Source organism: Lasioglossum baleicum, chromosome 8, assembly GCF_051020765.1.
Source record: "Lasioglossum baleicum chromosome 8, iyLasBale1, whole genome shotgun sequence".
Taxonomy (NCBI): Eukaryota; Metazoa; Arthropoda; class Insecta; order Hymenoptera; family Halictidae; genus Lasioglossum; species Lasioglossum baleicum.
The window spans coordinates 2,489,087-2,561,175 of record NC_134936.1 but is presented as its reverse complement, the minus strand read 5'-3'; the positions used below and the strand labels follow the sequence as shown (position 1 = coordinate 2,561,175).

Here is a 72,089-nt window from a genome sequence, read left to right as displayed (position 1 = left end):
GTCTCTCTCTCGAAACATCCACCTTTGTCCGCTACGACAGGATTCGCGTAATCGCGCACAAAATTTTGAATTACTTCGAATATATCGTGCTGTTGATATTTTTCATAGCCGAAATCTTTAAATGGAATCCCGTGTATGAAATTGCTGACATACCATGCAGACTTTTTGTCAGCGTCGGATAAACAACGTTCTTCCCCAAGCGAAATTCGGAGAGTTCGAACGAGCCGTCGTCGTGACAAACATCGATCATGGCTAACTCTTTGCATATAAATTTTTTTTCCACAATGAAACCGTCCATGTCAATGATTTGAGTGATTCGATCCATCTAAATAAAGAAAGTTTTTTCACTAGAATTTACATCGTTTATTAATTTTTTATTGTACTTACTGTTGAAGGAAGGGGGATGCGCGATGTTGGCTGGTCGGATGATAAAAACACACATGCGATGTAACTTCGTACAGCGATCCTGATTGTCGACGTTTTTTTTTATGGTATAACTTCATACGACGACTGTTAGGAGCAATTTATAATGGATACCACTACCACTAATGTAAAAAATATCTCCATATAATATTCCACACACACGCAACAAGTCCAACGGGCAGTACGCGGAAACCGTCACGTATGGAAAAATGATTGATCTTTGAATCTCAACACGACAAACGCTTGCAACGATGGAACGTTCGCGAAGACTTCGCGTTCCATCGCGTCCTGTTCATTCATTCTTACCATCCCCACCAACTACAATAAAAAGATGGAAGAAATGATTTGAAATGCTACTCTTAATGAGCGTTTACGATAGCTGGCTGTATGGCGATGGCAGACAGAAACAGCGACACGGTCCTCTTACATCTTGTATTACATCGATAAGAAGATCTTTCAGAGGGGACCGTTGTATATTTATGAAATTAAACAAGACCTTCATCGAACTCGTGAGATAAGACGTTCGCCGAAATCTCCGCTCGATAACAAAATCGTCGATAAACTTTAAAATCGTAAAAAATTTACAGCATGATTGATTATGTTCACAAATATTAATAACTATACTAATTTAAATGATAACAAAATGAAATCTGTGCAAAAGTGCTCTGTACACCTAACTGAAAAACTTCTGTAATACAAGAATTTACACAATTTTCCTCAAAACACTTGAAAATTGCCAATGAACGGACGCTGTTTCAGGTACTAATTTAAATGATAACAAAATGAAATCTGTGCGAAAGTGCTCTGTACACCTAACTGAAAAACTTCTGTAATACAAGAATTTACACAATTTTCCTCCAAACACTTGAAAATTGCCAATGAACGGACGCTGTTTCAGAAAGCGTGGCGTAAAATCTCTTGGCTTTCAATGAAGTATACTACAAGCGACCTTTAGCTACGTTGGATAGAAAAAATTCCATGACAAACGGAAAAATTTAGAAATTGACTTCTTTCTAGATTTTCGGTCAAATACCCCAGAGTTGGGCATTAATCGATTAAAATTTTAGTCAAGATTGATTAATGTGTACGATTAAAAGAAGAAATCATCGAAAAATCGAAGACTGATTCAATCGATTGATGAAGTTAATAATCGCCATACGGTCTATCCATAAATTGTAATAACCAGGGAGATAGAGACAGAGAGCGGAGATGAAGAATTGACAGAAATATATCTCAAGAAAAACTCAGTTTACATTTTTTTCAGTATTCATACAGTTTTGATTCCGTATTTCATTTCGAAGTTCCAGCAGTTAATCATTAATGGAACGTTTGCGAAGACTTCGCGTTCCATCGCGTCCTGTTCATTCATTCTTACCATCCCCACCAACTACGATAAAAAGATGTATGAAATTATTTGAAATGTGCTACTCTTAATGAATGTTTACGATAGCTGGCTGTATGGCGATGGCAGACAGAAACAGTGACACGGTCCTCTTACATCTTGCATGACATCGATAAGAAGATCTTTCAGAGGGGACCCTTGTATATTTATGAAATTAAACAAGACGTTCATCGAACTCGCGGGATTATACGTTCGTCGAAATCTCCGCACGTGAGAAAAACCGTTGGTCCTCAAGTTTGACAACTCGATGCCGAGAAAAATTTTTGGCTGGCTGTGTGGTCCTCTTACATAAATAAGAAGATCTTCCAGAGGGGACCGTTGTATATATTTACGAAATTAAACAAGACGCTCATCGAACTCAGTTCAAATGAGTGTTTACGATAGCTGGATGGCGATGACAGACATAAACAGTCTTACATCTTGCATGACATAGATAAGGAGACGTAAAACCATAAACACCTTCGGACACGTTCCCAGGGATCCCCTCCCCCTCCCCCTCACCAGGCTTACATAATACCAGGAAACTGGTCTTGAACGCAATACCAGGAAACTGTCCTTGAAAAGGAATATCATCTTTCAGAGAGGTCAAGAAGACACGTGGATATTTCAAGGGATTGATGTATTGCCCCCCCTCTCCCTCCCCGAAAAAAATATGACACAATAATTCCATAAAAATTATTGCCCCCCCTCCCCCTCCCCCAAATAATATGATGCAATAATTTCATTAAAAAATATGACGTAATATATGCTTGCGCAATACCGCTCGGCGGTACCGAACTCCCGTGAATTGAAAAGTGGCTTAGAACCCGCCGTCCACTCGGCGGTACCGCACTCCCGCGAATTGAAAAGTGGCTTAGAACCCGTGTATATATACTATTCGCGGCGATTTTAGCCTCGGTAACGTAAGCTTCTCGATAAAATGGGGTTCCTTGAGCACCCCGCAGAATTTTAAAAAATTTATATGATTTGATTCTGTAAAAATGAATGTACAACAAGTGTATTTGTGTATATTTTATAACTCGTAGGACACGTCCTGGACTCTTTTTGTCCGGTAAGATTATTTCAGTACATTCCCGTCAATATAACTGCCTCAGGTCTCTGGCCACACTGCTACCCAATAATACATACGTTACTGTTTTCTCGCCATGCGCGAGAGAAGTTGGGCTCAATCGAAGCACTCTGGCTCCGCGTCACCACATCGCTCTATTGCAGTCACATTCAATGCGCTCGTTTGCTGTCTTCGTCAAACGATTTGGCCAATCACGGAGGACGTGTGGCGCGAAGTAGGGATATCACGTGATATCAACAAGTTTATCTATGCCATCTTTCAAAAAATTTAGTAATCAGAAAATGACTACAATCAATGCATGTAAGTACATATCTACACTACACATAGTTTTCTTACATTACAAAGTTAATGAACTGGTAATTACTTTTAAATAAGTATTTAATTGATACATATTTGATTTGATGTTTTTTTTTTCAAAAAATTACCTGAAAATACTGTTGTAACGTCGTACCGACGTGTTGCGTTGGATTTGCTCGAACGAGCAAATCCTCGTTGTTCATACATATATGTAAATATATATATATCCCCTTCACAAGTTCAAACCGAAAATCGCGGTTAAAATTCGTGTACAATGATATGTATATATATGTATCTTACGTGTATATATATATATACATATCCCCGCGAGCGCGAACGTACGGAATCGGAAAAGACGCAATAGCCACCGGTACAAGCGAACGCCAGCATGGCAACCCCGAGTACAGGTGTACGTACATTTAAACCGTTGTCTCGTTCAAACAGCGAGAAGTATACATTGACGACAACATATTCGTCCGCACCTCGTACGATTTAGACAAAGGACTTCACGGTTCACCGAATCCCTATGGTCCGCGCTCTCATTATAAATAAGGCGAAATCGCGCGAATCGCTCTCTTCTAGTTCCGAATTTCATACAGTTCAGACTCTCTTCTAGTTCCGAATTTCGTACAGTTCAGACTCTCTTCTAGTTCGGACCTCTTCCAGTTTCGGAATTCTCACTATTCAGTTCTCTTGCGTCTTCGATCCAGTTCAGTTCTGTCTTTTCTCGCGTTTTCGGACTCTGTTTCAGATCGTTCACAATACTCAGGTCGTATTGCTCCTTACCATTTCTACTATTTCATTATATTCATATATTATTTGGTTCCAAATTGTTATTAGAGCTTGCTCGTAGATTATTATCACATATTTACAGATATTATTCTTGGCTATTTTGTTGTACGAGGTTACTCGTAAACCATTACTATTATTTTGTTTATACGAGCTTGCTCGCGTTATTATTCAAATTTATAATTGCTATTTTGTGCCATTTTGTTTGTACGAGCTTGCTAGCACTATTATTCAAATTTATAATTGCTATTCTGTGCTATTTTGCTTGTACGAGCTCGCTCGTGAATTACTGATTGTTATCCATTGCTATTTTGTTTGGTACGAGCTCGCTCGTAAACTATTGTTTATTATTTTGTGCTATATCTTTTGTCTGAGTTTGCTCGCATCTTTCTTGCGTTTTACATATATTGTTGTACATCTATTTTTGGAAATTATACTCTGTTCTTCTAAATCTATTCTTTCCAACTTCATTTAGCATTCTCCTTGGTTCTCCATATCATCTATGCCACGTCGCGCCGACTGGAGTTACCACTATCATTAAAAGTGGTGTTCCCAGTGACCGGTTAAAGTGATCGCGAAAGTGTGTGTGCGTGCGGTGTTTCATCGGGATGTTCGACTCCGACCTATTCCTCAAATTCCTTAGACTTCCTACGTCCGTTCTTCTAACCCTAAAATTGGTGTTTAAATCGTGTACGTCTGAGCCCAGAGGGTGCTCGGTACCGAGAGAACACTAATTCCCGTCGATCGAAATCTCCTGCCACAAATCGAGCAAACCCACGCGTTCAGACGAGTTGCACACACCCGCGTAGTGACACTTCGACCACTGGGAACCGTCACTACTACCGCGACGTGTGTTAGTTCTACGCGGTGTTCACGACGGACGACGTCCGTCTCGGCTCGCATTTATTCCCGTCTTCGCTCTTTTCAACGACGAACACCGGTATCGGGTCCCTGATCAGACGTGGACGTTACGCGCCACGTGGATCTAAGATCGTCTTAATAAATTACTCGGTTACGTCCCCGTCCGGCCCGCTCCATTCCGTCGGACCATTTCCGACCCGGGACGTAACACTGTATTCCTAAAAGATTGAAATTGATTTGCAAAAGGGTGAACTTGGAGTAAAAAACCTGTAAAAGGTTGAAATTGATTTGCAGATGGTTGAATTTGATTTGCAAAAGGGTGAAATTGATTTGCAAAAGGGTGAATTTGGAGTGCAAAACCTGTATAATAGTTACACATTAAATAATTATTAGCATAAATTGGTGTGGAATCGCATCACAGCCCCAATAGTTCACGTAAGCGTTCAATTAACTGGTATGATTGGCTATCGAAACTAACATTTATCAATGGTTAAATCATATAGAATCGGTTTGAAATTGGAACAAATTTCCAGCTAGAAAATGTAGAACAATTATCCTTTCCTGTAAAAATTTCAGATAAACCCATTAAAATTATAAATGTACATTATATTTACCTATATTTTTATTATTATTATAAAATTTCTAATTAATATTTTATTTACACATTTGATACAACCATATCATAATGTATAATGCTAATTACTGTAAGCGAAAACAAGAAAGAAAAATTGATTTTGTACAAGGCTGTGTACATGCATTGGCTGTTTTGTGGAATCTATCTACAAGGCTGGTCTCAATAAATATGACAATAATTTTAAACCTTGTACTTGCAAAATAATTTACTGATACTTTAAATGCAAATGTGAAATGTGATAGTCTCCAGAAAAACACATAAATTTCCAATGAATAATTTATTAGGTCTGATTACGAATGGCTTCGATTATAGTATCAGGTAGATAGCATCATTCATTTACTTATCAGGTACTTCGAGTATAATGAAAACAGTTTGTTGCTAGAAATACAAAATTATGCAGGACTGAACTGAATAAACGAACAGAATATACAGGGTGTCCCAAAATTCGTGAAAATCCCGAAAGTGGGTGGTTCCTGAGACCATTCTAAGAGACATTTCCCTTTGCACCAATGTCAACTGCGGCTTTGTTTAGGAGTTATTAACGAAAAACACGGACCAATCAGAGCGCGCCCTGGCCCGGCGCCCCACGCCGCGCCGCGCCGGCAAGCGAGTGTCGGTGGTACGCCGTGACATCGCAACGAACAAGAGTTTCTCGATAATGTGAATCCTCTCCGATTTCGATGAGCTTTGGATACGTTGTCAAGATCATGATTCTGAACAACATTTCTCTTTAGACTTTTTGGCGATCGGCTTTAGTTTACGAGATAATCGTAAAAAAATCAGTGTCGTTCGAGCCGCGGTAGAGAGAACATCTCCAAAGACTTGTCAATTCAAAGCTAACGGTTGCTATTAGCTGTGTTTTTGATAGTGATATTTAAACTAATCACTAGACTGCGAATCTTTATGCAAAATGAATGTTGGCTGCCGCTATTACAAGGGACAGGAGGCAGACAGATATTTGATTCTTACTGTGATCATTTTAAGAATTTGAAAATAATACATTGGTGTTTTGAAATTATTTTAATCTCTCTACTGTCTTAAAATGCACCTACTCATGTTTGCTACAAACGCATGAAATCCGCGGTCTAGTGATTGCATTACCTGATTGTTGTGATTTGTGCAGCAGTACAAGGGATATGGCAATTATTATTAGTGCATAACTATGTGTTGACAAATGTGAACAGTGATTGTGATGGTGGAAAAATTTCAAGGCATCTGTTTGAAATAAACATACGAATTATTTATCGATTCGAAAGTGAAAGTGAAATTCTGGATCGTCGACTTGACCGCGCATATACCTTAGGCCTTCTACCACCGGCTGTGCAGTTCGTCGACCTGGCCGTACGTCCCTTGGCTTTCGGTACTGCCGTGTAGCTGAAGACATCTGTGCAGTTCGTCACCGAGTGACCCAGTGACACACATTTCGAAGCAGCAAATGGATTTACGGCTGAATACGTGAGTTTTAAATTCAATCAGTTTCTGCTTCTTCTCTTTTTTTACGATTATCTCGTAAACTAAAGCCGATCGCCAAAAAGTCTAAAGAGAAATGTTGTTCAGACTCATGATCTTGACAACGTATCCAAAGCTCATCGAAATCGGAGAGGATTCACATTATCGAGAAACTCTTGTTCGTTGCTATGTCACGGCGTACCACAGACACTCGCTTGCCGGCGCGGCGCGGCGCACAGTGGGTAAAATCGACGTTCTAGCTGTTCACGGGCTAAAAAATCAAAGTTCTCATATCGATTTTTAACGAATGTACAACGTTTCTTAAATGTCCATTACATTCGAAACCGATAATATTAATTAAAGTTATTAAAAACTCTCGTTACAATAAGCGTTCAAAGATCAAACTTTTTCAGATACGATTTATCACCGAAAAAATTCCTTGTCTTCATAATGATGTCCTGGAAAACCTACTGAAGATTAAGTGACCAATTTTTTTTTATATGAAGAATGTATATCTATGTTGAGAACGCACCAGGAACTAAACATCATTGTTCATAATTTATTATAAAAAAAAATATTTAATCAACTAAGGAAAATTGTCGAAGTTTTTCACCTTTGACAAGGGATAAGTTAAAATGTCCGGAGATGTCCATGTTCTGACAAAGTGGAACATTTTCGGCAAGATCTCCTCTAAAAGATCGTGCAAAATTTAGTTCCAGTTTAATCCATTATCCGAAGTTATGATAGTTTAAGGCGTCGCGTGACACGCGCACAGTGGTGAGTTCGATCGAAATCGTGGCCAAATTATTCATTATTCACACGAGTTTTCAGACATTTCCGGTGATGTGACAAAAAAATGTTTCCTACAAAAAGTAATCAGTACACAGTCTTTTGCAAATATCAATACAAAAAATTTCCAAAAAAAATTTTTTTTCAATAAAAAATTGTGGTCACCTTCATTATTTATTTATAACTATATATTTTTTATTCAATAATGTTATAGCTGACGGCAAGACGAATCCAACGACCTATTTAATGTGGTCTTTATGTATTGAAATAATGGTGAAATAGGCGTGAACACCCAGTTTTCAAATATTATTAATTATTCACACGAGTTTTCAGACATTTCCGGTGGTGTGACAAAAAAATGTTTCCTACAAAAAGTAATCAGTACACAGTCTTTTACAAATATCAATACAAAAAATTTGCAAAAAAATTTTTTTTCAATAAAAAATTGCCGTCACCTTTATTATTTATTTATAACTATATATTTTTTATTCAATAATGTTATAGCTAACGGCAAGACGAATCCAACGACCTATTTAATGTGATCTTTATATATTGAAATAATGGTGAAATAGGCGTGAACAGCTAGAACGTCGATTTTACCCACTGTGCGGCGTGGCGGGCAGGGCCAGGGCGCGCTCTGATTGGTCCGTGTTTTTCGTTAATAACTCCTAAACAAAGCCGTAGTTGACATTGGTGCAAAGGGAAATGTCTCTTAGAATGGTCTCAGGAACCACCCCCTTTCGGGATTTTCACGAATTTTGGGACACCCTGTTTTTATTTGAAATGCATGTTGTCAACATTTTATTCTCTAGTATTCTACTTTATCGAATTTATTTATTGAAAACACAAATGCAGTGTAAAAAGTCCACAATGCATCTGACAATTATTAAATGTTAACAATGTAATTTTCAACTTTTTATGGACATTGAATTGTTCAAATTCTGAGAAAGTTACTTACATTTCTACGAGTGAACTCTGGTGGTGCGTTAAATTAAAATTTATGTTTACTATCATTCTTGCAATCACAAATTTTATTAATTTTTATAAATTCATTGTACGCGTTCACACGATTTAGCACGTTTCTGTTGCGACGTATTTATATTTTTGCAGACATATAAAATGTCATAATTTTCCAGAATCAGTTGAATTATACTAACTGAAGAATTACGCAAGTTGTAAAGGTATTTTAGCAATTTTGTACGAAGGTAAAGAAAAAGCAATAATTTGTGTGACAGGAAACAAACAACTGAATAGCATTCTCAATTATTATATTGTCGGCAAATCTGCGAAATCCGAAAAAGTATAAATATAATAATAACTTTCTATAGAATTGTCCAATTTTGGTCAGAATTTTATTATGTATGTTCTTATCAGTATGGACAATAATGTTTTGTAATACGTTCAATTACTTACTTGATTATTACCAGTCGTACTTCATAATATAACACAGGCTGTTCTCTCCGCGATACGCAAAACGTGCGTGATAATCAGGCAGGAATCCTACAATACTACCCAAACCTACTTCCGTTACAATTACGTGACAAGTACGCTCGCCGGCAATGAAACTCGTTTTATATAGACATTACGTTGATGAATATTCATCAAATTATAATTATCGAAGTTCTTTCGGGTAGGCCTTATCATGCCGTGTATTTTCCGGGCCTTCAGAGGAAGCCTTTAGGCCGGTCGAGGCATGGCCGCACGTACGAAGTCCATTCGGGGGACAAAACGACATTTCTACAGAACCCTTCTCACTAAGAAGAACCTAATTCAAGTCCTGTATCAGACACCAAGCACCCAGAGGTGCCGTACAATAATAACTAAAACACTAATCTAATTCGTTTGGAACTCCCTAGAATCGCAAGCTGTCTGAATAGCTCAAACTCGGAGCGAAGGATATTCCACGTGGCACGCGGCGCGGCTCGGCGCGCCGCACAGTCTCAAGCAAGTTGGATAGTTTGGTTTTTATAGATTTTTTTCCGGTTTTTGGCCATTTGACACCAGTGTGCGCCGCGGCACGGCGCACAGTGGTGCGAGCAGGGAAAAAAATCAATTTTTCGAATGTTAGGTACATAGATTTTTCATAGCAATTTCGTTTACTATATAGTTGGAGTATTTAAACCAATAAAAAATTTTTATAAGTATCACTTATTTCTAGGAATAATATGACATGAAAGTTTGGAAAAAGGAAACCTGCGATTTTGGCTTATAAATGCGTCTACGTATAAACGCAGCCACAAGAATCTAAAACATTATGACACTTGAACAATATTATAATTTGATTGTGTTTATAATAGATGATTTATTTAACGTAGCTTTAATTAATGTAAGTGTCATTTATTTATCTAAAACACAAATTGAAAAAGAGCTATTTTGAATAGTAGAATTAAAGTTTAATTTGACATAACTTGTTTGCGCCAAAAAGCGCCAAGATAAAACTTGTTGCAAATCATGCAACACACTTTAAAGTACATATCCAACCAGGTTTTGGCTGCGAACTCCTGCGAACCTGGCTCTGCGACCAATTTTTTCTAACTATAGTCAGTCGCATGTATCCGTGTACGCTCTTTAAAACGGAATAACTTTTCTAAACTTTTACCAAACGATCTGATTTTTTGTGATCAATTAAATGCAGTTGTTTACTAAATAACGTGCAAAAAATTTTTTGAAAGAATAGCAATTACGTAAAAAAAAGGCAGTTTAAAAATTTCTTTTATTTGTTCCCGTATAGAAAATTTAAAATATACGTTTAGTAGATCTATGTTAGTTATATACATACTGAAAATTTCATCGAAATTGATTAACATACACACGAGGTATAAGTGGTTAAAAGTGGTGAAAATCTTGGTATGTACACATATGTATGTACACAGCTCTTACGCGGCTCCTGATCAGTTCCTGCATACGAAAGTGCGAATATCTCGAAAACTAAAAGCGACCCCCCTATATTGGAAAAGGAAAAAGTTGTTCAAAATGTTGAAATCTATAAGATATTTAAATTTCATCAAAATCGGAGAACAGTAAAACAAGTAGAAAAAATTTTTAATGAAAAAATAAATTAATTAATAAATAAATAAATATTTATTTTCTTTCCACATAACCGTTGTACCTGTGGCATGCTTTCCACAAATTTTCAAGCAAATTTATTGGATGGTTTGGTTTTTATAGATTTTTTTCCGCTTTTTGGCCATTTGGCACCACTGTGCGGCGCACAGTGGTACCGAGGCGGCCAAAAATCGATTTTAAAAATGAAAATATTATTTTTGTATTACCAAATATTAAATGTATAATGTGCCAAAGTCGGATTTTTAAAAAAAAATTTTTTACGGAGATATACGCATGGCAAGTAATCTACTTTTCTCGCTTGGGAAATCATCAGATTTCAGCGCCATAGTTATTTAATTATTGCGTCTATAATTGAATACTTACAGCTCTGCAATTTATAGGGATTATCATGCATGCTTTAAACTATTAACAGGCACAAATAATTTTTCAATAAAGTTGTTTAACATTAACTAAAATGGATTAATCGGAAGCATCTTTGCCTTACGCTCATTGTTTATTTATGGAAGCAAATCTTAAAAGAGTTAAGGAGCTTCGGTATGGCACTACTTGTATTAGTAAGGTGTTATATTGAAGTAACTTTGTGTAAAAAATCTCGGCCAACTTCGGCCAACCTTGGCCGCAATTTAAGTTTAAATATCAACTTTTAGAATTTCCAAGAATTAATCGCGCGGAACTTACGATTATTTGGGGTTTAATGTGAAAATTTTTAAGGAATATTTTTAAATAATAAAGAAAAATGTGAAATGCATATGATTTATTAATCCTTTTTGTATAAAAAATGTTAATAACAATTTTTTTATATTACATAAATTATTTTTATAGAGGTCACTATATATTGTCAGAAAAATGCCTATCGAATTTTTTGTGACAGTGGTCGCAAATTAATCGAAAACTTTGTTTATTTAACAAAAAATTGTAATAACAATTTAAAAAAAAGAAAGAATGAATATTCTTTTAATTATGTGAATTTCAACATTTTCTTATTATTTATGTAATGCCCCTTAAAAATTTCACCTAAAACATGAATTTTTACTCCCTGAAAGTGATACATTCAAGAATCCAGTTATATTCTGGATTTCCAAGTATTGTTAGAGAAGATTGCGGAGAAATCCCGGTGATGGTTCTACGGTATGAGTAACGTAGTTTCATCTTTACGGATTTTTTGCCACCTTTTGGAAAAACAGAGATCTAACGAACGAAAACTTTGTTTATTTAGCATAAAAAATTATTGTTAACTTTTGTTCGAAATTTGACGATTGGAAGCGAGAAGCCGAACATTCCACAGTTTTTATAACTGTTAAGAGTCGCGTCTCGATCACGCGTTACCGTGAGTCGAGAACGGGAAATCTTTGTCTTAAGACAGAACATCAACATAATATCGAGTCTCCTCGAAATCAGGTGACAGTCTCGGCCAATCAGTTTCGAAAACACACCGTTTTCGCTCAACGTTATTTAAGGGCCCTCGCCTGTCGGAGAGCCAGAGAGTATGACTCTGTTTCTAGCATCTCGGTGGTTACCTCATGTTCTTACGCATTCGTGCTTGCTTGCGATTCTCTCAATCGTTGATCACCCCGTTCGAGTCGAACGATTCTACATCTTACGCGCTCGCTTCTAAATAGTATATTGCGTCGTGCGCGCTCGTGAGTTCGCTCTTTCAATACGCGCGCTAAATACAGTGTGAAGCGATATTTCTAACGCGGAAAATCTCTGGAATTTGTTAAGTGTGCGCACGAGTTGTACAATCGCGCCGATTCGTTTTCGAGTTAGCTATTTGAGTCGCGCATCGTGCAGCTGCCCGCGGCAAGATCTCCTCTGCGTCGCGTCGAAGTTCTCCTATCGCGGTGGCTCCTGATAAAGGTGCCGCGCAAGATTTCCGTCGCGTCCCGAAGGCAGCCATTAGCACGTGGCAAGATTTCCGTTTCGAACAAAGTCGAATCGTCGCGCCGAAATACCGAACGTGAATAAATTCAGTGTTGTTCATAAACTGCAACAGTTTTCTTTTCTCCCGCTCCTTCCTGCCTGTCCTCGTGCGCTCAATTCTGAGCGGTCCCGGCAGCACGCGCCTCCGACCTTCGGTCGACGCCGAACAACTTTTTTTATTTAAAGAATTTATTAAAAATAATTAATTTACACAATTCATTTTAACTAACTGTACTAACTAATATATCATTAAAAATTTTTACCCTAAACCCCAAACAATCGTAATTTCCGCGCGATTCATTCTTGGAAATTCTAAAAGTTGATATTGTAACAGACCTACATAACGTAGACCTGTTACGAACAAGCCCCTGTCACACCTCCACCGGTTATACACGACGACGCGAATCTAGTAACGTACCACCGGCCTCCTGTCATAACAACAACACCGCCTGTACCGCACGTACCCCGCACCCAGGCCCGTATTCCAACGGGAATCCAAATCAAACTTCCAAAATACTGTTCAGAAGAAGGTATACGTCACCATCAAAATACCGCACCGCACCACCGTCCCTTACCACCGAACCGTTCCTATAAAAGCCGTCGCGAACAGACTAAAATCACCTGAGTCTACCAGTAGCCATCCGGGAATCACCTCGTGCGATATTCCAGTGCTCTGAGTATTCTACCTGTAACCGTTGTCCACGTCTCCGCCGTTATCGGCATCCTGGTTCCGCTGGTACGAGCCGTGCTCTACCTCGAACACCCGGTGCGTCACCGGTCTCTTTCGCTAGGCGCGTCGCCTCCGAGAGTCGACGAACAAGAAGTGGTGTGTCACCCCTTCGGCTTCGTCGAAGAAATCCTGTTGTCCTGTCCGTCCGCTGGTGCGAGCCGTGCTCCACCTCGAACACCCGGTGCGTCACCGGTCACTTTCGTTAGGCGCGTCGCCTCCGAGAGCCAGCGAACAAGAAGTGGTGCGTCACCCCTTTGACGTCGTTGGAGAACCTCCTGTCCAGTTATCCTGTACTTCCGCTGGTGCGAGCTGTGCTCCACCTCGAACACCCGGTGCGTCACCGGTCACTTTCGTTAGGCGCGTCGCCTCCGAGAGCCGAAGAACAAGAAGCGGTGCGTCACCCTCTGACCTCGTCGGAGAACCTCCTGTCCAGTTACCCTGTCGCTCCGCTGGTGCGAGTTGTACTCCACCTCGAACATACCCGGTGCGTCACCGGTACATTTCGTGAGACGCGTCGTCCACGAAATCGGCCGAACTAGAAGTGGTGCGTCACCCTTCGACGTCGCCTAAGAACCGCCTAGAAAGTCACCCTCGTGAGGCGAGTCGCCCACGAGGCCAGTCGAGCCAGACAAGGTGCGTCACCTTGACCGAACTCCCTGAACGACTGTCCGGAGGAACTTCGATGACCCGTGCGGCACGGACATCGAAGGACCACGACAACCCGGCCTAGGTAGGGAGATCACGACGACAGTCGTGATCTAACTCTACTCCTGTTCATCCTGCCTGCGTCCTACGCCACATACAGGTTAAGGTAGCACTCTCACGGTCACACGTTCTAAAGTCACGGGCACCGTAGCATCACCATCGCGCACTGTATCCTGAGGCACCGTATCCTGAGGCACCGTAGCTTACGCGTCCGAAAGGCAGCGAGTATAATTTATTTACCCGCAACCGACTCGTCTCAGTTATTTCACCCGTACCGACTCCGTTCCTCGCGTCGTCACTCCACTTGTCGTTTAGAACCCTGGGTCGGCGAGCTGTTCAACACCAAGGAGCCCGAACGCGAGGAAGCCGAACGACGACGAAACACACCTGTTTCAATATTTAAACTTAAATTGCGGCCAAGGTTGGCCGAAGTTGGCCCAGATTTTTGACACAAAAGTTAGTTCAATATTATACCTTGCCAAAACGATTAGTGCCAGACCGAAGCTGCTTAACACTTTTAAGATTTGCTTCCATTAATAAAAAATGAGCCGAAAACAGAGATTTCCAATTAGCCCATATTACTTAATGTTTAATAATTTTTTGAAAATCTTTTTTGCCATTTAAGCGTTGTACCTGTGGCAACCTGTCCACAAAATCTTAAACAAATTCGTTGGATAGTTTGTTTTACGGATTCTTGACCGCTTTTTGGCCATTTCACACCACTGTGCGCCGTATCCCGTCACTGACGGCAACTCATGTCGGGCGAAGATATTTGGCTTTTTGGTTCGAAAAAAATGTATAAAAAAACTTCTTAAAAACCACGCTTATATTAAAGTGCACTAAAAAGGAGAAAATAATTTTTTTAGACATTAGTGACAGTAAATAAAAGCGTGGAGCGCCCACGATGATGGCGTCAATATAGTTTAGCGCTCCACGCTTTTATTTATTGTTGCTAATGTCTAAAAAAATTATTTTCTCCTTTTTAGTGCAGTTTAATATAAGCGTGGTTTTTAAAAAGTTTTTTATATATTTTTTTATTTTCTACTTTTTAGTCTTTACATATCTTGTAATCGATTTTAATTATCACTTCAACCTGTAAATTCAACCATCTGTGGTAAAAGGAAAAATATTGTGTCATGGCGGCTGCAAATCGAAGTTTCCATTCTGTAGGATCAATAGTTCAGGAGTTATTGCAGTGTTTTTGACAGGTAAGGGCGCTGCCATATTGGTTTGTAGTGACGACCGCGAGCCGCTTACCGAGCAGAATCGCCGGTCCTTGTCGCCCTCCACCCCGACCTAAGCCTAACCAACTCGGTAAGTAAACTGAGCTCGGCTCCTCCGATGCGACGTGAGGCGTGTTACGGGGAAAACGTACTCACGCACGAACTCAACACCTAACGATCGCGAACCGTAGAACGAGGTCGGGTAGGTATTTGAAAGGACTGCGACGAGCGTTACTGTAGACGTACAATCAGGAACTGAACTTTATTCGTAATTTTATACAAGCTTAAATAGTGTTCCTTATTGACCTGGGAAGGTCCCAGGTCCGCTGGGCTTGGCGGAGAGGAGATTACAGTCATCGGGCAAAGGGTTCCAAAGTTGACCGTTAGACGGGAATCGGTGACTAACTGATACATATCGTCTTATGGATATACTGATACAGCATCCTACGATACAATGACAATCAGCCCGTTACAGGCGTGAGCCAGTGGAGTGAGGATGAGTCGGAGTGGGAATACGTAGTGGAGTATTTAGGTAAGCGCTGGCGCGCGGAGTGGGGATCGTTGGCCGCGATGACGTACTACTGAGCGTTGCGGGGCAAGGTGTGACGGTTAATATTAAAAAAATTTTTCTCCTAGACGCACAGTTGTTTTTTTAATTTGTTTCTAATATTGCATTGTCACCCAGTTCTGAGCTATATTTAAAGTTTCAAGTCTCTAGCTTATCGGGAAGTGGTTTAAAATTCGATTACAAGATTTGACGCATACAACAACAACGACAACAACGACAACTCGGCAAGCTAATATAAGCGTGGTAATAAAAACGTCGACGTTGCAAACTTTATAGGGTGGTTTCTCTAAAATTCCCGTTATTTGTTGAACACACTTCGTATATGTAACATGCGTATGTGATTACCTTTGAATACTTTGTCCAAGTATTTCATTTCATTTAGAGATTCAACCGTGAAGGTATCGCCGTACTTATCATGATACGCCTTAATTTCTTTATGCACTTTGTCTTGTATATCGTGATTCTGAGCTAGCTCATAAAGAGCACAAGTCATACTAGTTCCAGATGTCTCAAATCCGGCCGCGAAGAAAGCGAAAGCTTGAGCAGTAAGTAATGTGTCCGTTAACTCTGAAAATGACAATTCAATGTTATTGATACATTATAAATTAAGTTAGCTGCAAACAGAATTCTATTATACTATTCTTTCATAGAACTGTCGCATCTAAATATGTATAGTAATATATTTTACGCGTTTCTCGAAACATTGAAGTATTTATCATTGCATAATGTACGTAAGTAGTTAAAAAAAAACAAACAAATGTAACTTTGATAAAACGTCGAGAAAATTGGTTTTACCTTCTTAAACCACGGCACATCAGAGAAAGAAAATTGGGGATCGTGCCCATAACAATTTCTTATTGCTAAATTAATTTTGTAAATGTGATTTTTAAACAACTTTATGAAATTTGCATTTTTTTATATTTTTGCAACTAGACTTTGCCAGGGAAAGATCGGTAACAGTGCCCTATTATCCCTGTTATTAAATTAGGAAAATTAGGGAACATTCATCAACGTATCTACAATCTACATTCTTCAGCACCGTTATGACTAGTGGTGGCGTGCAAAATCACTAACCGTGATTTATCACAGTGATCGTAGAATCACGATCACGACCTTGATTTTAACTTCATTCACGCCGTGATCGCGATTTTTTAATCTAGAGCAGTGGTCGGCAACGGTTGCCCCATTCGGCACGATTTCGAGGCCTGCGCCTCCCGCACGTCTCGCTCTCCGTGACGGCCCAAGTGCTCAGGCCCGTACCGTATGAAATGCGCGTGGCGCCCTCCGTGGTAATGTGGAAACCTATTGATACCCGTGTCGCCCTAATGCGCCACTCGCATTTCATGCGGTACGGACCTGAGCACATGGGCCGTCACGGGGAACGAGACGTGCGACCATTGCTTCGATCGAGCCCAACTTTTCTCGCGCATGAGCGGCGATTTCAGCCTCGGTAACGTAAGCTTCTCGATAAAATGGGGTTCCTTGAGCACCCCGCAGAATTTTAAAAAATTTATATGATTTGATTCTGTAAAAATGAATGTACAACAAGTGTATTTGTGTATATTTTGTAACTCGTAGGACACGTCCTGGAGTCTTTTTGTCCGGTAAGATTATTTCAGTACATTCCCGTCAATATAACTGCCTCAGGTCTCTGGCCACACTGCTACCCAATAATACATACGTTACTGTTTTCTCGCCCATGCGCGAGAGAAGTTGGGGTCAATCGAAGCACTCTCTCTCTCTCTCTCTCTCTCTCTCTCTCTCTCTCTCTCTCTGGCTCCGCGTCACTACATCGCTCTATTGCAGTCACACTCAATGCGCTCGTTTGCTGTCTTCGTCAAACGATTTGGCCAATCACGGAGGACGTGTGGCGCGAAGTAGGGATATCACGTGATATCAACAAGTTTATCTATGCCATCTTTCAAAAAATTTAGTAATCAGAAAATGACTACAATCAATGCATGTAAGTACATATCTACACTACACATAGTTTTCTTACATTACAAAGTTAATGAACTGGTAATTACTTTTAAATAAGTATTTAATTGATACATATTTGAGATTTGATGTTTTTTTTCAAAAAATTACCTGAAAATAGTGTATTCCTAAAAGATTGAAATTGATTTGCAAAAGGGTGAACTTGGAGTAAAAAACCTGTAAAAGGTTGAAATTGATTTGCAGATGGTTGAATTTGATTTGCAAAAGGGTGAAATTGATTTGCAAAAGGGTGAAATTGATTTGCAAAAGGATGAATTTGGAGTGCAAAACCTGTATGATAGTTACACATTAAATAATTATTAGCATAAATTGGTGTGGAATCGCATCACAGCCCCAATAGTTCACGTAAGGGTTCAATTAACTGGTATGATCGGCTATCGAAACTAACATTTATCAATGGTTAAATCATATAGAATCGGTTTGAAATTGGAACAAATTTCCAGCTAGAAAATGTAGAACAATTATCCTTTCCTGTAAAAATTTCAGATAAACCCATTAAAATTATAAATGTACATTATATTTACCTATATTTTTATTATTATTATAAAATTTCTAATTAATGTTTTATTTACACATTTGATACAACCATATCATAATGTATAATGCTAATTACTGTAAGCGAAAACAAGAAAGAAAAATTGATTTTGTACAAGGCTGTGTACATGCATTGGCTGTTTTGTGGAATCTATCTACAAGGCTGGTCTCAATAAATATGACAATAATTTTAAACCTTGTACTTGCAAAATAATTTACTGATACTTTAAATGCAAATGTGAAATGTGATAGTCTCCAGAAAAACACATAAATTTCCAATGAATAATTTATTAGCTCGTTTGCTGTCTTCGTCAAACGATTTGGCCAATCACGGAGGACGTGTGGCGCGAAGTAGGGATATCACGTGATATCAACAAGTTTATCTATGCCATCTTTCAAAAAATTTAGTAATCAGAAAATGACTACAATCAATGCATGTAAGTACATATCTACACTACACATAGTTTTCTTACATTACAAAGTTAATGAACTGGTAATTACTTTTAAATAAGTATTTAATTGATACATATTTGAGATTTGATGTTTTTTTTCAAAAAATTACCTGAAAATAGTGTATTCCTAAAAGATTGAAATTGGTTTGCAAAAGGGTGTACTTGGAGTAAAAAACCTGTAAAAGGTTGAAATTGATTTGCAGATGGTTGAATTTGATTTGCAAAAGGGTGAAATTGATTTGCAAAAGGGTGAATTTGGAGTGCAAAACCTGTATAATAGTTACACATTAAATAATTATTAGCATAAATTGGTGTGGAATCGCATCACAGCCCCAATAGTTCACGTAAGGGTTCAATTAACTGGTATGATTGGCTATCGAAACTAACATTTATCAATGGTTAAATCATATAGAACAAATTTCCAGCTAGAAAATGTAGAACAATTATCCTTTCCTGTAAAAATTTCAGATAAACCCATTAAAATTATAAATGTACATTATATTTACCTATATTTTTATTATTATTATAAAATTTCTAATTAATATTTTATTTACACATTTGATACAACCATATCATAATGGATAATGCTAATTACTGTAAGCGAAAACAAGAAAGAAAAATTGATTTTGTACAAGGCTGTGTACATGCATTGGCTGTTTTGTGGAATCTATCTACAAGGCTGGTCTCAATAAATATGACAATAATTTTAAACCTTGTACTTGCAAAATAATTTACTCATACTTTAAATGCAAATGTGAAATGTGATAGTCTCCAGAAAAACACATAAATTTCCAATGAATAATTTATTAGGTCTGATTACGAATGGCTTCGATTATAGTATCAGGTAGATAGCATCATTCATTTACTTATCAGGTACTTCGAGTATAATGAAAACAGTTTGTTGCTAGAAATACAAAATTATGCAGGACTGAACTGAATAAACGAACAGAATATATTTATTTGAAATGCATGTTGTCAACATTTTATTCTCTAGTATTCTACTTTATCGAATTTATTTATTGAAAACACAAATGCAGTGTAAAAAGTCCACAATGCATCTGATAGTTATTAAATGTTAACAATGTAATTTTCAACTTTTTATGGACATTAAATTGTTAAAATTCTGAGAAAGTTACTTACATTTCTACGAGTGAACTCTGGTGGTGCGTTAAATTAAAATTTATGTTTACTATCATTCTTGCAATCACAAATTTTATTAATTTTTATAAATTTATTGTACGCGTTCACACGATTTAGCACGTTTCTGTTGCGACGTATTTATATTTTTGCAGACATATAAAATGTCATAATTTTCCAGAATCAGTTGAATTATACTAACTGAAGAATTACGCAAGTTGTAAAGGTATTTTAGCAATTTTGTACGAAGGTAAAGAAAAAGCAATAATTTGTGTGACAGGAAACAAACAACTGAATAGCACTCTCAATTATTATATTGTCGCCGAATCTGCGAAATCCGAAAAAGTATAAATATAATAATAACTTTCTATAGAATTGTCCAATTTTGGTCAGAATTTTATTATGTATGTTCTTATCAGTATGGACAGTAATGTTTTGTAATACGTTCAATTACTTACTTGATTATTACCAGTCGTACTTCATAATATAACACAGGCAGTTCTCTCCGCGATACGCATAACGTGCGTGATAATCAGGCAGGAATCCTACGATACTACCCAAACCTACTTCCGTTACAATTACGTGACAAGTACGCGCGCCGGCAATGAAACTCGTTTTATATAGACATTACGTTGACGAATATTCATCAAATTATAATTATCGGAGTTCTTTCGGGTAGGCCTTATCATGCCGTGTATTTTCCGGGCCTTCAGAGGAAGCCTTTAGGCCGGTCGAGGCATGGCCGCACGTACGAAGTCCATTCGGGGGACAAAACGACATTTCTACAGAACCCTTCTCAGTAAAAAGAACCTAATTCAAGTCCTGTATCAGACACCAAGCACCCCAGAGGTGCCGTACAATAATAACTAAATCACTAATCTAATTCGTTTGGAACTCCCTAGAATCGCAAGCTGTCTGAATCGCTCAAACTCGGAGCGAAGGATATTCCTCGTGGCACGCGGAGTGGCGCGGCGCAGCACGCCGCACAGTTTCAAGCAAGTGGAAAATTTGGACCAAACTCGATTCAAAATCAAAGAACTTTCGATAGAATTGAGGTCGAGCGATGACATTTTTTAAAATTAAAGCTGAAACTTGGCAGAATATGGGAAAAATAGGGAGATTATGGTACGAACGTTTTTTAACCTTGAGAAAATTCGTTAAACTTTCACAATTTCAAGAAAATGTGGTTTCTCCGTTACTACGTGCGGAAAAAAATTTCTTTTAACATGCTATATCTCATTTCCCGTAGAATCGTTGGAAAGTTGAAGAGCCCACCTTTAACCCAAACGGCATTTTTAGATACTCAAAATGCCCCAACGGAGTCACAAAGGCCGCAAATTTAACCGACTACGGTGCCACTTTAATGTGATAAAAGCCGTTTTTTAAATCTAATCGTGTAAAATATTTTTTCCTGTCTAAAATCATTAGCTGGTCCTCTATCACGGGTAATGGATAGTTGTCCCGAGCCAAAACTTTGTTTAGCGCCCGGTAGTCTACACACAACCGAATTTCACCATTCTTTTTGTGCGTTAATACGATCGGTGACGCGTATTCGGAACTGCTACGCTGAATTATTTTCTTACTCAATAAATCATCTAATATTACCTTAAGCTTTTCCTTTTCAACACACGACAAGCGTCGCGGTTGGAAATGAAATGGTTCCGCGCTATTTACGATTAACTTTAACTCCGTTTTGACCGTTGGTGTTTCCGGCCGTTCCGGTTGTAGATACTGACTTACTACTAATTGCTTCGCCTCTTCTTGAATATCGAAAGCTAACTCGTTATTAATTTTAAACGTATCTACTATGCTGTCCTTCTCCGTTTCTATCTCAATATTCATAATGTCGGGAATCGGTTCGTCTTTGTCCCTCCTCGCACGATACGCGAAACCTAGCTGGAACGACTGTAGCGTATCCCGACCTAGCACAACGCACGCAGACATTGTATCGTCCGGCACCACGCGTAATGGTGCGCCTACAGTGGAGCCGTTTTCGTCCTTCGTCCTACAACCGACCACACAGACGAGAGTTTCGAGCGCCTCGAGAGGCATGTGTTGGTGCCAGTACGGCCGACTTTGCCGGAAAATGTGCTTACAGTGGGCCCGTCGTCTGACGAAATGGTCAAAATCACGGGGAGCCGAACCTTTTTCAGGTACTTCGAGGAGGGTAACAATGGACAAACCCCATGGGGCCTCGACGTCTGACGACGTAGGAGGAAAATCAAATAATTTTGTTTTTCGTCCGGCGTAGGACGGAACAGCGTTCACTTCAAATAATTTTCATGTCGCCAATTTTGAAGTATCCGTATTTTTAAAAACGGGGCCGTAAAGAGGACACTTGGGGCTATATTATCATAATTTTTTTTTCAATTTTCTGGTGCTATGATAGCTATGGACCTGTTTAAAACAATTGCAAAATAAACTATGAAAACAAATATTTTTCAACTGAAATCATTTTTATTAAATACTCTTATGGTTACACTATGATATAATTTAATGAAAAACTTGTGACTTTGGGTATTCGGATAATGTTTTCATATTTTCTTAGTTTTAAAAATCTTAATCTTAATAAATGTGGATTCGAAATAATCGTTTACCTCGCTCTTTCCAAAACCATCGTGACTTTATTTTGTCGGAAAGTCACAAAAAGTCGCGAACTTTTGGATTATAACCAAATAAAAATCGGTGGGACTCGGAGACTCAATAACATACAAAAAAACTAGAGGGTTATTGTTGCTCGCTCGCTTCGCTCGCTCGCGAGTAGGGATGTTTTTTCTCGCTCGCTTCGCGAGCTCGCGGATAGGACTGCTCTTGCAAAGGGGTTAGTGGTACGCATGGCTAGTAGTACCTATAGCCATTAATGTTTTTTTTGATTTGGTGTGTGACTCTCCACGAGCCACACAAAGAACTTCCCGATTCGTTAGTTGCAGTATATTATTTCCATTATTAAGTGTACGTTTTAAGAAGATTATACGTTTTGAGGGAAATTGAATAGTTTTATACTTATCAAAATGTTTGCTATATGGCGTCGCATTAAACCAACATCGTATGCTCGTTGCTCGCTTGGTTCCTTGTTATAGCATAGTAATGTTGCAAAATAAATTGTCTTAATTAGTTTTTCGCAAACGATACAACTCCTCATTATCCGGGTTCGCAGTATTGATCTTGGTTTTCTTCGATACTGTTAATTTAAATTGTCCCAAAATATATAAACCGCGCTCAATTTTGAAACTCTGATCAGTGCTACATACAACATTTGTAAAGTTCGCCTTTCTGACTTTTTAAAATTCAAACATACTTTTCTCGTATGTTTGTCCCTGACTTTTATGAATTGTAATCGCTTCAGCAGTAACCACTGGAAATTGACTACGTGTGATTTGATATTTTTCCTCACTCGACATATTTACATGATTCGAGATTTTTAGTATTGGTGTTAAATTTTCATGAATATTTGCATTTTTTATATAATCACGATAATGAGTTCTTACTTTCACTCCTACTGTGGCCAATTGAAAATCTAACCACAATATAGACGAAATTTTAGTATTTTTTCTTGAAAAGTAATAAATTTTAATATTCCGAATGTGTGCTCCATTAACCAATCCGTTTTCAACATCAATGTTATTAATAATTATCATATAGTTTATATTAATTTTCAATTTAATCTCAGTTAATAATTCGTTTTGAACTGATTGTTTTTTTAAAGATGGTAATATAAATTTTTTTCTGTACTTTCATCGATATTCTTTGAAAATGTATTCTCGGGAGTAGAGATGATTAACTCACTCTTGCATTGGGATAATTTTCGATTATTGTAAGTGGAAACATTAGCGTAAGGTACAAAAAAATTTTTTTTTTTTAAATTAAAAAAAAATGAAAAAAATTTTTTTTTTGTTTAATTACGTTTGTTTCTTCGGTGGAAACTTTCCGTTCTCTCGTATAAATTGCATTGTAGAATCAACTCCTTTCGAAAAAAACTAAAAATCTAAGGAACTACTTGACCAATATGAACCAAAATCTAATCAGCTCTAAGTTACGACGGGGCACATCGATTGCATCATTCATCATTCTGATCGCGTTGTTATTTTTTCAGAAATTTTTCCTTCAAATGTATGTCACAGTTCTTTCCAATGTCAGTGTTTGGATTAGGTTAGGTTAGGTTAGGTTAGGTTGCCCCCTCAATATGGGGACCTAGGGATATGGGGCTCTCCAATGGTGACTCTGATCTATTGGAGGGTATGACTACAGTGGTGGTGGTCCATATCCTAAATCCTCTTGCTCCACCTCCACGTGGTGGTCCCTGGGGCACACTGCCGTGTGTGCTAACGGAGCGAGGGGTTACACAGGCACTCCCCGCTCTTTTTACTGCGTGCCTCTCACGCAGAAGGGCAGTGCCGGTGTACTGAGTGAATGTGTATGTATGCATGTGTGTGTGAATGTGGCTGCGGCCGGTGCACGGTGGATATTCCCCGTAGACTAACCAAGGGAGGAGTAGTAGCCTCCCGACCGGGGCTGGGAGATATGTTAGTACCTGACCTCTGTGTGTGGCAACACGCACATGTTTAACGTGGAAGAACCGCTACTCCCAGCTGACTGGAGCCTAGCCGGGGGTTGAAGCCGTGTTAACTGGGCGCAGAAATGGAGGATTACCTGGCCAGTATTTCCTCATACCCTGCGCGTTGGGGGGCAAACCAGCGCACCGTCTAGCCTGATGTTGGAGCAATATCCGGCTCGGATCCGGTGCGCTCCTTTAATAGGGGTGACGTAAAACCTTTAGCATTTTATTTTAACCTTTTGTAGAGTCTTGTTTTCCCATGTCGATAGGCTTGGCCAGCTGACAAGTCGCTTCTCGGCTTCGACATGGTTTAATTAGGGTGCTTTTATTATTAATAAATATTTATTTATATAAAACTTAATTTTAATTATTTCTCTATTTTAATTATTAATATTAATCAAAATTTATTTTAATAAATTCTAATAATATATAAAAAATTATTTAAATTTAATTTTACCTTATAATAATTATAAATAAATATTAATTTTATATAAAATTTAATTTTAATTAGCTCTTAATTATTCAAGATATTAAATTTATACATAATTTATTTTAAATTAATTTTTTCTCTCATAAATTAATAAACATAAATTTTAAAAAATCTTTTAATTTAACCTTCCTTACTTTTATTATTAATAAATATCAATTTTACACAAATTTTATTTTTAATTATTATTAATCTCATTATTAATAAATATTAATTTTATAATTTACTTTAAATTAAATATTTTTCTTACCATTAAATATTATAAATTTAAAATTATCACTTATATAAATAAGCTAAATTTAAGCTTTTAGGTTCATACCCTAAATATAGAAAAAAATCTTTTATATAAGTAAAATGCCTGAATAAAGAATTATTTTTATGTAATAAATATGTGATATTAAACACTTTTACTAAAATTTATATTTTTTAATTCATTTAAACCCTTAAAACTCAAAATTTTAAATGCTATATACACTTAAATATATATACAGGGTGTCCCAAAATTCGTGAAAATCCCGAAAGGGGGTGGTCCCTGAGACCATTCTAAGAGACATTTTCCTTTGCACCAATGTCAACTGCGGCTTTGTTTAGGAGTTATTAACGAAAAACACGGACCAATCAGAGTGCGTCCTGGCACGCCGCGCCGCGCCGCGCCGGCAAGCGAGTGTCGGTGGTACGCCGTGACATCGCAACGAACAAGAGTTTCTCGATAATGTGAATCCTCTCCGATTTCGATGAGCTTTGGATACGTTGTCCAGACCATGATTCTGAACAACATTTCTCTTTAGACTTTTTGGCGATCGGCTTTAGTTTACGAGATAATCGTAAAAAAAGAGAAGAAGCAGAAACTGATTGAATTAAAAACTCATGTATTCAGCCGTAAATCCATTTGCTGCTTCGAAATGTGTGTCACTGGGTCACTCGGTGACGAACTGCACAGATGTCTTCAGGTACACGGCAGTACCGAAAGCCAAGGGACGTACGGCCAGGTCGACGAGCTGCACAGCCGGTGGTAGAAGGCCTAAGGGATGCGCGGTCAAGTCGACGATCCAGAATTTAACTTTCACTTTCGAATCGATAAATAATTCGTATGTTTATTTTACACAGATGCCTTGAAATTTTTCCACACTCACAATCACTGTTCACATTTGTCAACACATAGTTATGCACTAATAATAATTGCCATATCCCTTGTACTGCTGCACAAATCACAACAATCAGGTAATGCAATCACTAGACTGCGGATTTCATGCATTTGTAGCAAACATGAGTAGGTGCATTTTAATACAGTAGAGAGATTAAAATAATTTCAAAACACCAATGTATTATTTTCAAATTCTTAAAATGATCACAGTAAGAATCAAATATCTGTCTGGCTCCTGTCCCTTGTAATAGCGGCAGCCAACATTCATTTTGCATAAAGATTCGCAGTCTAGTGATTAGTTTAAATATCACAGTCAAAAAGACAGCTAATACATAGCAACCGTTAGCTTTGAATTTACAAGTCTTTGGAGATGTTCTCTCTACCGCGGCTCGAACGACACTGATTTTCCGCAAGATTTTTCTAAAGAATTTAGGAAGGGCATTTAGAGTGTCGAAATTCGAAATGCACGCTGTAGCACGAGAACGACGGGACGGTTGGACGAAAAACAGGATACGAGAAGGACCGCTTTAAGACTTATGGCAATCACATGTTTAGGTTTTCCTGTAGATTGGTACGCAGAGTCGATGGGTAACCGTTCGAAAACGTCGTCTGTCCTTCTTTTAGAAAGTTTCTTAAGGAAGGTATAGGACAATAGGGATGCTATGCTGACCTGACATTTTTACCCCCTGCTGGGTAAAAGGACGGATGACGTTTTCGAACAGTTACCCATCGACTCTACGTACCAACCTGCAGGAAAAACTAAACATGTGTTTGCCACAAAGCTTACAGCGGTCCTTCTCGTATCCTGTTTTTCGTCCAACCGTCCCGTCGTTCTCGTGCTACAGCGTGCATTTCGAATTTCGACACTCTAAATGCCCTTCCTAAATTCTTTAGAAAAATCTTGCGGAAAATCAGTGTCGTTCGAGCCGCGGTAGAGAGAACATCTCCAAAGACTTGTAAATTCAAAGCTAACGGTTGCTATGTATTAGCTGTTTTTTTGACTGTGATATTTAAACTAATCACTAGACTGCGAATCTTTATGCAAAATGAATGTTGGCTGCCGCTATTACAAGGGGCAGGAGCCAGACAGATATTTGATTCTTACTGTGATCATTTTAAGAATTTGAAAATAATACATTGGTGTTTTGAAATTATTTTAATCTCTCTACTGTATTAAAATGCACCTACTCATGTTTGCTACAAATGCATGAAATCCGCAGTCTAGTGATTGCATTACCTGATTGTTGTGATTTGTGCAGCAGTACAAGGGATATGGCAATTATTATTAGTGCATAACTATGTGTTGACAAATGTGAACAGTGATTGTGAGTGTGGAAAAATTTCAAGGCATCTGTGTAAAATAAACATACGAATTATTTATCGATTCGAAAGTGAAAGTTAAATTCTGGATCGTCGACTTGACCGCGCATCCCTTAGGCCTTCTACCACCGGCTGTGCAGCTCGTCGACCTGGCCGTACGTCCCTTGGCTTTCGGTACTGCCGTGTACCTGAAGACATCTGTGCAGTTCGTCACCGAGTGACCCAGTGACACACATTTCGAAGCAGCAAATGGATTTACGGCTGAATACATGAGTTTTTAATTCAATCAGTTTCTGCTTCTTCTCTTTTTTTACGATTATCTCGTAAACTAAAGCCGATCGCCAAAAAGTCTAAAGAGAAATGTTGTTCAGAATCATGGTCTGGACAACGTATCCAAAGCTCATCGAAATCGGAGAGGATTCACATTATCGAGAAACTCTTGTTCGTTGCGATGTCACGGCGTACCACCGACACTCGCTTGCCGGCGTGGCGCGGCGCGGCGGACCAGGACGCGCTCTGATTGGTCCGTGTTTTTCGTTAATAACTCCTAAACAAAGCCGCAGTTGACATTGGTGCAAAGGAAAATGTCTCTTAGAATGGTCTCAGGGACCAACCCCTTTCGGGATTTTCACGAATTTTGGGACACCCTGTATATATATATATATATATATATATATATATATTATTATTATTAATTTCAAAATTAAATAATGTAACGGGGCCGGTTTCTCGCGTGATCGGTTATTCAGACCGGGGTCTCTTTAATGCGGGAATAGCTCGCCGTGCCGGGGTTCGCGTCGCGAGAGTCGGAGCGGGAAGACGTGGTGCAAGGGTACGAAATAAACAAAACGACGTTTTAGTGATAAGGCGACGCTCGCCACCTCGTAACGACGGTGATGATGAGTGATGATCGCAGGATCGTCGTGGAGCGGTAGTCGGAGCTTGATTTGGTGCAGGGTACGGCGTCTCGCCGGAGGATCGGTGTTAGGGGAGGTTCGGCGTAGGCGGTGACGTCTCGTCACGGGAACGGTGTCAACGGTGGTTTGGTGACGTCTCGTCACAGGGACAGTGTCAAACGTCTCGTCACAGGAACGGCGTCAAAGGTCCCTACAGGAGATGGCGTCTCGTCACGGGAGCGATCTCAACGGGGTTCGGTGCAGGGGGTGACGTCTCGTCGCGGGAACGGGGCCAGGGCGGTTCGGGGTACAGGAGGTGACGTCTCGTCACAGGAACGGTCTAAACGGGGTTCGGCGCAGGAGGTGACGTCTCGTCACGGGAACGGTGACAGTGTGGTTCGGGGTGCAGGAGGTGACGTCTCGTCACAGGAACGGTGGCAGTGGGGTTCGGTGCAGGAGGTGACGTCTCGCCACGGGAGCGGTACTACTGGAGGTAGTCGGTACAGGCGTCGACGTCTTCGTCGAGAGAACGGTACTACTGGAGGTAGTCGGTACAGGCGTCGACGTCTTCGTCGAGAGAACGGTACTACTGGAGGTAGTCGGCACAGGCGTCGACGTCTTCGTCGAGGGAACGGTACTACTGGAGGTAGTCGGTACAGGCGTCGACGTCTTCGTCGAGGGAACGGTACTACTGGAGGTCGTTGGTGCAGGCGTCGACGTCTTCGTCGAGGGAACGGTACTTTACGGCGGACTGGTTACGACGTCGTCGTCGGAGGATCGGGTACCTGGTGCGTGGTGGTTGCTTAGGTCGCCTAAGCAGGACTGCGATGATTTGGCCTATTTCGGAGGCCTTTTATACTCCCCAAAATGTACTGTTTGGAGGTGAGGGTTGGTGGTGAGGTAAGGTGTGTTCTATGGTTTTTCTACTGGTTTTTGTGTATATTTGGGTTTTTGGTGGATGACACTTTGATCAAGGAGTTTCGGGGAAGTGTTGTTTATACCGGTGTGGATCGGTGGATCTCGGGGTACCTCGGGTTCTTTCGGGGATCAGCCGTTCGTAACAAGCTTGCCTAGTGCAGGTTTGTTACAATAAATATTATTATTAATTATAAATTAATTTACTAATTTACTTATTATTGATAATTATATCTATTTTATCAATAAATACCCCTAATTTATTCCTTATATGAATATTTCTAGAAATTTCATCAATATCATTTGTAGTTTACTTAAATATTAACTCAATTAAAATTTATAGAATTTTATATTTTCTTATTTCTAGAATTTCATCAATTTTAATTATATTTTCAATTTTAAACTTATCTTATATAATACCCATTAATTATTTATTAATTTTTAGAGTTTGAATAAAACTAGGAATATTCCCCTTAAATAACTGAATAAATTTTATAATAAAAAATATTAATTATATTTCCTTAATCCCTTTACTTACTATCATAAAAATTATTCCAATATTAATTTTTATCTATTTTATTAAATTTAATTTTTATATTATAAATATTTTAATAATTATAACATTACCCCCTATTATTTTTAGATTCAATACTTCATCTTACCCAATATTATTAAATTATTCATCTATATATAATATGCCCTTAATAATTATTTTTAGATTCTTTAATATTACATTAATAATATATTACTTAATTATATATATAATAATTACATTATATGTAATATTAATATTAAATTCATCCTCTGTATATTATAAAAATTCATTAAATTTAAATATTTCTAAAAATAATTTTTTTAATTTATTGATATTTATTTACGCTCAATTACCCCCTTTTTCAACATTTATTATAAAATGAAATTTAATTAATTATATTATAAAATTAAATAATAACAATTTTTATTATATTTTTATTAATTTTATATAGATTAATAATAACTTTTAATTATTTAAATTTTAATAATTACAATTATTATTTAAATTTCATAAAAATTAATCATAAAATTAATTTAAAAAAAAAAATTAATTATTATTCAATTTTCAATTTAATATTTACTAATTTTTTAATAATTTTTTCTTATATTCTTATAGATTAATAATTATATATATATATATATATATTATCTTTAAATTTACAATTTAATATTTTAAATTAAACTATATAAATAAGATTTTAAGTTAATTAAACTTAAAACCTTCAAAGTTTTATATATATATATATTAATTATTAAATAATTATTTAAATCTTAATACCTTACTAATATCATATATATATATTGTTACGAGCCAGGGCCGCGAGCAGCACGAGTGGCCGGCGAAGGGTTATTACCCTAGGAATATGATATAAACTTGTTAGTTAAGGAACGCGGACGAACCCAATGCGAAATTGGGGAGCCGCTAGGATTATTGACAGCGAGGACGAACCTGACGCGAAGTCAGGGAGCCTCTAGGAATGGAGTCAAACGCAGACGAACCCGATGCAAAACCGGGGAGCTGCTAGGAGGTTGTATAATAGCACAGACGAACCTGATGCGAAATCAGGGAGCTGTTAGGAGGCGGACGAACCCAATGCGAAACTGGGGAGCCGCTAGGTTGGGTAAATCTCTGTTCGGACAATTGGAATGTCGCGAAAGAACCTGATGGTTAATCAGGGAATTGCTAGGATAATTAGTAAGCCTCGTAACTAGTATAATTTAATTGATACAATCCGAGCGGTAAGATTGTATCATGTGGGGACGTTCAATTACTTGGTTAGGATATTGGACGATAATTATGGGTTTAATGAATTTGAGTTAATTATCAAAAGAAGACAAATATATTCTTACTATAGAGTTTCGTTCTACAAGTGTATTTGTGTCGCGAATGAACTGAATTTAGAATAGGAAAGAAATTGAAAGGTGATATTACCTAAGCTAAGACGCACGGTGTTGACGCACTGGCAATGCGGGGGACTCGGAGCAACCTTGTCACTGCCTAACAGATTTTAGACCGAACTCGCGGAATCTGTACGGTTAAACTTTGATTCAAAAGGAACGAACGTCCGATCTCACTGGTAGTTGACTTCCGAGATGCAGCACGACGCGACACTATTCGTGATTACGACAGTACTAGCCCACGAGAGTAGAAATGTAAGGGCTTATATAGCCCTGCAATGACGGGTGGTACTTGTCAGTACCCTTCAAGTGAACATTCGTATTTTGTCAACGACCAGTTGGTCGTGCGTACGTTTGGGCCCTAAACTAACCTAAACAGTTATGTATGTTTATCTGGAGAAAAACTCTGTTCGTTTATCTAGGACGGTTCCTGCCAGAGATGATATTGAACACCTGTTCGTCATCCGTACCAATATATATATATATATATAATATTAGAAAAATTAATTCCATTTATAAATTTACAATTTACTCCTTTAAATCAGGCATAATATTTATTTCAAAAAATGATTTTATTCCACTAACCATAAAAATATTGGAATACTTTACTTTATCTTTGCTATATGAGCTGGAATAATTGGGGCTTCCCTAAGAATAATTATTCGAATAGAATTAAGTGCCCCCGGAATATGAATTAATAATGATCAAATTTATAATACTATTATCACTTCTCATGCATTTATTATAATTTTTTTTATAGTAATACCTTTTATAATTGGAGGATTTGGAAATTGATTAACTCCACTAATAATTGGGGCTCCAGATATAGCATTCCCTCGAATAAATAATATAAGATTTTGGTTACTTATCCCATCATTATTTATATTATTAATAAGAAGAATTATAGCATCAGGGTCAGGTACTGGTTGAACTATTTACCCTCCATTATCAACCTCAATATTTCATCCATCTATATCTATAGATTGCACAATTTTTTCATTACATATAGCGGGTATTTCATCTATTATAGGAGCTATTAATTTTATTGTATCAATTATATTAATAAAAAATATTTCTATTAATTATGACCAAATTCCTTTATTCCCATGATCAGTAAAAATTACTGCTATTTTATTATTATTATCTTTACCTATCCTAGCAGGAGCTATTACTATACTTCTTACTGACCGAAATTTAAATACATCATTTTTTGACCCCTCAGGAGGAGGAGACCCTATTTTATACCAACATTTATTTTGATTTTTTGGCCACCCAGAAGTGTATATTTTAATTTTACCTGGATTTGGGTTAATTTCACATATTATTTTTAATGAAAGAGGAAAAAAAGAAATTTTTGGGAACTTAGGAATAATTTATGCTATATTAGGAATTGGATTTTTAGGTTTTATTGTTTGAGCTCATCATATATTTACTGTAGGAATAGATGTAGATACACGTGCATACTTTACGTCTGCCACAATAATTATTGCTATCTCCACAGGAATTAAAGTATTTAGATGACTTGCCACATATTGTGGGTCAAAAATTATTTTAACCCCTTCTATTATTTGAACCATCGGATTTATTTTTCTATTCACCATAGGAGGATTAACAGGAATTATATTATCAAACTCTTCAATTGATATTATACTTCATGATACTTATTATGTAATTGGGCATTTTCACTATGTTTTATCCATAGGAGCAGTATTTGCCATTATTGCTAGATTAATTCATTGATACCCAATTTTTACTGGATTAACTTTAAATAAAAAAATATTAAATATTATAATATTTATTTATTATAATATTTTCAGGAGTAAATTTAACTTTTTTTCCTCAACATTTTTTAGGTTTAATAGGAATACCACGACGATATTCAGATTACCCTGATGCATATTATTGTTGAAATATTATTTCATCAATTGGATCATTAATTTCCTTTAATAGAATAATTATATTAATTTATATTATTCTAGAAAGTTTAATTTCAAAACGTATAATTATATTTAAATATTATCAATCATCATTAGAATGACTTCAAAATTACCCACCATTATACCATTCATATAATGAATTACCTATTATTATGATTAAATTTTAATATGGCAGAATAGTGCGATAAAATTAAGATTCATTTAAAAATTTTTAATTTTTATTAAAATTTAATACTTTATTTTATTTTTATTAATAAATTAATTTATCACTATTTTAATTAATAATCTAAACTATTTTATAAAATTAATTTATTATTGGTTTGTAAACCATACACTTATTTATTTAAATAATATAAAATATTGCTACATGAAATATATATTCCTTTCAAGATCTCAACTCCCCATTTGCAGATAACCTATATTATTTTTATAATTTTACTATAATTATTTTAATAATAATTACTATATCTACTTTATATATATTAATTTTTATTTTAAATAATAAATTTTTAAATTTAAAACTATTAAAAAATCATAATATTGAAATTTTATGAACTATTACCCCCATAATTATATTATTAATTATTTCTATCCCTTCATTAAAAACTTTATATTTTATTGATGAATTATGAAACCCTACTTATTTTACTATTAAATCTATTGGCCACCAATGATACTGAAGTTATGAATATCCTGAATTTTCTAATATTATTTTTGACTCTTACATAATTAAATCTATTGAAACTTTAAATCAATTTCGATTATTAGATGTTGATAATCGAATTATTATCCCATTTAAAACCCCAATTCGCCTCCTAGTAACTTCAATAGATGTAATTCATTCATGAACAATTCCTTCTTTAGGGATTAAAATAGATGCATCCCCCGGACGAATTAACCAAATATCTTTAATTTCTTTACGACCTGGCTTATACAGGGTGTCTCAAAATTAGGTCCGGAGCCGAAAATGGGAGGTTCCTGGGATCATTTCAAGCGACATTTTCCTTTGAAAAAATGTCGTCCGCGGCTTCGTTAACGAGTTATTAACGAAAAACACGGACCAATCAGAGCGCGAGCTAGACGCGTGCAGCCCGGCGCGCCGGCAGCCGGGTGTCGGTGGCACGCCGCGATGTCATAACGAACAAGAGTTTCTCGATTATGTGAATGCTCTCCGATTTCAATGAGCTTTGGATATGTGGTCAAGATCATTATTCTGAACAACATTTCTCTTTAGACTTTTTGGCGATCGGCTTTGGTTTACGATATTATTGTAAAAATTTGTAATTGTAAATCGATCGATGTACTATTTCCTATCCGATTTCGATAATCTTTGGATATGTTGTCAATACCATGATTCTGAACAACATTTCCCTTTACAGTTTCTGTCGATCGGCTTTGGTTTACGATATTATTGTAAAAATTTGTAATTGTAAATCGATCGATGTACTATTTCCTATCCGATTTCGATAATATTTGGATATGTTGTCAAGACCATGATTCTGAACAACATTTCCCTTGACGGTTTTTGTCGGTCGGCTTTAGTTTACGATATTATTGTAAAAATTTGTAATTGTAAATCGATCGATGTACATACTATCTCCTCGCCGATTTCGATGAGCTTTATTTCAAAGGAAAAAGATATTTAAAACATCGAATTTATAACATATTTCAAAGTCATCGAAATCGGTGAGGACCCACATCATCGGCAACTTTACCCGAACGATAGAAGAAGCACAAACTTATTGAATTAAAAACTCACTTATTCAGCCGTAAATCCATTTGACTACCACATACAACCACCACACTTTTACATAATTGTTGAACTCGTAGCACACTTTTATAACTCGTATCGATATCGAACGAAATTACTTACTCCGACGCGGAAAGAGTTCGATGCTCTTCGCAATGCCGCGCGAAACTGTGCTCTCCCAGCGTACAATGTATTCGATGAAGGCGTCGTTTAAAACAAATGAAATCGTTCCCAAGGAGATATTGATTTTTCGAGAATCATATGGCATTGATTTTTCGAGAATCATATGATTCTCACAAACACCGATTCGAAGATTATGTAAAAGTGTGGTGGTTGTATGTGGTAGTCAAATGGATTTACGGCTGAATAAGTGAGTTTTTAATTCAATAAGTTTGTGCTTCTTCTATCGTTCGGGTAAAGTTGCCGATGATGTGGGTCCTCACCGATTTCGATGACTTTGAAATATGTTATAAATTCGATGTTTTAAATATCTTTTTCCTTTGAAATGAAGCTCATCGACATCGGCGAGGAGATAGAATGTACATCGATCGATTTACAATTACAAATTTTTACAATAATATCGTAAACTAAAGCCGACCGACAAAAACCGTCAAGGGAAATGTTGTTCAGAATCATGGTCTTGACAACATATCCAAATATTATCGAAATCGGATAGGAAATAGTACATCGATCGATTTACAATTACAAATTTTTACAATAATATCGTAAACTAAAGCCGATCGACAGAAACTGTAAAGGGAAATGTTGTTCAGAATCATGGTATTGACAACATATCCAAAGATTATCGAAATCGGATAGGAAATAGTACATCGATCGATTTACAATTACAAATTTTTACAATAATGTCGTAAACTAAAGCCGATCGACAGAAACTGTAAAGGGAAATGTTGTTCAGAATCATGGTATTGACAACATATCCAAAGTTTATCGAAATTGGCGAGGATTCACACCATCGAGAAACTTTTGTTCGTTACGACATCGCGGCGTGCCACCGACACTCGGCTGCCGGCGCGCCGGGCTGCACGCGTCTAGCTCGCGCTCTGATTGGTCCGTGTTTTTCGTTAATAACTCGTTAACGAAGCCGCGGACGACATTTTTTCAAAGGAAAATGTCGCTTGAAATGATCTCAGGAACCTCCCATTTTCGGCTCCGGACCTAATTTTGAGACACCCTGTATTTTGGTCAATGTTCAGAAATTTGTGGAGCATACCATAGATTTATACCTATTGTAATTGAAAGAACTAATTTTAAAAATTTTATCAATTGAACTAATAAAATAATTTAAAGAATTAGTTAAAAAATAACATTAAATTGTCATTTTAAAATTATTATATAATAATACTCTTTCATTAGATGTCTGAAAGAAAGAAATGGTCTCTTAAACCAAAATATAGTAATTTATCAACTACTTCTAATGATTATATATATATTCTTTTATCCCTCAAATAAGGCCCATAAACTGAACCTTCCTATTAATTTATACTTTAATAATTGTTTATATTTATATATCAATATTATACTTTACCCCTATATTAAATTATTATAATAAATCTTATTTAAAAAAATATCCTAAATTAAAAAAAAAAATAACATTTTAAAATTAATAATATGATATTAAATTTGTTTTCAATTTTTGACCCTTCAACAAATAATTTTATATCTTTAAATTGATTAGTTATATTTATCCCTTTATTTTTATTTAATTGATCTTATTGACTTTACCCTTCACGATTAGGAACATTTTGATTTTTAATATATAATATAATTTTTCAAGAATTTATTAATCTTACAAAAAAAAAATTGCTTCTAATATTATTATTTTTTTAACAATTATAATATTAATAATAATATTAAATTTATTAAGATTAATACCATATATTTTTACTCCTTCTAGACATCTCTCTATCAACCTTTCATTATCTTTATCATTATGAACAAGATTCATATTATATGGGTGAATAATTAATACTAATAAAATATTTATTCATTTACTTCCAATAAATACCCCCAATATATTAATAATTTTTATAATTATAATTGAAACTGTTAGAAATTTTATTCGCCCATGAACTCTAGCTATCCGACTATCTGCAAATATATTAGCAGGGCATCTTCTTTTATCACTATTAGGGTCTACTTTAGAATCAATACCTTATATAATTTTATTATTTTTAATTCAAAATTTATTAGTTATTTTAGAAATTTCTGTATCCATTATTCAAGCTTATGTATTTGCAATTTTAACCTTACTTTATTTTAATGAATCTAATTAATGAAAATTTCTCACAATCATCCTTTCCACATAGTTACAATTAGCCCTTGACCATTAATATCTTCTTGAAGAATTTTAAATATTTTATTAAGAATAATTTACTGATTTAATTCTAAAAATTTTTACCTAACACTATTCAATCTTATAATTTTACTTATAATTTTATTTCAATGATGACGAGATGTAATTCGTGAAAGAACTATACAAGGGTGTCATTCATTAAATATTTTAAAACTATTAAAATTTGGTATAATTTTATTTATTATTTCAGAATTATTTTTTTTTATCTCTTTTTTTTGAACTTACTTACATTGCGCTATTGCCCCAAATATTGAAATTGGTATAATATGACCTCCTAAAAATATTGTTATATTTAACCCTTATGACATCCCTTTATTAAATTCTATTATTTTAATTTCGTCTGGCTTTACAATTACATGAAGTCACAATTTATTAACCAATAATAAAAATAATTCCATTACCCCTCTCACCCTAACCATTATTTTAGGAACTTATTTTTCATTTATTCAAATAATTGAATATTCAGAAGCCCCATTTACATTTAATGACAGAATTTTTGGATCAATTTTTTTTATAACTACTGGATTTCATGGACTTCATGTAATGTTAGGAATTATATTTTTAATAACAAGTTTAATTCGTATAAATATAAATCATTTTTCTAAAATTCATCATTTTAACTTTGAAGCTGCAACTTGATATTGACATTTTGTAGATATTATTTGACTTATTTTATATATCTTAATTTATTGATGAATATATTAAATGAATATATATATATATATATATATATTGTAACGTCGTACCGACGTGTTGCGTCGGTTTTGTTCGTATGAGCAAATTCTCGCTGTACATACATATATATATATATATATATATGGTATACTTATACATGCTTATACCTCCTTCGTAAAATCCAAACCGAAATCGCGTTTAAATCCGTACACAGCGATATGTATATATATCTTACGCGTATTTATGTATATATATACATATCCCCGTGAGCGTGAACATAGGGAATCGGAAAAGACGCGATAGTCACCGGTACAAGCGGACGTCAGCATGGCAACCGCGAGTACAGGTGTACGTACATCTAAACCGTCGTTTCGTTCGAACGGCGAAAAGTATACATCGACGACAACATATTCGTCCGTGCCTCGTACGATTTAGACAAAAGGACTTCACGGTTCACCGAATCCCTATGGTCCGCGCTCTTATTATAAATAAGACGAAATCGCGCGAATCGCTCTCTTCTAGTTCAGACTCTCTTCTAGTTCAGGCACTCTTCTAGTTCAGACGCTCTTCTAGTTCCGAATTTCATACAGTTCAGACTCTCTTCCAGTTTCGGAATTTATACAGTACAGTTCTCTAGCGTCGTCAGTCGAGTTTAAATCGCGTTTTCGGACTTTAATCTAGTTCAGTCCATTTTCTCGCGTTTTCGGACTCTGTTCAAAATCGCTCACGATACTCAGGTCGTATTGCATCTTACCATTTCTACCATTTTCATTTCTGTTATATCTAAAGTGTTCTAAATTATTCGTCGAGTTTGCTCGTAGACATTTATACCAAATTTACAGATATTTCTCTGTGTCATTTTGTTATACGAGCTTGCTCGCATTATCTTTCACATTATAATTGCTTTTCTGCGCTATTTTTGTTTATACGAGCTTGCTCGCATTATATTTCACGTTATAATTGGTTTTCTGCGCTATTTTTGTTCACACGAGTTCGCTCGCATTACTTTTCGTATTATAATTGCCATTTCTCTGTTATTTTGTTTGTACGAGCTCGCTCGCACCATCTTTCATATTACCATTGCTATTCTGTGCCATATATTTCGTTCGAGCTTGCTCGCACGCCGTCATTATACTCTGTTTCACGAGTTCTGCTCGCAAATCATCACCTTGTACCCATTTTGGTTCATTATACATTGCTTGTTTAAACCTATTACTTCGCAGCTTTAATTCAGCAACATCCTGCTCCTCGATATCTTCCACTTCTAAAGTGTCGTTCCCAGTGACCGGTTAAAGTGATCGCGAGTGTGTGCGTGTGTGCGTGTGCGTCTCCGGGTTGTTCAATCCCTATCGGTCCGTCGATCGATTCCTCACATCCCTCACATTCCTCACATTCGTTCCTATAACCCCTAAAATTGGTGTATCAATCGTGTACGTCTGAGCCCAGAGGGTGCTCGGACCGAGAGAACACTAATTTCCCTTCGGTCGAGAATCCTGTCACGAATCGAACAGCCCACGCGTTCGGACGAGTCACACACAACACGCCCACATAGTGACACTCTGATCGCAGGGAGCTGTCACCGTCATCGCGCAGTTCGTCGCTCCGTCGCGACATCCCCGCCGGACGACGTCCATTCATTTCCCTCTTCGCCCCTTTTCAACAACGACGAACGCCGGTATCGGGTCCCTGATCAGACGTGGACGTTACGCGCCACGTGGATCTAAGATCGTCTTAAATAAATTGGTCGGTTACGTCCCCGCCCCGCCTGGGCGTCGTTTCGTCGGATCATATCCGACCCGGGACGTAACAATATATATAGTATAAAAAATATATTTAATTTCCAATTAAAAGATTTAACTAAAAATATATATATAATTTATAATATAATTTTAGTAATTTCTATTTCATTTATTATTTCAATAATAATTATTTTAATTAATTTTTTACTTTCAAAAACATTAAAAAAAGATCGTGAAAAAATTACACCATTTGAATGTGGGTTTGACCCTATTACTAGAGCACGTCTACCTTTTTCTATCCATTTTTATATTATAACTTTAATATTTTTAATTTTTGATGTAGAAATTATTTTAATTCTTCCTATTTTAAATTTATTAAATAATCTTTCATTAACATCAATCTACACTTTATTCATTTTTTTAATAATTTTAATTATTAGACTTTGAATTGAATGATTTTGTAATTTACTTAAATGAATTTATTAAATTATATAAAGTAAAATTTACATTTAATTTCGGCTTAACCTTAGGGTATCTATTACCATATATAAATTAAGGATATTAGTTAAAATATAACATTAAAATTGCATTTTAAAATTAATAATTATTATATCTTAATTGAAACCAAATCTTAGGTAAATTATTGTTAATAATTGTTTTGAAATTTACATTTCCAATTAAAGAAATATATAAGTTAAGAACTTCTAATTCTTAAAAAAATTTTTAAATTTGTATTTCTTTAATTTATATAGTTTAATAAAAACATTATATTTTCAATATAAAATTAATTATGAATTTATAAATCTATTTAAAAATTTTTAATTATCTTAATATTTTCAATATTAAACTTTTTTTAAGCTATTTAAATAATAATTTACTTTATTAATTAACAATAAATAAATTAATATAATTATATATAATTTTATTAATTTTATTATATGTATACTAAAAAATCATTTATTTATTAAAGGATATATTTTTTGTAGGTATAATATTTTATTATAACTAACCCCTAAAATCTTATCTAACTTCTTTTCATTAAATTTATCATACAATAGTATAAAATTTAAAAAATTTAAATAAATAATATTATATATATATACAGAATAAAATATATTTATAATAAAATTTAAATAATAAAAATTTATTTTTATTTTACGACTATAATGGTAACTAAAAGAAATTCTTCACCTACATAAATAAAATATTATTAATATAAATTTTTCATATACAGTAATTATATAAACATTATAATTAAATAATTTTATATATAAATAACCTAAAATAACTACAATAAATATTATAAATAATTTACAAAAATTAATTAGGGTGCTTTATCGGCGGGGAAGTGCCCCTATGCGCTAGGGGTCCCATGATGGGCTAACCGTCGTTATACTTAACGAAACTTTGCCATGGGAGGCCTAATTAAAAAAACAAATTGTGGGATGGAGGAGGGGTCTCCCGGTAGGGGGAGACTAAGGACGCGTTCAAGTCCTCGCGTCTTGGTGGAGAGGTACTTGGGGCCTTTTACCACTGAGGCGACGAAAAAGGACGCGCCGACGACGAGGTCCATTCGGGGTACCTCGGCGTCGAGTATGGAAGGGTCGGTCCGATCCGTCCTGGTGGGGGAGGGAGACGAACCGGGGCCGTCTTTCCGCCCGATGGATGACGATAGGGCGTCGATGAAATCCCAGGCGTCATCGCGGACGTCAGGGAAGCGTCCTGCGTAGTCCATCGTGATGGCGGACTCCGATGAGGAGGGGACGAAGAGGCCCCGCGGCAAGGGTGCGCCCTCCGTACAGGAGCGCCAGCTCGATCTGCGGGACCTTCTCCCCGGCGAAATTGCCGCTGAGGTGGTGGCCGCCGGCCGATTGCTCGAGGCCACCGCCCTCAAAAGCGGCAATCTAAAGGGCACCGCGGTCCGGGCACTTAAGGATGCGGCCCGGCTGGTCGAGGCGGGAATGAGGGAGCTGGTGAGTAGGGTGGCAGGGAGCCTACTCCTCCTCCGCCTCCGGTGATGGTGGCGCCCCCTCTGGAGTGGGTGCGGATTAGTTGCCTGTAGCCCTCTGGGCAAGCGTCCAGGCGGAGAACCGCGCCCTCAGAGGGGAAAACGCTGCGCTGAAGCGCAAGTTGGGGGGTGTTAAAGACACCCTGGCCGTCCTCAAGACGGAGCTGATGGCGGTGAAGCAGCGGCAGGCTGTGCCCATGCCCTTGCCTGGTGCACCTCCGCTGCCGCTCCACCCCGGGGCGGTTGACCCCCCGGATAAGGCGCCGTTGCCCTCTTCGTCGGGGCCGGCGCCGACCGGGGAGGCGGTCCTTCCGGCCCGTATCGGGGCCCTCATGGACGCCAAATTAATGGCGCTCGGCGAGGAGTTCCGCTCGGTGTCCGGGGACCGCTACCCCCTATCGACGGCGGGGATCCGCTCAAAGATCCCTGCCCCGTCTTCTTCTTCCGGTGGTCCCCGGCCCCTCGACTTTGTCCCTCCTGTTGGAGGACCGCAGGTGGGGACGACGACGAAAAAGAAGAAGAATTGAAAGAAGAAGGGGGGACAGGGGAATGCCGGGGCCTCCCCTACCCCCCTGAGCACTCGTGAAGGCGCACCGCTCCCCCCTAAGGAGGCAACTTGGTCCGAAGTGGTGGGGAGAAAGGAGAGGCGGAAGGCCAAGGCCACGTCCGCCCAATCCGCGGCTCTCGCCTCTAAGGGCGGGACTGGGCCTGCGACGAAGGCGCCTCCTTGAGTGGCGGCCCCTCCCCGTTCCGCGGCAGTCACGATCACCGTCCCGGAGGGGAGTAAGGCCACCAATGAGGAGGCCATACGCAGGGCTCGTCAGAGCGTCGATCTCGGCGCCCTCGGTGTCGAGACCCTGCAGTGGAAGCGGGCAGTCACCGGGGGCCTTATCATTCAGGTCCCCGGTGTCGATGGGGGCGCGAAGGCGGACGCCCTCGCGGCTGGGATAGCTTCTGCCCTGGGGGATATGGAAGTGAAGGTCGCCAGGCCCGTCAAAAAGGCGGAGTTCCGCCTGACCGGCCTGGACCTCTCGATAACCCCCCAGGAGGTAGTCGAGGCGGTGGCGAGAGCCGGGGGCTGCACCCCCGAGTCCGTGATGGTCGAGGGCATTAAGATCCCGACCGGAGGCCTCGGCACCATTTGGGTGCAGTGCCCGGCAGTGGCGGCCTTGGCCATTGAAAAGGCCAAAACCGTAAAGGTGGGATGGACCCTCGCGCGGGTGGTCGTCTTGGCCGCCCGCTGCGTAGAGTGCGCGGGGGCGGGCAGGCCCGCGAATCATAAAGCGGGGAGCAAGGCGTGCTACCCGCCTTCGAAAAAGAAGGGGTCCAATGGGGGCGGCGGTGTGGCGCCGTCCTCCAAGGACAAGGATATGGAGGTGGAGCCGACTCAGGGCGTAGGGGAGAACTCTGCTTCCCCTGCCGTCAATGAGTCGGCTGGGACGGGAGTATCCGCGTGCTCAACGTAATGGCTGCTACGGTTCGCGGATGCTCCCAGGTGGTTCTCCAGGCCAACCTCAACAATTGCCGCCGGGCACAGGACCTGATGGTCCAACGCCTGGTGGAGCTCGAGGTTGGCCTGGCAGTTGCCGCGGAGCCCTACGAAGTCCCCAACCACCCACAATGGTTCGGGGATCTGGAGGGTTCCGTGGCGATTTGGGTTCGCCAGTCGGCGAGGTTGCCCCCTTTCTCCGGGGTCGAACGGAGCCGGGGGGCGGTGTTGGTTAAGTAGGGAAGACTGCTAGTCGTCGGGTGCTACTGTTCGCCGAATTGTGGCTCCGCCGAGTTCGAGGCGTATTTGGACCGGTTGAGGGACATGATGACCCCTCATTTAACCGGTCCGGTGTTGGTCCTGGGGGACCTCAACGCGTGTTCTACCAGTTGGGGGAACCCCAGGGCGGAGCCTCGAGGCGGAGTCCTAGAGGACTGGATGGAGGGGCTGGAGCTCCGGCTGCTAAACCGGGGCTCCGTGCCGACGTGCGTGAGGTTGAATGGTTGGTCGGTAGTGGACGTTTCACTCGCGACCGCTTCCGCCTCGCGCCGAGTGTCAAATTGGCGGGTCTGGGAGGGGGAAACTCTCTCGGACCACAGCTACGTCATGATGGACGTGGCTGTGGATTCGGACCCGCCGGCGGACACGCCCCTCCTCCGGCGAAGTAGCGCCCTTTCGGCGCCCAGATGGGCGACGAAGCGGCTAGACGGGGACCTGCTGGGGGCCGTGATTATCAGCTCCGCCTGGCCTCCGGCCAGGGAGCGCGGACCAGAAGAGGGGGCGGCATGGTTCCGGGGCGCGTTGCAGATGATCTGCGACGCAGCGATGCCCCGGGTTAGGGCCTGTCCCCCGCGAAAGTCCGTGTACTGGTGGTCGGGCGAGTTGGCCGAGCTTCGCAGCTTAGCCGGTCAAGCCCGCCGCCGGTACGTCCGTGCTCGACGCCACCATTTCCTCGGCGGCGACTCGGAGTCGACGGTGTACAGGGAGTACAGATCGTCCGCCGAGGCCCTCAAGCACGCGATTACCGCGGCCAAGACCAAGGCCTGGAGCGAGCTCTTGCTTACGCTCCGCGACGATCCGTGGGGGCGCCCATATAGAATGGTGCTTGGGAAGCTCCGTCCCAGGGCGCCCCCTGTCACGGAGACGATGGAACCGGAGTTCTTGGGGCGCGTCGTTGACACCCTCTTTCCCCCCCCCCAATAATAATGGTGGTGAGGGGAGTGGTGAGCGCGCCCCGGTGCCGGCCAATGATTGGTCGGACGAACTCCGGGTCTCCGATTGGGAGCTCGAACAGGCCATCCAGGAGCGCCGGGCTAGGGGCAACAAAGCCCCCGGCCCCGATGGCGTTCCAGGCGGTATAATGGCCTCGGCGCTAAAGGCCCTCGCCCCGGCTTGCAGGAGCATCTTGGATGCGTGCCTGAGTCGGGGAGTCTTCCCCAAGTGTTGGAAAGAGGCGATCCTCGTCCTCCTCCACAAGGATGGTAAGCCCGCAGAGTCTCCCTCTGCTTACCGGCCGATATGTTTACTCGACGAGGCGGGAAAGCTGTTCGAAAGAATAATTGCCGCCCGCCTCCGAGAGCACCTTTCGCGGAGTGATCCCGGGTTGAGCGACGGACAGTTTGGGTTCCGGAGGGGGCGCTCAACGATAGATGCGTTGGAGCATCTGCGTCTCCTCCGGGAAAGTGCCGTCGCTCGGGACAGGGTGTTGATCGCAGTTTCATTGGACATCTCCAATGCGTTCAACACCCTGCCCTGGAAGGAGATAGAGGACGCCCTAGAGCATTTCTGGGTTCCCCTCTATCTCCGGGAAGTGCTCCGGGACTACCTCCGCGAGAGGGAGGTGTATATTGCCGGCCGGTATGGGGCGTACCTGAGGGAGATATGCCGCGGGGTTCCACAGGGGTCGATCCTCGGACCGCTCCTGTGGATCCTAGCATTCGACGCGGTTCTGCGGGCCTCCCTCCCCCCCGGCACGGGTGTCATATGCTATGCGGACGACACCCTGCCCTACGTCGAGGGGAGGACCTGGGAGGAGGCGGGACGCCTCATCGAGTCCGCCCTGGACTGCGTGGTTGGACGGATCCGGGGGATGGGGCTTGTCGTAGCCGCCGCAAAGACCGAGGCCATATGGTTGTACCAACCATCTCGGACGCGGCGGCCGCCCCAAGGATTCCGGATCCGGGTCGTGGATACCCTTGTCGAGGTCGGGCCCACCATGAAGTATCTGGGCCTGACCATCGACGGTCGCTGGCGTTTCGAAGAGCATTTCGAACTCCTGGCCCCCCGACTCGAAAAGACAGCGACCGCGCTTTCGCGGTTGCTGCCCAATATCGGGGGGCCGCAGTTGAGTGTACGCCGCCTCTACATAGGAGTGGTGCGGAGCATTGCCCTGTATGGGGCACCCGTGTGGCACCGCTCGCTTGAGGCCAGCCGACGCAGCGTCGCGCTCTTGGAAAGAGTGCGGCGTCGGCTGTCCCTGCGGGCCATACGGGATACCGCACCGTCTCGACAGAGGTGGCGGGCCTCCTGGCCGTGGTTCCCCCCTTCCATTTGGTGGCGGCTGAGCGGGCGATCGCATACCGCATCGCCTGCGAATCCCGCCGCCCCCCTGGGGAAAAGCTGACGGCCGCGGAGGAGGAGCAGTTCGAAGTCGGCCCGTGTGGACGTGTTCGAGCGATGGAGACACATGCTTGCGTCCTGGACGCGTCCGACAGTTCGGGTCCTTCTGCCCATGTTCGATACATGGTGCGGGAGGCGAGTGGGGTTGACGTTCCGCCTCACGCAGGTGTTCACCGTACACGGCTGTTTCGGTGAGTATCTGGAAAGGATGGGGCGGGAGCCAGCGGCGCAGTGCCACCACTGCGGCGAGGAGGTGGACACGGCGCAACATACACTCGAGGAGTGCCCGGCATGGGCCGGACCGCGCCGTGTCCTTAGAGCCGCGAAGGAAGGGTGGGATCTCTCGCTCCCGGTCTTGTTCGACCACTTGACCGGGAGCCAGAGGTCGTGGAAAGGGGTCGCCTCCTTCTGCGAGACAGTAATGTCCCAGAAGGAGGAGGCCGAGTGAGCCCGGGAAAGAGACCCGGGCTCCGCGAGGAGGAGGATGGCGCGGGGACGTCCCCCGCGCCGTCGTGTGCAGCCCCTCCCCTTCAGGGGGAAGAGGGAGGGCGACGGGGTCGGGTGATGCGGCGCGGGGGACGTCTCCCCGCGACGCACCGGGTCCCCCGAGTCGGGGGACGGTGACTGGGGGGAGGGGGCTCGGGGAGTTTACCCCTCTCCCCGTCAATTAATGCCTCCCCCTCCCGGGGGGGCTGGGGTCCCTTTGGCGGTGCGCGGAGTTCGCACCCCGCGCCGTCGTGTGCCCCCGCGTATGGGGGCGGTGGATGGAGGGGCCGGGGGAGTGAGCTGACCCCGGTCCCCGGGGGGGAGTTAACCTCCCACCGAGTTAACCCCACCCCGAGACGTTAGTGGAGGGGTGCCGGCCACCCCCCGGACGCTAGTTCCGGGGGAGGGCGCGTGGGGGGTGGGGTGGGGATGGCCGGGGCGTCCGGATGCGCCACCGACGACCCTCTATTACCGGTGTCGGCGCCTTCCTGCCTTGGCCGGGCGAGGACCCTCGGGTCCACCGCTCGAGCAGGGCAGAAAGGCTCTGGGAGCTATGGGTGGACCGAGCTGGGGCTCGGGAAGCCCAATCCGAAGGCTCCAGGGATGGGGACACCGGGCGGGTTCCTCCGCCCGGGGTCCGGTTAGAGTAGGCATGGGGGGAGCTAACCCCTCCCCTCGGGATGCATGTGAGCTGGGAAGTGTCCTGTTGAATACTCGCGTGATCCAGGCACTTCCCATGTAGCTTAGGGCGGGCGTGTGGTTTTAGTGGGTACTCTGGGGGAGGGGATCGGCGAGCCTTGTTGGCTCGGCGACCCCCTCCTCGAGGGAGCCCCACATAACCCCGGCTCCCCCCCAGGGGGGTCGGGGTATGCGTAACGCATTTCCACACGATAAAAAAAAAAAAGGTTAGGTTAGGTTGGGGTCTTAGGCTCTGTGGCGCATACAGTAGAGACTCTGATCCACTGTCGGTCCGTACTCTCTATTTGAGGGTTGTCACAGAGCTAAATCCTCTCGCTCCAGCTCCTCGTGGTGGACCCTGGGGCACGGCACTGATGTTACCAGTGTCGTGTGCTAACGGAGCGAGGGGTGCGTGGGTGCACTGACGGATCTCTGTATGGCAGTGCAAAAACGAACGCAGTGCACCCCAGGGACGGATCTACCTATGACGACCAGAAGGGCACGTGGGAGTTTATTTTCTTAAATGGCAGACCCAAGTTCCCTTCCTATTTCGGTTTACTTCAGTACCGGCGGTGGGGGCGTTGTCGCGCGAGCGTCCCCGGCGTCGTCATCCGGCAATCGCGAGCTCGGGTTGGTGGACCACTTGGCCACCCGAGATGTAATGGCTACAAGCGATGCCTCCGTGAGTGGAGTTACCTCCCACGCTATCAGCGTGGGAGAGGTCCCAGAGGTGGAAGTGGCATGTGCCAGTGTCACTCCATCTCTGGACGTAGAAGGTGCAGGCTCGACGGTTGTGGTGGGCCGAACGACCCGCCAATCGTTGGCGAGAGCAGCCAGGAAAGGCGGGAGGAAGGGTGACACGAGGCTTTTCGTCATTGAGGACGATGACACCGACGATGTCACTGGGAATCCCGATTTGGACCTGCCGTGGCCGGGAGGCGCCCACGTGACGGCGTGGGAGGGGTCCGACGGGCCGTCGGGGTCCGGGAGGTCCAATAAACGGAGTAGGCGGGACCTCTCGGACTCTGAGGAGGAGCGGGACACGGGAAACGGAAAGGCCGGGAAGAAACCCGGAAACCCCCCCGCCACCAGGAAAAAGAAAGACTCCACCCCGGCGGTGGAGGAGATGGCCGAAAAGATCAGCGGCCTCTCCACGGGCGACATTGTCCAGGAGTTCCTGGAGAAGGCCGCCTTGTGGAGAGGACCGCCTTGAAGAGCGGCAACCTAAAGGGCACATACGTGCGTGACCTTAAATGGTCCGCACGGTATGCTGAGGCGGCGCTGTTGGAGATTATACACAGGGGGAAAAAGATCCGACCCTCCCCCAGCGCCGCCCTGCCGCTTGCCGCTCCCTTCCCTCCCCCGTGGGACTCGGATGCCCGAGTCAAAGCTCTGCTGAGGCAAAACGAGTCCTTGCGGGAGGCGGTGAAGGATCTGAAGACGACCATCGAGGCCATAAAGGACGAGATGATGGCGATGAAAAGGATGGGGGTTGCAACGCAACTCATCCCCCCTCCCCAATCGTCGTCATTATCTCCCCCCGGGAGGGACGCACAAGAGAGGGGGCGGCTTTTTCGAAGTCGCCCCCTCGCCTGACTGGCGCCCTACTGGACGCCAAGCTCGCCCCTATAAAGAAGGTGCAGGCGAGGCTGAGTGAGGCGGTCTTCGGGCCCCCCCGCTCGCCCCCTGCCCCTCGGAGTAGCGGCAAGGTCTCGGCGGGCCTTCCCCTCCCCTCTCCTCTTCCTCCTCCTCCCCCGAAGCCGACGATACCCGCCGCCCGTTCGTCATCATCCCGTCCAGAGGATGGGAAGAAGAAGAAAAAGGAGAAGAAAAAGAAGAAGAGCGTCCCCGCCCCCAGCTCGCAGCCGACTAACTCGGCCCCAGCCCGCACCACCATGCCTGCCACCCCCCCCCCCCCCGCCGAGGGGACCTGGGCAAAGGTGGTGGGCCGGAAGGCGGCTAGGGCGGCTAAGAAAGCCGCGAACCCTCCTCCCATCCCATCCATCTCAAAGGGACCTCAAAGGACCCCCCAGGGTAAGGGGAAGGGAGGGATGACCCCGTCCAGGGTGTCCCCCCCTTCGAAGACGGCAGCAATTTCGCTGTCCATTCCGAAGGGGTGCAAGACCACCCTGGCGGAGGCGATGGCGGCTGCGAAGGCAGCCATCAAGCTCAGAGAGCTGGGGGTTGGGGAAATACGCACTAAGAGGGCGGTGACCGGGGGCCTCCTCTTAGAGATCCCCGGCCCCGAGGGGGGCGCCAAGGCAGATGTCTTGGCGTCCAAAATGGCCGCAGCCTTAAGCGGCATGGGGGTACGGGTCAACAGGCCCCTCAAAACGGCGGACCTCCGCCTGAGGGGCCTGGGTGACTCCGTCACCCCCGAAGAGGTGAAGGCGGCGGTGGCGGAAGTCACGGGGTGCCCACCCGACACGGTCAAGGTTGGGGACATTAAGTCCCCGGCCACCGGTCTGGGCACCACGTGGCTGAAATGCCCCGCCGCGGCCGCCCGCCTACTGGCGGGTGCGGGAAGCCTAAGGGTGGGCTGGTCCACCGCGAAAGTTGAAGCACTGGCCGCGAGGCCGCTGCAGTGCTTCCGCTGCCTGGCTGTGGGACATGTCAGGCAGCGGTGCACTAGCACGGTCGACCGCAGCGGCCAGTGTTACAAGTGCGGTGAGACCGGCCACCGGGCCAATACGTGCTCGGCCGCCCCCCGGTGCCCGATTTGCACCGTGCTGGGGAGACCAGCCGGGCACAAGGCGGGGAGTGGCCTGTGCCCCCCGCCCCCGAGGAAAGGTCGAAAAGTCGGTGGGGAGGGGCCCACCGACAAACCGGCCACAGGGGAAGACGGGGGACCGGAAGTCATGGAGGTGGATCCCGCGCCTTCCTCTGAGCCGACTGGCCGTGCGGAGACCGCACCGGGAGCGTCAACGGCACCGTAATGCCTAGGACGTTCCCGGTGGTGCAGGCCAACCTGAACCACTCCCGCCGGGCCCAGGACTTGTTTGTCCATGGCCTGGCGGAGAGGCAGGTAGGGTTGGCCGTTATCACGGAGCCTTACGGCGTCATCGACTCCTCCCCCTGGGTAGGGGACGTCGAGAGCTCCGTGGCAATTGGGGCCCGTAAGGGCGGTGAGTTCCCCCCCGGCTCCGTGGTCGAGCGGAGGGAGACGGCGCGGTGTAACGCCGCGATGCCGCAACGAACAAGAGTTTTTCGAGATTATGTGAATCCTCCCCGATTTGGATGAGCTTTGGATATGTTGTCAAGACCATGATTCTGAACAACATTTCCCTTTACAGTTTTTGACGGCCGGCTTTAGTTTACGCGATAAGTAACTTGTAATTGTAAATCGATCGATGTACTATCTGAACTATCTCCTCTCCGATTTCGAAGAGCTTTGGATATGTTGTCAAGACCATGATTCTGAACAACATTACCCTTTACAGTTTTTGTCGGTCGGAAGAACTTTACTTGTCAATTCATATGGGTGGATCTCTTTACCCGACTTACGGCAACTTTACCCGAACGAGGGAAAAAGCAGAAACTGATTGTATTAAAACCTCACTTATTCAGCCGTAAATCCATTTGCTGCTTCGAAATGTGTGTCACTGGGTCACTCGGTGACGAACTGCACAGATGTCTTCAGGTATACGACAGTACCGAAAGCTAAGGGACGTACGGCCAGGTCGACGAACTGCACAGCCGGTGGTAAAAGGCCTAAGGGATGCGCGGTCAAGTCGACGATCCAGAATTTCACTTTCACTTTCGAATCGATAAATAATTCGTATATTTATTTCAAACAGATGCCTTGAAATTTTTCCACACTCACAATCACTGTTCACATTTGTCAACACATAGTTATGCACTAATAATAATTGCCACATCCCTTGTACTGCTGCACAAATCACAACAATCAGGTAATGCAATTGCGTTTGTAGCAAACATGAGTAGGTGCATTTTAAGACAGTAGAGAGATTAAAATAATTCCAAAACACCAATGTATTATTTTCAAATTCTTAAAATGATCACAGTAAGAATCAAATATCTGTCTGGCTCCTGTCCCTTGTAATAGCGGCAGCCAACATTCATTTTGCATAAAGATTCGCAGTCTAGTGATTAGTTTAAATATCACTACCAAAAATACAGCTAATGGCAACCGTTAGCTTTGAATTGACAAGTCTTTGGAGATGTTCTCTCTACCGCGGCTCGAACGACACTGATTTTCCGCAAGATTTTTCTAAAGAATTTAGGAAGGGCATTTATAGTGTCGAAATTCGAAATGCACGCTGTAGCACGAGAACGACGGGACGGTTGGACGAAAAACAGAATGCGAGAAGGACCGCTGTAAGCTTTGTGGCAAACACATGTTTAGTTTTTCCTGCAGGTTGGTATGCAGAGTCGATGGGTAACTGTTCGAAAACGTCATCCGTCCTTTTACCCAGCAAAGGGTAAAAATTTCAGGTCAGTGTAGCATCCCTATTGTCCTATACCTTCCTTAAGAAACTTTCTAAAAGAAAGACAGACGACGTTTTCGAACGGTTACCCATCGACTCTGCGTACCAATCTACAGGAAAAACTAAACATGTGATTGCCATAAGTCTTAAAGCGGTCCTTCTCGTATCCTGTTTTTCGTCCAACCGTCCCGTCGTTCTCGTGCTACAGCGTGCATTTCGAATTTCGACACTCTAAATGCCCTTCCTAAATTCTTTAGAAAAATCTTGCGGAAAATCAGTGTCGTTCGAGCCGCGGTAGAGAGAACATCTCCAAAGACTTGTCAATTCAAAGCTAACGGTTGCTATTAGCTGTGTTTTTGATAGTGATATTTAAACTAATCACTAGACTGCGACTCTTTATGCAAAATGAATGTTGGCTGCCGCTATTACAAGGGACTGGAGCCAGACAGATATTTGATTCTTACTGTGATCATTTTAAGAATTTGAAAATAATACATTGGTGTTTGGAAATTATTTTAATCTCTCTACTGTCTTAAAATGCACCTACTCATGTTTGCTACAAACGCATGAAATCCGCAGTCTAGTGATTGCATTACCTGATTGTTGTGATTTGTGCAGCAGTACTTATATGGGAAAGAAAGAGACGCGGACATAGTCGATGTCGCCGACACAGTTCAAAGACCCGCGTTGTTGCTGTCCTTCCTTGCTCCCGAAACTTTCACCGTCGATTGAACCACTAAATACAGGTGAAATTATATCGTGTTTGGTGTCATTTTAATCAGAGAAATGCCAGGAATAAGCTAGCAAAAGTCCCATAAAACAATCATGAAAATTAAGAAGTTTGAGAATTCGAATCACTTGAGTCAATGTGTGGTGTTCACACCGATATACCCGCGCCGAGATCAATCATCGCCGCCCTACGGCGCGGAGCAGAGTTGGCCGGCAGTGGAGTGAGTAGACACTGGACTTCTATTAGATGAGCGTCCCAGGACTTCGATTGAAGAATTACTATAAATAAATCATTAATTTTAAATATTCTTAATGGGTAAATTTGATTTGCAAAAGGGTGGAATTGATTTACAAAACGGTGTAATTGATTTAGAAAAAGGTGAAATTGACTTGCGTATTGTTGCATTTGACTTGCAAAAGGATGAATGTCCAATGCAAAACCTATATACAGGATCTCAAAGAGAAGGTATAGTACAAGTTGGTTGGTGGTTAGGTTGGGTTTGGCAGAGGGGGGCGGCTTCACCTAACGCAGACACTTACGATGTTCCAAATTTTACACGGATTTCTGTATGTATTATCGGGCCGATCTAACGGCCCCAAAATAATACCAAATATGATATAATTCTATATGTCGTGAGATTTGTTACGAAAAAGAACAGCAACATTCAGCTTAACATTGACTCCCAAGGTCAAAATTGTTTTTTATTGCATCCTATAGTACTCATCACGACGAATAAATGTTTCAAAGGAACTATAGGTCCGTATTCAACCGTTCTCTTAAAAAACAATTTTGAAAATTCGCCAACTATTTTATTCCATATGTCTATAGGGTGTCTAAAAGTCGTATAAACGTGAAGGGGATAAATCTATACGGCAAAAATAGTTAAAAATATACATTTTCCTTTGACGCGTCGTTTTCGAGAAAATTCACTAACAATCCGTCAAGTACGCGAGTAGAATGAGTCGGTCATGAACAGACGCGTCAGACGATTCCTATTTAATAGCACACGTGTTTGCCCAATTTTCAAACTCAAACTTTTCGGAAAGGAGGAGACAAATGAGAAGAATTTGTTCTATATTCTCTGATGTAGAATCATCCCCTCCACGTTAATACCATCTTGGGACACCCTGTGGACATATAAAATAAAACAGTTTACGAAACTTTAAACTTTAAAGTCGTTTTCAAATTTTTGCGATGAGTACTATACGATGAAATAAAAAATAATTTTCACCTTAGGATTGAATGTTAAGGTCAATTTTGCGGTCTATTTTTGTAACCGATCTCCACCGATCCAGAGGTGTTGAATTACGCCATAGTGGTCACGACGTATAATTTTGAAACACCCTGTAAAAAAATAGTATCCGGTCCCGACCTACGTCACAACACAGAACCGAGAATTGACTTAGAGTGGGACTTTACTGTAATTTGAGACTGCCATCGAAAGTGGTTAATTGGTTGTTAATGATAAACAATTAAAAGTGGTAAAAATTTCTTCTTTTCGCTGTTGTCAGCCTATAATTTAAAAAAGGTTATAAAACCAATATTTAATATTTCTTTCGCAAATTCCTATCAATTTCCGATTTTCTTAAATTTGTTTGAAACATCATTTAATAAACTAACAGAGGATTTTATGCAATTTATTTGTCATAATAAAAATGTGTAGGTGCCATTTGAAACAGTAAAACTTATTAGAAGAACTTAAAAATACTCTTACATAGTTTTCAACCAACTAGTTGTAATTCAGATGGAAAACTTTTATTTTGCATAGAGATCCGCTGTCTTATTACACTGTCCAACAGCCAAAAAACGTTCCGACTTTCACTATGCGATTCTCATAGAGTCTTGTGCGCTGATTCCGAAATGCCCTTAATTTTTCTCCTAGACGACAGGTTTTCGAGAAATTCGATTTTGAAAAAAGACAAATTTTCGACTTGAAACAAATATTGTAATGTTATTATAAACGATTTTGAATTGTTCTTCACAGTGATATATGAATACAGTGATATTCAATATTCATACATTATGAATGTCTAAACATGTTTAGACAATCATTAAAAATGGAGAGACACCACTTTTGTACCAATTTTTGAGGATATTTTTCAGTTTATTTTAACAAATAACCCCCTTTGAAGTTTGCAACGTCGACGTTTTTAACGAACCAGAAATCAAAATATAAAGAACAATTCAGAATATTTTATAATAACATTACAATATTTGTTTAATGATGAAAAATTTGTTTTTTTCAAAATCAAAGTTCTCAAAAATTGTGCGTCAGGGGTGTTACGAGCCAGGGCCGCGAGCAGCACGAGTGGCCGGCAAAGGGTTCTTACCCTAGGAATATGGTCTCAATTTGTTAGTTAAGGTACGCGGACGAACCCAATGCGAAATTGGGGAGCCACTAGGTTGGATAAATCTTTGTTTGGACGATTGGAATGTCGCGAATGAACCTGATGCGCAATCAGAGAGTCGCTAGGATTGTTAGTAGGCCTCGCAACTAGTATAATTTGTGGGAACGTTGAATGACTAGATTAGCATTTTGGAACAATAATTATGGGTTAAGTGATTAGCACGAATTTACCAATAAACGCAAATATATTCTGATTATAAGAGAATAAGTTACAATTGTGTAATTGTCGCGACTGAATAAGAGGGTCTGAAAGAAAATATTATTACCTATGTTGTCGCACTGACAATGCGGGGTGTCGGAGCAACTTTACGAATGCCTAATAAATTTTAAACCGAACTCGCAGAGTTTATATGGTTGACTTTGATACGAAGGGGAACTTTAGCCCAATCTTACTAACAAGTTCACTCTACGAGATGCAGCACGACGTGACGCGATTCGTGTCTACGAAAGTACTAGCCCCCGAGAGTCAAAATCTATGGGTTTATATACCCCTACAATGAATGGAATGCTCTGTTCATAATCTAATCGCACTGAGGGTCAGACTCTCGTTTTTTGTCACTTCCAATTAAATCGGGCCAGAGCTCGGTCTTCGGTAAAAGGTTCATCTCTGATACGAAAAGGTTATCTAGGACGCTTCCTGCCAGAGACAATCTTGAAGAGATTCCCGTGAGAAAGTCGAACTGAATCTGTTCTCTATCCGTAACAGGGAAACAATTAAGTGCAGATTCGGAATTAGCACAAAAAACCCTATAAAAATAACTTAGTGAAAATCGAACCGTCAAAAAGATGGTGAAATGTGTTGGACAGTGTTATTAGTTTCACTATCACGAAATTACCTTTCAGAAAGCGAATAGCTATTGTTTGAATATGTATTTTGCAGGTTCCCGTTTCGCCAATTTGCAAGCTAAACTTGGACTGATTACAATACTTCGAAATCATAAAGTGGACGTCTGCGAAGAAACTACGATTCCGTACGAATTTGATAAACGCGCATTACTCTTGCAACCTAAACACGGACTATACTTAAAGGTGACAAAAATTGAATGATGTTGCGTTTACCTGCAGTAAGAAATATGAAGAATAGGATAGATTGTAAGAAACGTGTAGGGCAACAATGGATGAGTTCGTGACATTTGGAAAACAGATGAATGAACAACAAAAAGTTTTAGAAATGTTTAAAACAGCAATAATATAACGGAACGTTTAATGAGAAAAATACCATTTTTGTATTGAAATCAGCACTCTACCAGGTCCCCTAAAGTAGAATATAATAATACCAGTTTTCTGCGTCAAATTTTTACATTTATTTCGACGGTGATAATTGTGTTATTCTAATTATAAGTCGTTCAATTCTCCGGACAATAATATTAAGCACATGAGAACTTAATAGAAGGAACATAACCACCCCATGGCAACACATGTCAAAGTCAAAAACTAACAACCGACTATCAATTATTATGCGAATGTAGAGAAACAGAACAACGTAGACAGGAATAAACTATTTCTATTATAGTATTTATATTAAAATATAATATATATTTTATATATTTAATAAAATATATATATATTTTAGTTTCTTATATTATGTTTTAGAATTTTACACTATATTCTAGTTTATTATAGTCTGTTCCACTACATTATACTATATTCTAGTACATATACGTTATACTATACCCACTATGTCTGTATCTATTATATTGTCGTATATTCTGGAAATAAACTACCTTATGGTGTAACGGTTCTGCTTCCGGCGAGATGTGGTCGCCAATGATGGTCGTGTCCTCTCGTGCTGAATAGCTCGCCGAGCCAGGTTCGTCTACTGGCGAGAGAATCGACGGAAGCTGAAAATGACTGCGGGGCGTGAAATAACGACGGCGTGCATATCTATTTTCGGGCCTCACTACACGTACTTTCGCGGAACAGGGTATGACTGGTGCATGACTCTAACGCGGGTCCCGAATCGCGGCGCGTGATTGTTCATCCGCATGACTGGTGCGTGAATTTACCGGTGTCGTGAGATCGGGGCGTCGCGACGCGTGCCCGGCATTCTGGTGCGGTTAACGACTCAGGATACAGGCGGGAGTGGTCTAGGAAACCCTACCACGAGTCGGGACGACCTCGTGGTGGTTCTACGGTAAACGAAGAGGATGCTGTCCCCTTCATTTAGACGTCCCCGTGGTTTGACGGAGTTCTCAGGGTGCTGCCCTGAGAGACCGTGCTCGGCGGCTGGCCGAACGGCAGAAAAGATGCTGTCTTTTCTGTTCGGAGACGGAGTTCTCAAGGTGCTGCCCTGAGAGATCGTGCTCGGCGGCTGGCCGAACGGCAGAAAAGATGCTGTCTTTTCTGTTCGGCGAGTATGCTGTACTCGTCGGTGGGAACTGTCGATGTCGAGAGGGCCGGTGCTGTCGGCAACTCGACGTCGAGAGCGTGGGAACTAGGAAGAGTGAATAGCGATACGTACCACTATTCTGGAGAAGATTCCTAGCGGCTGGCCAGGATGGAAAAGAGGCCCGTGCCTCGTTTGCATCGCCTTTTATAGGCCTAGGTTGGTGGTGGGGGAACTGTTGCGGGGGAAAGCGGATGTGTGACGTCGTGTTTCTGTGTCCGCCAAGATGGCCGAACCTCGACGTCCGTTTCCCGCCGAATGTGTCTCGGAGCGCGGGACTGTACGTCGTGACGCGATGTGTGTATACGGCGTGTTCGGCGGTTCTCGGTGTCGGTCGGCGGTGTTCGGCGCGTGTCTCCTAGTAACAGGCCTGCACCGTACAGGTCTGTTACACCCCCCTCCCCCTTCAGGACAGCGAAAAGCAAGAGAGCGAGGCCCCATTTATTAAATTAAAAAAACAGTCGCATCCTGGTGTACATGTGGCGGCGTAGTATCGGTCCCTTACATCTAGGGGTAGGTAACGAATAAAACGGCACTGGGTTGGACAACACAATAGACATATATATTTAATGTAACACACTTCGGCGAAGAGAAAAAAAAATATTACTACTACTCAGTCTTGGTTCGACATGTCGCAAAAAGAAAAGAAAATACATGGTGTTTTTAGTGACGCGGTCGAAGGCGCGGTCAAAAATGGAACACAAAAAAAAACTATTTGCGCGGGGCGTCCGCGTTTGGACTGCTTGCATCTAGTGCCCTTCTCCGACAGGGAGAAGGGGTTACGGCGCGCGGTTATAACTGTTTCCGGACTCAGCTCGACGTACGGAAAAGAAAAGAAGACGAAACAACAACAAAAAATACTCTCTTTGGCGCCGTGATTGCAGGTGTGGTCGGTAAACGAAATGAAACAACTATTTGCGCGGGGCGTCCGCGTTTGGACGGCTTGACCTCGAGTGCCCCTCTCCGGCGGGGAGAAGGGGTTGCGGCGCGTGCTTACACATATCTCCGGTGTTGGCTCGACATACAGACCGGAGGAGAAAAAAAAAATAATCTCTTTGGCGCGGTCAAAAGGGGACGAGAAAAGAAATGAACGATCTATTTGCGCGGCTTCAGTGTTCAGTGCCCTTCTCCGGCTGGGAGAAGGGACTACGGCGCGCGTTTCACCCGTGTACGGGCGGCTACTTACCGGCGCCATCTCGGCGCTTAAACCGGCGCAGCCTTCCGTCCCGCTCGAAGAACAGCATCCAGCGTTCGTCCTCGAGGGAGGCTCGGTACTGCCTTGACTGGACGCAGCGGTCTGGTACCTCCACGTACCGGCCGGTGGGCAGCTGGTACCACGTTGTGGGGCACGGGGCGTAGTTCCCGTTGTACGTGATTGGGCGAGGCGCCCCCGGTGCCCTTCGCCAGGGTGCTACCGGCTGTCCTCCGTTCCCCGGCCGTTCCTCTTCTGGTAATTCCGGGCCCGTTGCCGTCGCCACGATTGGCCGGATCACCCGCGGAGACCGCTCCCTGGCGGTCAACCCCCTCGGAGCTGCTGCTGGTGGTGGCGTGGCCGGTCCCGGCCGTGTGCGGGTGGGTCGAGGCTGTCGTCCCGTCTTCCCCGTGTTGCTGGTACCAGGGCGCTGAGTGTCGGTGGGTGCGCCTGTCGACCGGGCACGCTGGCGTCTGGGTGCTTCGAAACCCCCCGGTTCGGGAATTTCCGACGCCTTCCGCCGGCCTGCCGTGGCTACCCTCGGGGCGGTCCCGGCTGGGGGCCGCGCCCGTTGGGGTCTTGATGATAGGGCCGTGTGGCGCCGCGCCCTAGACGTTGACCGGCTCTGCCGCTCGGCCTTGGCTGTCAGCGGTTCGTCGGGCCACCATTTTGCCGGTTGTGGCGGTTCCACCCGGTGCGGTTTGACGGACGGCGGGTGGCCGGCTCGTTCACGGTGGTCCTCGATTGTTACCGGCGGCAGGGTTTCCACCGGGGCGAGGCCACTGGTCACAGTTGGCGATGGCCGTGTGGCCACCAGCTTTATTGGCGTGGGGAACCACGTCACCGCCCGTATCCGCGGCGTGCCGGTCCTTGTTTGTGTGGCGGCCGTCATTCCTGGAGTCGGGGTGGCTTCCTTCCCGGCCTCGGTGCCCCTCGCTGTTCCTGCGGGGTTAGCGGTAGAGGACCGTTTCGGGGTGGTCACCGGCTGGGGCCGGGTGGCCTTCCGAGCGGTGACCTCCATTTTACGTTCTGCAGCCGTGCGTGTGCGCACTACGTGTCGGGTGGTGGGGCCCTCCCTTCCGCTGACGGTGGTGCGTGTGCGTACGGCCTGGCGGACGGAGGATTCCGTCGCCGTTGCGGGTCCGCTAGTCTCCGTCGGTGTTCTCCTGGTGGCACCGGTGACCATAGCTGCGGTCACCGATGTCCTTGTTGCCCACTCTGGGATCGTCGGCGTGGGCGGTCTCTGGTCGGTGTTCGACGGCTCGTCGAACTGGTCGCGGAGGTCCCCGTAAAACTCGTCCATCTCCTCTCCTGCACTGGCGTGTCGCAGATGCTGCTGCGGTTGACGCTGCGACTCGGGAGCTGGTTGCCTATGACAAAGATGAACAATGTTTGTTATTTTTCGTGGTCGGCCGCGCCGTCGTGGTGGTGGCGCCGCACCAGGGTTGGTGCTCGAGGCGGTCCCCTCTGCGGCTTCCTCCGCCGCGCTCTCCTCGCCCTCTCCGGACCTCTCGCCATTCCTCGTATGGGGTTTCAGGTCCTGCACGTGGATGTGCCGTGCCCATTTCCCTTTGGCATCCCGAAGGTCGACGATGACCGGGGACACAATGCGTCCGACCGTGTACGGACCGCTGTACTTCGGTGCGAGTTTCGCGGCGATGCCGGCCCCTTTATCCGAGAGCGTATGTTCTTTTTTCCAGACGCTCTCGCCGACGGCGGGTTTCCACTCGCGGTGTCGCAGGTTGTAGTACTTCTCCTGGCGACCGAATGATTTGGCCAGGTGCAGCCTGGCCAGTTCCTGGGCCTCACGGAGGTTCTTCCACCTCTGTGATGCTGGTTCGGAGCTGTCTCCAGCCGGGGGCTGCCCGGGTGGTCGCAGCTCTCTCCCCTGATTAAGATACGCCGGACTGTACCCTGTCGACTCGTGCCATGCGGTGTTAATGGCGAACCGTGCCTCGTCCAGTTTCTCGTCCCACCGTTCATGGTGGTTCTCGGTATATTGAGCGAGCATGGTCTTAATGACCTTGTTGGCTCTCTCGACCGGATTGCAGTGGGGCGAGTATGGTGGCGTGCGTCGATGTTGCGTTCCCGAGGCTCGAAGCATTGCGGTGAAGGGTTCGCCGATGAACTGGCGTCCGTTATCAGTAATGATGATTTCGGGAGCTCCGTGCCGGAGGATGACATCCTTCTGAATGGCCGCGGTGACGGCGGCGCTGGTGGCTTTTCGAAGTGGCGTGAGTTCAACCCACTTCGAAAAACGATCAAGAGCGACGAGCAGCCATATGTGTCCCCGGCGTGAACGTGGCGGAGGACCGACGAGGTCAATTGAGACCGTGTGCCACGGTTGTGTCCCTGGGTTCGCGTGCAGGTGTCCCGGTGGCTGCTGCGGTGTTGTCTTGTATTGCTGGCAGCTCGTGCAACAACGGACATGGCGGGCTACTTCCCTAAACATTCCAGGCCAGTAATATCTTTGTGCAAGCCGGACGATTGTTTTTGCTATGCCGAGGTGCCCGGCGGTGGGATCGCCATGGTGTTGGCGGAGGAGGGCCTCCCTTTCCCCCGCTGGCACGCACATCTTCCAGGCGTTGCTGGCCGTTGGTTCGTTGTAGTCGAGCTGGTGTAACAGGTGTCGAAACAGTTTCCCCTCGCGTATCTGATAATCTGGAACGGACGCGGGGTCCCGGCGGACTGTTTCGATCTTTTTCTGGTACCACGTGTCGGTGCGCTGTTTCGACTGGAGCAGATTTACATCTGGTACTGGAATGTTTCTGGAGATCGCATCGGCGACGTGGTTAAGTTTTCCGGGTCGATATTCGATATCGAAATCGTACTGCTGCAGCTCGAGGGCCCATCTTGCGAGCCGTCCCGTTGGGTTGTCGATTTGCTGCAGCCAACGGAGTGCCTGGTGGTCTGTCACCACGGTAAACTAGTATCCTTCTATGTACGGTTTCATTTTCCGTATACCCCATACTACGGCGAGGCACTCCTTTTCCGTCGCACTGTAGTTCCGCTCGGTCATGCTGAGGGTGTGGCTCGCGTAGGCGATAACCCTTTCTTCGTCCCCTGTGCCTTGGGTCAGGACTACGCCCAGTCCGTAGTCGCTGGTGTCCGTTTGGAGTGTAAAACATTCCGAAAAATCTGGGCACGCCAGTATCGGGGCGGCAACGAGTCGCTGCTTCATTTCCTGGAACGCGGTTTCTTCGGCCTCGGACCACTTCCACTTCGCGTTTTTGCGCGTGAGCTTGGTCAGTGGCTCCATAAGTTCGGCGAAGTTGGGCACGAACCGACGATACCAGGACGCCATCCCGTGAAATCGTCGTACGTCCCGGATGTTTTTCGGCGTCGCAATTTTGGCGATCGCGTCCGTTTTTTCCGGGTCGGTGCGTATCCCTCGTTGGTCGACCACGTGTCCCAGGTATCGGAGGCTGTCCACGCAGAAACGACACTTATCTGGGTTTAGCCTGAGTTCGGCGGCTCGCAGGCGTTTGAAGACCTCACGCAGATGCTGCTGGTGGGCTTCGAACGTTGGGCTGACGGTAATAATGTCGTCCAGATATGCGAACGCGTAGGGCTCTAATTCTGGGCCGATGACTCGGTCGAGCAGTCGCTGGAACGTTGCTGGCGCCGAGTGCAGACCGAACGGCATCACTTTAAACTGGAACAACCCTTTCCCGGGTACCGTGAACGCCGTCAGCGGTCGGCTACTGTCTTCCAGTGGAACCTGCCAATATCCGTTCTTCAGGTCGAGCGTTGTCAGGAATTTGGCGCCGCGTAGTTTGTCAAGCGTCGCTTGGATATGCGGCAGTGGATACGCATCTTTTTCCGACCGTTCATTCAGTTTCCTGAAGTCGACGCAGAATCGTGGCTTCCCGTCCTTTTTTTTCACCACGACCACGGGCGAGCTCCAAGGGCTGCTGGAGGGCTCGATCACTCCGTCACGTAGCATTGATTCGACTTCGGTGTCGATGACGGCCTGCATCGCTGGATTCCGTGGGCGATACCGTTGTTTTATCGGCGTTTCGTCCGTTAACTTGATTCGATGCTGAACGAGGTTGGTGCGGCCGGGCACTGTTTTAAACAGCTCCATTTCGCCGGCAATAAAATCGTCCAGTCGTTCGCGGTCATCGGTACTGGGGGTGCATAAACCCGTTTCCAAACCTGGTCTTGTTTCGGCGAGGTACGCCACGGGCCACGAGGCAATATCGGCCGGTGGGCGTAATTGAATTCCCAATGCGGCAATTGTCTGGATGCCCAAGAGTACCTGCGGTCCCATCTTCGGCAGTATGGTGAACTCGTGTTCCCACTCGTACCCCATGGTGATAAACGGGAGTCGTAACGTGCCATTCGGACGTGTATTTGAACCGTCGGCCAGGCCGACCGGGCCGTTCGTGGTCCGTGGGGCGATGCCCTGTTCCCGGGCCCATTCCTGTACTTCCTCGTTGACGCACGACAATTGTGCTCCCGTGTCCAGGAGGGCTTCTACCTGCCGGCCAAGGGTCAGTATTGATAGCAGCGGCCGGGGCGTGTAATTTATTGCGGGGACCTGCGGTCGTTCGATTGCGCTGCGCCCCTCGGCCCGTTTCCCGACGGGTTTCCGGCGTACTGGTTACCTGGCGGGTGACACTCTCGGGTGAGCACCCCGTCTCGGCCGCATCGTGCACAGAACCGCCGGTATACATTACGACACTCGAAGCGATTATGGCCCCGTTGCTTGCACCGCCAGCAATGCGTAACGGGACTGTATGTATCGTTCCCTGGGTGTGCTGGTTGCTGACCTGCGTTGTGCGTGGCCGCCACGTCAGGCGTGCAGTGTTCTGGACCGGCTTCGTAGGCGGTGCCCCGTGTAGGAGGCCTCTGCATTTTGTTCTTCCGCTCGAGGGCCCTCTCGATGCGTTGTACTTGACCCAGTAAATCGTCCAGGTCCTTGACATGCGCCGGGTTAATCACGACGGTATGCTCCGGCAGCATGTTTTCATATACCGTCTCCAGGTAGTCCGTGGTGGGTATGTCGGCCCTCCGCATCAAGGTGATGAGAGAGAGCGTTCATGTACTTCTGGAACGGCTCTCCGGGCTTTTGGACACGTTCGCGGGCCTCCCGTTCCCGCTGTAACTGTGTCTGCTCCGCGGCGAAATTCCGCGTCGTTCAATTCTCCGGACAATAATATTAAGCACATGAGAACTTAATAGAAGGAACATAACCACCCCATGGCAACACATGTCAAAGTCAAAAACTAACGACCGACTATCAATTATTATGCGAATGTAGAGAAACAGAACAACGTAGACAGGAATAAACTATTTCTATTATAGTATTTTATAGTGTATTAGTAAGAAGATAATTGAAATATATATATATATATATATATATTTTAGTTTCTTATATTATGTTTTAGAATTTTACACTATATTCTAGTTTATTATAGTCTGTTCCACTACATTATACTATATTCTAGTATATGTATATACGTTATACTATACCCACTATGTCCGTATCTATTATATTGTCGTATATTCTGGAAATAAACTACCTTAAGGTGTAACGGTTCTCCTTCCGGCGAGATGTGGTCGCCAATGATGGTCGTGTCCTCTCGTGCTGAATAGCTCGCCGAGCCAGGTTCGTCTACTGGCGAGAGAATCGACGGAAGCTGAAAATGACTGCGGGGCGTGAAATAACGACGGCGTGCATATATATTTTCGGGCCTCACTACACGTACTTTCGCGGAACCGGGTATGACTGGTGCATGACTCTAACGCGGGTCCCGAATCGCGGCGCGTGATTGTTCATCCGCATGACTGGTGCGTGAATTTACCGGTGTCGTGAGATCGGGGCGTCGCGACGCGTGCCCGGCAATCTGGTGCGGTTAACGACTCAGGATACAGGCGGGAGTGGTCTAGGAAACCCTACCACGAGTCGGGACAACCTCGTGGTGGTTCTACGGTAAACGAAGAGGATGCTGTCCCCTTCATTTAGACGTCCCCGTGGTTTGACGGAGTTCTCAGGGTGCTGCCCTGAGAGACCGTGCTCGGCGGCTGGCCGAACGGCAGAAAAGATGCTGTCTTTTCTGTTCGGAGACGGAGTTCTCAAGGTGCTGCCCTGAGAGATCGTGCTCGGCGGCTGGCCGAACGGCAGAAAAGATGCTGTCTTTTCTGTTCGGCGAGTATGCTGTACTCGTCGGTGGGAACTGTCGATGTCGAGAGGGCCGGTGCTGTCGGCAACTCGACGTCGAGAGCGTGGGAACTAGGAAGAGTGAATAGCGATACGTACCACTATTCTGGAGAAGATTCCTAGCGGCTGGCCAGGATGGAAAAGAGGCACGTGCCTCGTTTGCATCGCCTTTTATAGGCCTAGGTTGGTGGTGGGGGAACTGCTGCGGGGGAAAGCGGATGTGTGACGTCGTGTTTCCGTGTCCGCCAAGATGGCCGAACCTCGACGTCCGTTTCCCGCCGAATGTGTCTCGGAGCGCGGGACTGTACGTCGTGACGCGATGTGTGTATACGGCGTGTTCGGCGGTTCTCGGTGTCGGTCGGCGGTGTTCGGCGCGTGTCTCCTAGTAACAGGCCTGCACCGTACAGGTCTGTTACAAAGGAAATACATATATTCATCGAAATATAGCTTTCCCAGATTCAACGTAGTCGCTAATGATTTCGCAGTAGATGCGACGTGAAACACAGTAGAAAAAGAAGAAGTAATGTTAAAACCATCTCTCATTTATGTATTATAACGATCAATAAAGTTATGTCAATAAATATCTCTAAATATATCAAACCTGTTCCCTTCCATAACATCTTGTAATGCTATGCCACCTTCCCTCAGAACATAATATATTATTCAAGCCGATTTATTTGATTTCTGTATAGTAAGATGAGTTAGTGTTAGAGATTATGTCGTCGTGTCATTTTATTTTCCTTTTCAAAATTAGTCAATTCTTCAACATGATTTCGAACTTTCGTTTATTCCTACATAGTTTTATCTTATAGTTCTATCTTTCGTCTTTATTTTGAGTCTGCAAATGTTGAAAAATCTCTTCCGTTCGTACTGACGCATGACACAATCAGGTCTTCTCGATCATTCGGCATGATTTCGTATTTCTTTGTGAACCTAAGTTTTCTTTACAATTTTCAATATAGGCCCACATAAAAAAGTTATCAAATGCAATTTTTAGTATTTTCTATACAATTCCGACCAATTGCAATTTTTGAAAGTATTTTTTCACAACATGTAGTAAACTAATTGCTCTAACTTCTCAAGAAAACTTAAAATCCTATATTGTATTATTAATAACGTTATCGCTTTTTGAAAGCTTCCGAATATTATTGGGAGTCACTGTATATTCTCAGAGAAAATGATGAAGTTTTCTGGTCCAAACGTTTTACTTTTTAGAAAATTTTAGAATGCTTGGCTAACAATAGACAAATTGAACATTATACGGTGGACTGAAACAGAATATGTCCGCCAAACAATTCACAAAATAGAAGTTCAAGAAATAATCTAATCTTGTATGGATACTTTGCAGAAAGAACGACAACGAAGAGAAGACAATAAAGAATTTTTGGAGTTTTAATTAGTTTCTTGAGAAAGCTTTATATCGATTGAAAATATATTTATTTAAAAACCAATTCAGTCTAACTAATAAGGAAAAAATTGGAATTCGTGACATATGCATGTTTCGGACAAGAAGGGGGAACGAGTCACTTTATAATATAATAACTTTATTCCCAACTTGGGTTCGTCAATTATCAACGAACTTGTACAAAAAACAAACTGAACTGTTTAGACTCAAGTAAAAGCGTTTGAGTCTTTCACAATAAAAAATGATTTACAGATTGATGTAAGAGTAATAGTATGAATCCCGACTGCACTTCCTCGTATGTCGACAAGTGATCGACTTTCCTTTTCGATACCGGTCACAGAGACGCGCGATGTATTCGATAGTAAGAAGGATTACTAGTGAAGAACGTTGAGATCGGAGTCGAACAGCTGGCAGTTTACCGTCACCGTCGAACTAGGGATTGGCAGATTGATAGCGTGATCAGCCAATAGGAATCCCCTTTTGGGGTCGATAATCGATCCTAATCGAAGTCCGACGGTGCTGGTCTAAGCTACTGCGAGCTGCTTATCGACTCTCGATCTCGCAATTACGTGCGGGTCCGCCAATAGCGGGGCGGCGCGGCGCAGTAAATCGGAGCGTTCACGCTGCCGACATGCTCAGCCAATCCCAAACAATGCATTTTTCTTGTTTATGCAAAGGTGTGGATACGCCCAATATTAATGGAAAATCCACTGCATAGGGTACAACCGAGCAGGGGGTGATACTACATACACGAATAAGTCGAAAAAGAGGAATAACAGTTTTTCGTTTGACGCTTCGTTTTCGAGAAAATCGAGTTTAATGTTCCGTCAGTTTCGCGTGCTTTAGTATATGCACAAACTAGTGTAACGGTTCTGCTTCCGGCGAGATGCGTCTGCCACGGTGGTCGTGTCCTCTCGTGCTGAATAGCTCGCCGAGCCAGGTTCGATCACTGGCGAGAGAATCGACGGAAGCTGAAAATGACTCAGTGCGCGGGGCGAGGAATAACGACGATGTATTTATATATTTTCGGGCCTCACTACAGGTACTTTCGCGGGACCGGATATAATTGGTGCATGAACCTATCGCGGGTCGCGAGTCGCGGCGCGTGGCCGTCCGTTCGCGTAACTGGTGCGTGGGTTTACCGGCGTCGTGAGATCGGGGCGTCGCGGCGCGTGCCCGGCGATCTGTACGGATAACGACTCAGGGTACAGGCGAGGATGGTGCAGGAAACCCTACCACGAGTCGGGATGACCTCGGGGCGGTTCTACGATAAACGAAAGGGATGCTGTCCCTTTCATTTACACGTCTCCGTGGCTGACGGAGTTCTCGAGGTGCTGCCTCGAGAGACTGGGTTCGGCGGCTGGCCGAACGGCAGAAAAGATGCTGTCTTTTCCGTTCAGGATACAGGCGGGATTGGTCCGGGAAACCCTACCACGAGTCGGGATGGGCTCGTGAAGGTTCTACGACAAACGAAAGGGATGCAGTCCCTTTCATTTGAACGTCTCCGTGGCTGACGGAGTTCTCAAGGTGCTGCCTTGAGAGACTGGGTTCGGCGGCTGGCCGAACGGCAGAGAAGATGCTGTCTTCTCTGTTCGGCGAGTATGCTGTACCCGCCGTGGGAACTGTCGATGTCGAGGAGGCCGATGCTGTCGGTAGCTCGACGTCGAGAGCGTGGGAATTTTAGGAAGAGTGAATAGCGATACGTACCACTATTCTGGAGAAGGCTCCTAGCTGCTGGCTAGGATGGAAAAGAGGCCCGTGCCTCGTTTGCATCGCCTTTTATAGGCCTAGGTTGGTGGTGGGGGAACTGGCGTGGGGGAACGCGGATGTGTGACGTCGTATTTCCGTGTCCGCCAAGATGGCCGAACCTCGACGTCCGTTTCCCGCCGAATGTGTCTCGGAGCGCGGGACTGTACGTCGTGACGCGATGCGTGTATACGGCGTGTTCGGCGGTTCTCGGTGTCGGTCGGCGGTGTTCGGCGCGTGTCTCTTAGTAACAGGCCTGCACCGTACAGGTCTGTTACACCCCCCTCCCCCTTCAGGACAGCGAAAAGCAAGAGAGCGAGGCCCCATTTATTAAGTTACGAAAGACAGTCGTATCCTGGTGTACATGTGGCGGCGTAGTATCGGTTCCTTACATCTAGGGGTAGGTAACGAGTAAACGGTACTGGGTTGGACAACACAATAGACGTATATATTTATATAGAGACAAAAAAACATCCTTACAACTACTCAGTCTTGGTTCGCCAAGTCGCAAAAAGAAAGAAAAAGAAATACATGTTGTTTTGGTGACGCGGTCGAAGGCGCGGTCAAAATGGCACACAAAAAAAAACCATTTGCGCGGGGCGTCCGCGTTTGGACTGCTTACACCTAGTGCCCTTCTCCGGCAGGGAGAAGGGGTTACGTCGCGCGGTTATAACTGTTTCCGGACTCGGCTCGACGTACGGAAAAGAAACGAAGGCGAAACAACAACAAAAATGCTCTCTTTGGCGCGGACGAGAAAAGAAATAAACGATCTATTTGCGCGTTGACCCCGAGTGCCCCTCCCCGGCGGGGGAAGGGGTTGCGGCGCGTGCTTACACATATCTCTGGTGTTGGCTCGACCTACAGACCGGAGGGGAGAAAAAAACAATAACAGTAATCTCTTTGGCGCGGAAGAAAAAAAATAAACGATCTATTTGCGCGGGTCCGCGTTTGAGCGGCTTCAGTGTCCAGTGCCCTTCTCCGGCTGGGAGAAGGGGTTACGGCGCGCGTTTCACCCGTGTACGGGCGTCTACCTACCGGCGCCATCTCGGCGCTTACACCGGCGCAGTCTTCCGTCCGGCTCGAAGAACAGCATCCATCGCTCGTCTTCGAGGGATGCACGGTACCGCCTCGTCTGGACGCACCTGTTGGGTACCTCCACGTAGCGGCCGTTAGGCAGCTGGTACCACGTCGTGGGGCACGGTGCGTAGCTTCCGTCGTAGGCGATCGGGCGAGGGGCCCCCGGTGCCCTTCGCCATGGTGCCACCGGCTGTCCGCTGTTTCCCGGCTGTTCCTCCTCCGGCAGTTCCGGGTCCGTTGCCGTCGCCACACTTGGCCGGATTACCCCTGGGGGTCGCTCCCTGGTGGTCGTCTCTGTCGGGGCTGCTGTTGCAGGCGGGATGGCCGGCCCCGGGCGTGCGTGGGTGGGCCCTGCCCGTGGGTCGGGTCGAGGCTGTCGACCCGTACCCTCGGCGTCGCCGGTACTACGTCGTTGAGCGCTGGTGGGCGTGTCTGCGGATTGGCCACGCTGCCGTGTGGGCGTCTCGAAACCCTCTGGTTCGGGGATTTCCGACGGCTTCCGCTGTCCTGTCGTCGTCGCCTTCGGGGTGGGCCCGGCTGGGGTCCGTGCCCGTTGGGGCCTTGGCAGTAGGGCGTTGTGGCGCCGCGCCCTGGATGTTGATCGGTTCCTCCGCTCGGCCTTGGGTGTCAGTGGTTCGTTGGGCCACCATTTCGCCGGCTCTGGAGTTTCTATCCGGTGAGGTTGGACGGACGGCGGATGACCGGCCCGTTCGCGGTGGTCCTCTATTGTTGCCGGCGGCAGGGTATCCACCGGGGCGATGCCACTGGCCACGGCGGGCGCTGGCCGTCTGGCCACGAGTCGTATTGGGGTGGGAAACCACGTAACCGCTCGTATTCGTGGTGTGGTGGACTTCGGCCGTGCGGCGGCCGTCGTTTTCGGTGCCGAGGTGGCTCCCCTTCCCGCCTCAGTATCCCTTGTTGTCCCCGCGGGCTTAGCGGTAGAGGGCCGCTTCGAAGTGGTCACCGGTTGGGGACGGGTGGCCTTCCGAGCCGTGACTTCCATCTTCCGCTCTGCCGCTGTGCGTGTGCGCACCACGTGGCGGCCGGTGGGCCCCTCCTCTCCCCTGGCGGTGGTGCGTGAGCGCACGGCTTGGCGTACGGAAGATTCCGTCGCAGTCGCCGTTGTGGGTCTCCCGGTCTCCATCGGTGTATCCTCGGTGGCACCGGTGACCGTAGCTGCGGTCACCGATGTCCGCGTTGCCCATTCCGGGATGGTCGGCGTGGGTGGTCTCTCGTCGACGTTCGACGGCTCGTCGAACAGGTCGCGGAGGTCCCCGTAAAAATCATCCATCTTTTCCCTCGTGCTGGCGTGTCGTCGCTGCTGCTGCGGTGGATGCTGCGATTTTGGAGCTGCTTGCCTATGACAAAGATGAACAATGTTTGTTATTTTTCGTGGTCGGCCGCGTCGCCGTGGTGGTGGCGCTCCGCCAGAATTGGTGTTCGAGGCGGTCCCTTCTGCGGCGCCCTCCGCCGTACTCTCCTCGTCCTCTCCGGACCCCTTGGCGCCCCTCGCATGGGGTTTCAGGTCTTGCACGTGAATGTGTCGTGCCCACTTCCCCTTAGTGTCCCGGAGGTCGACGATGACCGGTGACACAATGCGTCCGACCGTGTACGGACCGCTGTACTTCGGAGCGAGCTTCGCGGCGATGCCGGCCCCTTTGTCCGAGAGCGTATGTTCTCTTTTCCAAACGCTCTCGCCGACGGCGGGTTTCCATTCGCGGTGCCGCAGGTTGTAGTGTTTCTCCTGGCGACCAAATGCTTTGGCCAGGTGCAGCCTGGCCAATTCCTGAGCCTCACGGAGATTTTCCCACCTCTGTGTTGCTGGTTCGGAGCTGTCTCCAGCCGGGTGCTGCCCGGGTGGTCGTAGCTCCCTCCCTTGGTTGAGGTACGCCGGACTGTACCCTGTTGACTCGTGCCATGCCGTGTTAATGGCAAATCGTGCTTCGTCCAGCTTCTCGTCCCATCGCTCATGGTGGTTCTCGGTATATTGAGCGAGCATGGTCTTAACGACCTTGTTGGCCCTTTCGACCGGATTACAATGGGGCGAGTACGGTGGCGTGCGTCGATGTTGAGTTCCCGAGGCCCGCAGCATTTCGGTGAAGGGTTTGCCGATGAACTGGCGTCCGTTATCAGTGATGATAATTTCTGGTGCTCCGTGTCGGAGGACGACATCCTTCAGAATGGCCGCGGTGACGGCGGCGCTGGTGGCTTTTCGAAGTGGCGTGAGTTCGACCCACTTCGAAAAACGATCGAGAGCGACCAGCAGCCATATGTGTCCCCGGCGTGAACGTGGCAGAGGGCCGACGAGGTCGATGGAGACCGTGTGCCACGGTTGTGTTCCGGGGTTTGCGTGCATGTGTCCCGCTGGCTGCTGTGGTGCTGTCTTGTATTGTTGACAGCTCGAGCAACAGCGAACATGGCGGGCCACCTCCCTAAACATTCCGGGCCAGTAGTATCTTTGCGCCAGGCGAACAATTGTTTTGGCTATGCCGAGGTGTCCGGCGGTGGGGTCGTCGTGGTGTTGGTGGAGGAGGGCCTCCCTTTCCCCCGCCGGCACGCACATCTTCCAGGCGTTGCTGGCCGTTGGTTCGTTGTAGTCGAGCTGGTGTAACAGGTGTCGAAACAGTTTCCCCTCGCGTATCTGGTAATCTGGAACGGACGCGGGGTTTTGGCGGACTGCTTCGATCTTTTTCTGGTACCACGTGTCGGTGCGCTGTTTCGACTGGAGCAGATTTACTTCTGGTACTGGAGTGTTTCTGGAGAGCGCATCGGCGACGTAGTTGAGTTTTCCAGGTCGATATTCAATATCGAAATCGTACTGCTGCAGTTCGAGGGCCCATCTTGCGAGCCGTCCCGTCGGGTTGTCGATCTGCTGCAGCCAACGGAGTGCCTGGTGGTCTGTCACGACGGTAAACTGGTATCCTTCGATGTACGGTTTCATCTTCCGTATGCCCCATACGACGGCGAGGCACTCTTTCTCCGTCGCACTGTAGTTCCGCTCGGTCATACTGAGGGTGTGGCTCGCGTAAGCGATGACCCTTTCCTCGTCTCCTGTGCCTTGGGTCAGGACTACGCCCAGTCCATGGTCGCTGGCGTCCGTTTGGAGCGTAAAACGCTCCGAAAAATTTGGGCACGCCAGTATCGGGGCGGCGACGAGTCGTCGCTTCATTTCCTGGAACGCGGTTTCTTCGGCCTCGGACCACCTCCACTTCGCGTTCTTACGGGTGAGTTTGGTCAGTGGTTCCATCAGTTCGGCGAACTTGGGCACGAACCGGCGATACCATGACGCCATCCCATGGAATCGTCGTACGTCTCGGATGTTCTTCGGCGTCGCAATTTTGGCGATCGCGTCTGTCTTTTCTGGATCGGTGCGTATCCCTCGTTGGTCGACCACGTGTCCCAAGTATCGGAGGCTGTCCACACAGAAGTGACACTTATCTGGGTTTAGCCTGAGTCCGGCGGCTCGCAGGCGTTTGAAGACC

The 72,089-nt window shown here is 44.2% G+C and overlaps 1 protein-coding gene, 1 long non-coding RNA gene and 1 pseudogene across 2 annotated transcripts in view; 2 read left to right on the top strand and 1 right to left on the bottom strand.

Moving 5' to 3' along the window:
• LOC143211200 (uncharacterized) overlaps nucleotides 1–2,430 on the bottom strand; it is a 7,155-nt gene extending 4,725 nt beyond the window's left edge. Inside the window, exons 1-2 of the long non-coding RNA XR_013009414.1 lie at nucleotides 388–2,430; nucleotides 1–325 (exon numbers count right to left, since the gene is read on the bottom strand). The exon at nucleotides 1–325 is cut by the window's left edge and continues 212 nt beyond it. This is a non-coding gene — a long non-coding RNA (uncharacterized LOC143211200). The remainder of the gene's footprint in view (nucleotides 326–387) is intronic.
• A 26,028-nt stretch (nucleotides 2,431–28,458) lies between these two features.
• LOC143211625 (cytochrome c oxidase subunit 1-like) lies at nucleotides 28,459–33,318 on the top strand (annotated as a pseudogene).
• Nucleotides 33,319–52,048: 18,730 nt separating this feature from the next.
• On the top strand, nucleotides 52,049–56,138 carry LOC143211184 (putative cytochrome P450 6a21). The gene is made up of 2 exons (XM_076428650.1): nucleotides 52,049–52,244; nucleotides 55,516–56,138. The coding sequence occupies exons 1-2, from the start codon at nucleotides 52,157–52,159 to the stop codon at nucleotides 55,680–55,682; spliced, it is 255 nt and encodes an 84-aa protein (XP_076284765.1). The 5' UTR covers nucleotides 52,049–52,156; the 3' UTR covers nucleotides 55,683–56,138.
• Nucleotides 56,139–72,089: the final 15,951 nt, after the last annotated feature.

Coding starts and splice junctions, on each gene's coding strand:
- LOC143211184 (XM_076428650.1), top strand. CDS start 52,157: ATGTCGCCGACACAGTTCAAAGACCCGCGTTGTTGCTGTCCTTCCTTG. Junction 52,245..55,515: donor GATTGAACCACTAAATACAG/GTGAAATTATAT, acceptor TGTATTTTGCAG/GTTCCCGTTTCGCCAATTTG.